The sequence below is a fragment of the Mustela nivalis genome (genome assembly GCF_964662115.1).
Source record: "Mustela nivalis genome assembly, chromosome: 2".
Taxonomy (NCBI): domain Eukaryota; kingdom Metazoa; phylum Chordata; class Mammalia; order Carnivora; family Mustelidae; genus Mustela; species Mustela nivalis.
Genome location: NC_139021.1, coordinates 106,234,172 through 106,306,260, shown reverse-complemented (window position 1 = coordinate 106,306,260; position 72,089 = coordinate 106,234,172). Strand labels below are relative to the sequence as shown.

The following is a 72,089-nucleotide window of genomic DNA, read 5'->3' as shown; positions in this document are numbered from 1 at the left end:
GAATTGGGGGGTGTTATGCTGAGCAAAATAAGTCTATCAGAGAAAGACAGTTGGTTTATGGGTTCACTCCTATGCGAAATAGAAGGAAAACCACAGATGATCAGAGGGGAAGGGAGGGAAAGCTGAATGGGAAGTCATCAGAAAGGGAGAAAAACCATGGGAGATTCTTCAGTACAGAAACAAACTGTTGGGTTTGTTACAGTAACAAACTGAGGGTTCCTGGAGGGGAGGTAGCTAGGGGATGCGGTAACTAGGTGATGGACCTTAAGGAGGGCATGGGATGCAATGAGCACTGGGTGTTACACACACCTGATCTATTATTGAACACTATATATGAAACTAATGATGCACTCTAAGTTGGCTCATTGAATTTAAGTTAAACAAAAAGAACTCAAGCAAACACTCCTAAAAATCTATATGGAACCAGCAAAGATTCTGAACAGCCAACACAATACTGAGAAAGTAAAACAAAGCTGGAGGAGTCACAATTCCAGATTTCAAGTTCTACTACAAAGCTGTAGTCATCCTAACAGAATGGTCCTGGCACAAAAATACACACAGCAACCAAGGGAACAGGACAGAAACTCAGATATAAACTGGCAGTTGTGTGCCAAATTAATCTTCCCCAAAGCAGGCAAGAATATCAAAAAGGAAAAAAGACAGTCTTTACAACAAATGGTTTTGGAAAACTGGACAGCCACGCACAAAAGAATGCAGTTACTCTGCTTCCTTACACCATACAGACAAATAAACTCAAAACAGTTTCAAGACCTCAGTGAAAGACCTGGAACCATTAAAACCCTACAAGAGGGCTCAGACAGTAACTTCTTGACATGGACCAAGCAGCATTTTTCTAGACTGTCTCCTGAGGTAAAGGAAAGAAAAGCAAAAATAAACTACTGAGACTATATATATATATATATATATATATATATATATATATGTAAGTTTCCACACAGGAGAACTAGGAAGACCCTACTGAAAGGGAGAAGATATTTGCAAATATCCTATGCAATAGAGGGATAGTGTCCAAAATATATAGAATGGATACAACTCAACACCTCCAAAACAAGTAATCTGGTTAAAAAATGGTCTGAAGACATGAACAGATATTTTTCTGAAGAAGAAATAGAGATGGCCAATGGTCCCATGAAAAGCTGTTTCACCATCACCCAAGCTCAGGAAAATGCAAACCAGAAGTATAATGAGATATTGCCACATACTGTCAGAATGCCTCCCATCAACAGCACAAGGAACAGCAGGTGCTAGAAGGGTGTGGTAAAAGGGGACCCTCATGCACAGTTGGTGGAACAACAACCTGCTGCATCCGCTCTGGAAAACAGTATGGAGGGTCCTCAAGGCGTTAAACATAGAGTTGCCCTGGATCCAGCAACAACACTACTGGGTATTTACCGAAAGCACATGAAAACAAGAACACAAAAGGATACATGCACCCCTTTGTTTCTTGCAGCATTATTTACAAGATCAAAATACAACCCAAGTGTCTGTTGATAAAGTGATAAATGAAATGAGATGTGTACACACACACACACACACACACACACACACACACACACACACGGGAATATTACTCAGGCAAAAAAGTAATAAAATCTTGCCATTTGCAGCCACATGGCTGGAACTAGAGAAGGTTATCCTAAGTGAAATTAGTCAGTCAGAGAAAGACAATACCATATGATGTGACTCTTGTGTAGAATTGAAGAAACAAACACATACATAAAGGAGAAAAAAGAGACAAACCAAAATACAGATTCCTTTTTAAAAAATTTCTTTTCGGCATAATAGTATTCATTGTTTTTGCACCACACCCAGTGCTCCATGCAACATGTGCCCTCCTTAATACCCACCACCTAGCTCCCCCAACCTTCCTCCCCCTGCCCCTTCAAAACCCTTAGATTTTCTTTCAGAGCCCATAGTCTCTCATGGTTCACCTCCCCTTCCAATTTCCCTCAACTCCCTTCTCCTCTCCATCTCCCCATGTCCTCCATGTTATTTGTTATGCTCCACAAATAAGTGAAACCATATGATAATTGACTCTCTCTGCTTGACTTATTTCCCTCAGCATAATCTCTTCCAGTCCCGTCCGTGTTGCTACAAAAGTTGGGTATCCATCCTTTCTGATGGAGGCATAATACTCCATAGTGAATATGAACCACATCTTCCTTATCCATTCATCTGTTAAAGGGCATCTTGTTTCTATCCACAGTTTGGCAACCGTGGCCTTTGCTGCTATAAACATTGGGGTACAGATGGCCCTTCTTTTCACTACATCTGTATCTCTGGGGTAAATACCCACTAGTGCACTTGCAGGGTCATAGGGAAGCTCTATTTTTAATTTCTTAAAGAATCTCCACACTGTTCTCCAAAGTGGTTTCACCAACTTGCATTCCCACCAACAGTGTAAGAGGGTTCCCCTTTCTCCACATCCTCTCCAACATACATTGTTTCCTGTCTTGCTAATTTTGGCCATTCTAACTGGTGTAAGGTTGTATCTCAATGTGGTTTTAATTGGAATCTCCCTAATGGCTAGTGATGATGAACATTTTATTCATGTGTCTGATAGCCATTTGTATGTCTTCATTGGAGAAGTGTCTATTCATATCTTCTGCCAATTTTTTGATATGATTATCTGTTTTGTGTGTGTTGAGTTTGAGAAGTTCTTTATAGATCCTGGATATCAACCTTTTGTCTGTACTGTCATTTGCAAATATTTTCTCCCATTCCATGGGTTGCCTCTTTGTTTTGTTGACTGTTTCCTTTGCTGCGCAGAAGCTTTTGATCTTGATGAAGTCCCCAAAGTTCATTTTTGCTTGTTTCCTTTGCCTTTGGAGACATATCTTGAAAGAAGTTGCTGTGGTTGATATCAAAGAGGTTACTGTCTATGTTCTCCTCTAGGATTCTGATGGATTCCTGTCTAGCATTGAGGTCTTTTTTTTTTTTTTTTTTAAAGATTTTATTTATTTATTTGACAGAGAGAAATCACAAGTAGTCGGAGAGGCAGGCAGAGAGAGAGAGAGAGGGAAGCAGGCTCCCCGCTGAGCAGAGAGCCCGATGCGGGACTCGATCCCAGGACCCTGAGATCATGACCTGAGCCGAAGGCAGCGGCTTAACCCACTGAGCCACCCAGGCGCCCCTAGCATTGAGGTCTTTTATCCATTTTGAGTTTATCTTTGTGTATGGTGTAAGAGAATGGTTGGGTTTCATTCTTCTACATATAGCTGTCCAATTTTCCCAGCACCATTTATTGAAGAGACTGTGTTTTTTCCACTGTATATTTTTTCCTGCTTTGTCGAAGATTATTTGAGCATGGAGTTGTGGGTCCATATCTGGGATCTCTCTCTGTTCCACTGGTCTATGTGTCTGTTTTGATGCCAGTACCATGCTGTATTGGTGATCACAGCTTTGTAGTAAAGCTTGAAATCAGGTAACGTGATGCCACCAGTTTTATTTTTGTTTTTTTCAACATTTCAACATTTCCTAGCAATTTGGGGTCTCTTCTGATTCCATACAAACTTTAGGATTATTTTCTCCAGCTCTTTGAAAAATGGCGGTGGAATTTTGATCAGAATGGCATTAAAAGTATAGAGTGCTCTAGGCAGTATAGACATTTTAACAATGTTTATTCTTCTGTTCCAAGAGAATGAAATAGTCTTCCATCTTTTTGTGTCTTCTTCAATTTCTTTCAGGAGTATTCTGTAGTTCCTCAAGTACAGATCATTTACCTCTTTGGTTAGGTTTATTCTCAGGTATCTTATGGTTCTTGGTGCTATAGTAAATGGAATCGATTCTCTAGTTTCCCTTTCTGTATTTTCATTGTTAGTGTATAAGAAAGCCACCGATTTCTGTACATTGACTTTGTATCCTGCCACATTACTGAATTGCTGTATGAGTTCTAGTAGTTTCGGGGTGGAGTCTTTTGGGTTTCCCATATAAGGAATCATGTCATCTGCAAAGAGAGAGAGTTTGACTTCTTCATTGCCAATTTGGATACCTTTTATTTCTCTTTGTTGATTGCTGTATCTAGGATTTCTAATACTATGTTGAACAAGAGTGGTGAGAGTGGGCATCCTTGTCATGTTCCTGATCTCAACGGGAAGGCTGTGAGCTTTTTCCCATTGAGGATGATATTTGCTGTGGGTCTTTCATAGATAGATTTGATGAAGTTCAGGAATGTTCCCTCTATCCCTATACTTTGAAGCATTTTAATCAGGAACGGATGCTGGATTTTGTCAAATGCTTTTTCTGCATCAATTGAGAGGACCATGTGGTTCTTCTTTCTTCTCTTATTGATTTGTTCTATCACATTGATTGATTTGCGAATGTTGAACCATCCTTGCAACCCAGGGATGAATTGCACCTGGTCATGGTGGATAATCTTTTTAATGAGCTGTTGGATCTTATTTGCTAGGATCTTGTTGAGAATCTTAGCATCCATATTCACCAGTGATATTAGTCTGAAATTCTCCTTTTTGGTGGGGTCTTTGCCTCATTTGAGGATCAGGGTAATGCTGGCTTCATACAAAGAGTCTGGAAATTTTCCTTCTGCTTCCATTTTTTGAAACAGCTTCAGGAGAATAGGTGTTATTTCTTCTTTGAAAGTCCGGTAGAATTCCCCAGGGAATCCATTAGGCCCTGGGCTCTTGTGTTTTGGGAGATTTTTGATCACTGCTTCAATCTTGTCACTAGATATCGGCCTATTCAGGTTGTCAATTTCTTCCTGGTTCAATTTTGGGAGTTTATAGTTTTCCAGAAATGCATCCATATCATCTAGGTTGCTTAACATATTGGCACATAATTGTTGATAATAACTTCTGATGATTGTTTCTACTTCCTCAATTAGTTGTGATCTCTCCCTTTTCATTCATAATTTTATGAATTTGGGCTTTCTCTCTTTTCTTTTGGATTGCTGTGGCCAATGGTTTATCCATCTTATTGATTCTTTAAAAAAAACCAGCTTCTAGTTTTATTGATACATTCTACTGTATCTGTAGTTTCTACCTCATTGATCTCTGCTCTAATCTTGATCATTTCCCTTCTTATGTGTGGAGTTGGTTTGATTTCTTGTTGATTCTCCAGTTCTTTAAGGTGTAGAGACAGCTGGTGTATTCTGGATTTTTCAATTTTTTTGAGGGAGGCTTGGATGGCTATGTATTTCCCCCTTAGGACCGCCTTTGCTGTATCCCATAGGTTTGGGACCGAAGTGTCTTCATTCTCATTGGTTTCCATGAATTGTTTCAGTTCTTCTTTGATTTCCTGGTTGATCCAAGCATTCTTAAGCAAGGTGGTCTTTAGCTTCCAGGTATTTGAGTTCCTCCCAAACTTTTCTTTGTGATTGAGCTCCAGTTTCAAAGCATTGTGATCTGAGAATATGCAGGGAATAATATCAGTCTTTTGGTATCTGTTGAGTCCTGATTTGTGACCCAGCATGTGGTCTATTCTGGAGAAGGTTTCATGTGCACTTTAGAAGAATGAGTATTCTGTTGTTTTAGGGTGGAATGTTCTCTATATATCTATGAGGTCCATCTGGTCCAATGTGTCATTCAATGCTCTTGTTTCTTTATTGATTTTCTGCTTGGATGATCTGTCTATTACTGAGAGAGGCATGTTAATATCTCTTACTATTAATGTATTCACATCAATATGACTCTTTATCTTGATTAATAGTTTTTTTATGTAATTGGCTGCTTCCATATTGGGACATAGATATTTACAATTGTTAGATCATCTTGGTAGGTAGTCCCTTTAAGAATTATGTAGTGTCCTTCTGTATCTCTGACTACAGTCTTTAGTTTAAAATCTAATTTATCTGATATGAGAATCACTACCCGGCCTTCTTTTGAGGCCCATTGGCATGAAAGATGCTTCTCCATCCCTTTACTTTCAGTCTGGGTGTATCCTTAGGTTCAAAATGGGTCTCTTGTAGACAACATATGGATGGGTCCTGTCATTTTATCCAATCTGCAACCTTGTGTCATTTTATGGGCACATTTAGGCCATTCACATTGAGAGTGATTATTGATAGATATGTTTTTATTGACATTGTGTTACCTTTGAAGTCTTTCTTTCTGTAGATTGTCTTTATATTTCTGTTCAATAATATTCTTAGAATTTTTCCTATTTTATAGAACCCCCCCTTAATATTTCCTGCAGTGTCAGCTTGGTGGTCTCATACTCTTTTAAGCCTTGCCGGTTTTGGAAACTCTTTATCTCCTCATCCATTTTGAGTGTCAGTCTTGCTGGATAAAGTATTCTTGGCTGCATGTTCTTCTTATTTAGTGCCCTGAATATATCTTGCCAGCCCTTTCTGGCTTTCCAGGTTTCTGTGGACAGGTATGATGTTATTCTGATGGGCTTTCCTCTGTACACAAGGAGCTTCTTTGTCCTAGCTGCCTTCAAGAGGGCCTGCCTACAATTATAATTCTTCATTCTTACTATTAGGTGTCTGGAGGACTTTCAAGAATCTATAATCTTCAGGGGGGGGGGGAACCATTCTGCCTCTAGTACATGAATGCTGGTTCCATTTGTGAGATTGGGAAAATTTTCATGGAGAAATTGTTCCACTATTTCTTCTAGACTTCTTTCTTTTTCCTCCCTTTCAGGGATTCCAATAATTCTGATGTTGGAACGTTTCATGGCATCATTTATTTTCCTGATTCTGTTTTTGTGGCTTCTAAGCTGTTTTTTCCAGGCTTCCTCCTGATCCTTTCTCTCTGTTTGTCCTCCAGATCACTAATTCTATCTTCTGTCTCACTTACCCTAGCTTTTAGAGAATTTATATTAGATTGGAACTCATTAATAGCATTGTGAACATCATCCCTGGTGGCTTTCGGTTCTGCCCTAATCAATTCCGTTTGGTCATCCATGGCTTTTTCCAACCTAGCTATTGCCTGGATAATTATTAGCCTGAATTTCCTTTCAGGCATATTGTCTATGCAGATAGCCATTAGTTTTGTTGCAAAAGGCCCATCCTCTGAGTTTTTCTTCTGTTGGGCATTCCTCCTCCTCATCATTTTGGTGAGTGATGGCTGAATGGATGTAGCTGGATATATCAACCATGGTGCAGTCAAGGTGCACCCTGGAATGCTTCTGAGCAATCAGGAGTCCCCACCCAAATGAGAGAAAAAAGAAAAGAAAAAGAAAAGAGAGAGAGAGGAGAAAAAAAGACAAGATAAAAGAGAAGGCTTAGCCCAAATGGGCCCCAAGGGGTAAGATTTATGAAGTATACAAAAGCAGAAAAACAAAAAGACTGATAAAAGTATATGACAAGAGAAAAAATATATATATAAAAGCAAAAAAAAAAAAAAAAGAAACTCATCAAAAAGAACCCCAAGTATAAGATTTGTATACTATCAGGACAAACAAAAATACACAGAAACACTGGGGGAAGAAAAAGATGGGAGAGTGGTTATAAATTCTCAGTGTGGGCAAGGAAGGTTATTTTGATTCTTCTTGGATGTATCTTGATATCTTTGTTAAAGGACTCAGCTTTCCTAAGATAAAGGGGGATTAAAAATTGGTTTACCTATAGGGGTAGCATTGATTGGGGAAAGGGGATTACCTTGAAGTTTAACTCTATATGAATATTTAAAAATAAAAATAAAAAAAATAAACTAAACTAAACTAAAATTAAAAAAGTTAAAAAATAGGAAAGAAAAAGAAAAACATGGACATATGTATCAAAAACTTCAGGTTAAAATGTTATTATGGAATTTGATGTACTAGATATCTCACTGTGATGGTAAATTGATTAAAAAATTATCTATATAAAATTTAAAAAAATGAACCAGAATAGTGGGAATGAATTAAAAATAAAAATTGTATCTATGAAGTAGTGGTGGTTGTTCTCTTGTTGTCTTTTTTTCCCTGGTTGGTTTTCTGGGAAGGGGCCTGCCACATGGGTTTTCAGGCAGTGTTCCCTGAGTTAAGTCCTCCCGCCCCCCCCAAGGTGGTGGGCTCTGAGGAAACCAGTTTTTCAGGCTTTTGTTCTCTGGAGGTTTTTATGTTTTTTCATTTGTTTTCTCTCACCTGACAGCTTTTGATGGCTTTTGGAGGTTTAGAGGAAGGGAGACTGCACCCCGACCTCCCTCTCAGAGAGAAACCTCAGTCTGTTCCCCCGTGGGTGCTACAAAGCACATAAGTTCCCCCTCAGCCACTGGCAGAGCACGTTCCCAGTCGTGGTCCCTGGGGACACAGGAACTCCTGCTTGTATCCAAAACCAGGACAGTGGTGGCTGTCTGGGCAGCTCTGGACCACCTGAGAGTTTCCAAGCAGTGATCACACACTGAGATTTTTCCACTGGCCTGGGCTGGGAGTGCCTGGTCTTTCCTGGTCTGAGAGCGCCAGGCTGGCGCCTTCGCGCACCTCTCTCAGGGGAGGGTGTGGGGTGCATGTGTCTCAGGCTCTGATAGCGTAGCACAGTGCTCATGTGGAGAGTGCAAAAAGGCTGTGCTTCTGCCAGCTGGCAAGGCTCCCAGCCCCTCATGGGAGCTGGACCCCATGCGTTCTCAGGCGCACTGGCGGCTCAGGGACCAAGACCTGGTTTCTCCGCTGCACTCTCTCTGGCTCAGCACCAGGGGTGGCTGTCCAGGGTCCGGGGACTTAAGCCCCTGTTTCTAACCACCCTGATTCCCACAATTTCCCCCCATGATCCTTTGCTTTGTTTGAGTGCTTTCAACCAGAGTCCAAGTTAATGCTGGCCCCAGATGCAGGGTACTCTCGTATTGGGGTATTACTTTCCAATGGGTCGCCTCTGGTGGCTCTCTCCCCCTTTTGTTTATCTTTTGATGTCAGTCCAATGTTCCCACTCCACTTTACCTGCCCACTGGTGTCTTCTCCCCCGTAGAGATCCAGATGTGTGTAATTTTGATCTCAGGCTGATTTCATGGGCGATCAGAGTTCTTTGGTAGGTAATCAGCTCACTTTAGGGTATAGGTTGAAATGGCGCCTCCTCCTACTTCCCCGCAATCTTGTCTCCCCCCAAAATACAGATTCTTAACAACAGAACAAACCGATGATCACAAAAGGGTAGGTGGCTGGAGGGATGAGTGAAACAGATGAAGGGGACTGAGAGCACACTTTTCTGGATGAGCAGAGTGATACAGAGAATTACTGACTCATGCTATTCTACACCTGAAACTCATATAGCACTGTATGTCAACTCAATTGGAATTAAAATAAACAATAAAAAGATTTTTCTTTCGGGGTGCCCAAGTGGCTCAGTGCATTGGGCCTCTGCCTTTGGCTCAGGTCATGATCTCAGGGTCCTAGGATTGAGCCCCGCAGCAGGTTCTTTGCTCAGCAGGGAGCCTGCTTCCTCCCTCTGTCTCTCTGCCTACTTGTGATCTCTGTCTGTCAAATAAAGTATTTAAAATAAAGTATTTAAAGTATTTAAAACAAAATAATAAAGTATTTAAAACAAAAACAAAATAAAACAAACAAACAAACAACAACAAAAAAAAAAAAAACAAAGAGAGAGCCTAAAAGTAACAGACCAGAAAGGAACACAGACAATATACAGTAAGAGTCACCTTACAGGCAATACAATGGCACTAAATTAATATCTTTCAATGGTTACCCTGAATATAAATGGGCTAAATGCCACAATCAAAAGACACAGGGTATCAGAATGAATGAAAAAAAAAAAAAACACAAGACACATCAATACGTTATCCACAGGAAAGTCATTTTAGACCCAAAGACACTTCCAGATTTAAAGTAGTGGGGGCGGGGTAGAAAAAATTTACCATGCTAATGGACATCAAAAGAAAGCTGGGGGTGACAACCCTTCTATCAGATAAATTAGATTTTAACCCAAAGACTACAATAAGAGATGATGAAGAACACCATATCATATTTAACGGTTCTATCCAGCAAGAAGATCTAACAATTGTAAATATCTATGCCCCTAACATGGGAGAAGCCAATTATATGAACCAATTAATAACAAAACCAAGGAAACACATTGACAATAATACAATAATAGTAGGAGATTTTATTATCCCCCTCACTGAAATAGATCATCTAAGCAAAAGGTCAACAAGGAAATAAAGGATTTTTTTAAAAAGATTTTATTTATTTATTTGACAGACAGAAATCACAAGTAGGCAGAGAGGCAGGCAGAGAGACAGAGGGGGAACCAGGCTCCCTGCTGAGCAGAGATCTGGATGTGGGGCTTGATCCCAGGACCCTAAGATCATGATCTGAGCTAAAGGCAAAGGCTTTAACACACTAAACCACCCAGGCGCCCCAAATAAGGGTTTTAAATGACACACTGGACCAGATGGACATCACAGATATACTTTGAACATTCCATTCCAAAAAAACAGAATACACATTCTTCTCTAGTGCACAGGATACACTTTCCAGAATAGATCATATCCTGGGTCACAAATCAGGTCTCAACTGGTACCAAAAGATTAGGATCATTCCCTGCATATTTTCAGACCACAATGCTTTGAAACTAGAACTCAACCACAGAGGAAAGTTGGAAAGTACTCAAATACATGGAGGCTAAAGAGCGTCCTACTAAAGAATGAATGGGTCAACCATGAAATTAAAGAAGAATTTAAAAATTCATGGAAACACCTTACACCAGTTAGAATGGCCAAAATTAGCAAGACAGGAAACAACATGTGTTGGAGAGGATGTGGAGAAAGGGGAACCCTCTTACACTGTTGGTGGGAATGCAAGTTGGTGCAGCCTCTTTGGAGAACAGTGTGGAGATTCCTCAAGAAATTAAAAATAGAACTTCCCTATGACCCTGCCATTGCACTCCTGGGTATTTACCCCAAAGATACAGATGTAGTGAAAAGAAGGGCCATCTGTACCCCAATGTTTATAGCAGCAATGGTCACAGTTGCCAAACTGTGGAAAGAACCAGGATGCCCCCCTTCAACAGATGACTGGATAAGGAAGATGTGTTCCATATACACTATGGAGTATTATGCCTCCATCAAAAAGTATGAATACCCAACTTTTGTAGCAACATGGACAGGACTGGAAGAGATTATGCTGAGTGAAATAAGTCAAGCAGAGAGACTCAATTATCATATGGTTTCACTTATTTGTGGAGCATAACAAAAAGCATGGAGGACATGGGGAGTTAGAGAGAAGGGGGTTGAGGTAAATTGGAAGGGGAGGTGAATCAAGAGAGACTATGGACTCTGAAAAACAATCTGAGGGGTTTGAAGTGGTGGGGCGGTGGGAGGTTGGGGTACTAGGTGGTGGGTATTATAGAGGGCACGGATTGCATGAAGCACTGGGTGTGGTGAAAAAATAATGATACTGTTATGCTGAAAATAAATAGATGAAAAAAATTCATGAAAGCAAATGATAAAGAAAACACATCTGTTCAAAAATCTTTGGGACACAGCAAAGGCAGTCCTAAGAGGAAAGTATATACAAGGCTTTCTCAAGAAACAAGAAAGATCTCAAGTACACAACCTAACCCTACACCTAAAGGAGCTGGAGAAAGAACAGCAAAGAAAGCCTAAACCCAGCAGGAGAATAGAAAGATTGAGAAGAAATCAATGAAATAGAAACCAAATGAACAGTAGAACAGATCAACAAAACTAGGAGCTGGTTCTTTGACAGAATTAATAAGAATTAATAAGATTGATAAAACTCCTGGCCAGACTTATCAAAAATAAAAGAGATGGGAACAAGCCTTAAAGCAAGAGATCGATTCATTCCCCCACAGAGGCCAGCCCCATCCCTGGGCGCCCCAGCCGCCTGAAAAGTCGGAGGCGGACTCCCGGCCAGAACCCCTGCCTCAACTCTGCTCCAGGAACGCTCCCCTGCGCCGGGGTCCCCATTGTGCTGCGTCAATTCAGTGCATTTTCTGGGTGGCGGCCTCCCTCCCTGAGCGAGAAAGAGCCCTTGGCCACAGCGAACTGGGCGGTCCCCAGGGCTGCCCAATGCCAGCCAATTCTCATGAGCGTTCTGCCCAAATCAATCCTGATCCCGAGTCCTGAGTACTTCGCCACAATTTCCTCTACTACCCTGGTTAAATGGTGCCTTTCAGAGCTGTATACAAGCCTTGATACATTTCTGCCCCCACTGAGGCCAGGTCCATCCTTGGGCACCCTAGCCACCTGAAAAGTCAGAGACAGACGCTCAGTCACCACTCCTCCCTCAACTCTGCTCTGGGAAAGCTTCTGTTCTCAATACTGTTGCCAGGATGGTCCAGTGAAATGGGGTCCCATAGGGTCTGGCCCTGCAATGGCTTTCTGCCACCCTACTGTCACCTCCCTGAGGTCATGTCTTAAGCCATATCCTATGGCCACAGGGCCTTGTTGCTGCTCCTGGACATACCTGGTATATTCCTGCCCCAAGGGCTTTGCATTTGCTTTTCCTTCCTTTTAGAAGGTTTTTGATATGAGATCACACACCTTCTTTTTAACCTGACTCAAACATCACCATCCTAGCGAAGTCCCACCTGGACCCTATAGGAATAGCAAGCACCACTGTCACCTCCCCTTCAGCACCCCAGCCCTGTCTCCTGCTTTATATTTCCAGAGCAGTTATCACAGTCACCAGCCCATCTCAGCAAGGGGAAAACGGAGGCCTACTCAGATTGTTTCACCACAGACTCCCTCTGATTTCCTAGTCCAGAGCCCTAGTGGAAAAGTTGACCAGAGCTCTTGCACAGTCAGGATGCCTAGGACAATGGGTCGCCTTACAGCACCCTGAATACCATTATGAAAATGAGCCATAAGAGGAATCCATTTGTACATGAAACCTGAAACCAGACACCTCCCTCCATTCCAGGTGAGCACACACACTTCCTTTCCTTTCCTGATGTACTCATCTGAGAAAGCTGAGCAGAGAGCATCCCAGGGTCTAAATCTTCTTCTGAACAAGGTCTTGGGAAACAGACATCTCTCCTCCCTGCACCAGCCACCTGTGATTGACATCTGGCATCCTTCTGTGTTGGGGCAGAATGGTGCACCTGTCCCTCTTTCCTGGGATGTCATCACAAACCAGGCATTGCTGCACAGTTTTCAGGAAGGAACATGAAGCAGCAGCAGCAGCAGCAGCAGCAGCAGCAATAGACCTCCTTGATTCAGTCTTAGTCTGGCACATGAGTTCCCATGTGGAATGAGAGTGTCAGTGAGACTGGTGTCATGTGGCCTTGAAACCTAATGGCAGGAGCTGAGATTTCAGTTCCAAATGAAAAGTGGTCTCTTCCACATAACACAGGAAAGTGGAGGATTTCTCAGGGGTGTGTCTCTGGAAGAAGTGCTTCTGCTGGCTGAATTCATAGACACCAGGCAGAGGACACCTGTGGTGCCTTATCTGAGGAAGCAAGGGGCACACTGGACAAGAATCCAGAAGGCTGCCTGTGGGCTGCTTCCCACCAAGTCCACAGGCAACAAATCCAACAGGAAACAAATTTCCAATCCAACAGGAAACAAATTTCCTATCCCATCTGCAGCAGGAGGGCTGGCTGGAGAGCAAAGCCCTGTCCCTGGAGCAAGCTGGCTTGTGCATCAAGAATGATGGCCCACTGCTACAGCCTCACAGTCTCCAAGATATGATCTGACTCCACTGCCAGGCTCACACCTGCTGACACAGTGACTCCTAAGACCCAGAGACTGCTTTCCACCCCAGCTCGATGCTTCTCACAGAGAAGCCAACTCCAGTCTCAGAAACATGTTCATCATTAGCTCTGAAATTTCCTGGGTTTGTCTACACTGGCCCCCAGGTGTCCCTTCCAGATAATTCCTCTCATCCCCTAGGGTTTCAAGCCACCTTAAAGCTGACCTTCAAAAGGCGGGAACTGGTCCAATGAGGCAGACCAGCCGGGTGACTCTGTGTGCGGGAAACTCAGACCACATCCTCCCTGAACACCAATGCTTCCAACTCCAGGTTTCAAACACCTCACTCACTGGGCATGGAAAACCATGTCAGCATAAACATTGCTCTTTCAAATCTCTTGTCTTCCATTCCTTCAAATCGGAAACCAAGCTTCAGTCATCACTCCATTTTCCCTTCAAAGAAGTAAAGAAAAGGATAGAATAAAGCACTCCATGTGCACAGCACACATCTATCCAAATAGAATTCCTTGTTCTTTCTCATACGGGCAGTCCTACATTACCCATACTAATGAGAAGCACCACAAGTTCAGTCCTCATATATATATATTTGACCTTGTGTTTTTCATTTTGATATTTGGATCTCAAAGTCAATGTCTATATTACTTTCTTAAAATAACAAGAATAATAATGACATGGTTACATAAAGATCTGGATCTCCTTAACCAGACAACATGGCTCTGATTCAGATAAGGATGAAGACGCAACCTCTTGCCAGGAAGCAAGGCCCACACTCTCAGGGATCCTGACATGCCTCATGGGTGATGGATTCCTTTGCTCCATGGAGTTGTCTGAGTGCAAAGGATGGAGGTGCCCTCTAGAATTCATTCTGTTTTCTTCATAAATTCCCCAATTAAAGTCACAAGGGACTCACAGGGTCAGGTTTCAGAGCCCAGGATGTGCCACCAAGTAAGCAGCCACACACACACACACACACACACACACACACACACACACACACACACACACACTGTCTCCCAGTTCCCATCAGGGAAGGCTAACAGGGGCTTTTGTTCCATTGGGAGCACAATGAGCCACTCTCCATGCTCCTAACAACCTACACTCCTCCTCCATTTCTCCCCCTCATAAAGGGCACTGTACCCCATTACAGCTCTGAGGCTGTGCTTTACTTTAAAAAACAATTCTTTTAAAAAAGATTTTTATTTATTTATTTGACAGAGAAAGACACATCAAGGGAGGGAACACAAGCAGGGGAAGTGAGAGAGGGAGAAGTAGGATTCCTGCTGAGCAGGGAGCCCAATGCATGGCTTGATCCCAGGACCCTGGGACCATGACCTGAGGTGAAGGCAGAGGCTGAATGACTGAGTCACCCAGGTGCCCCTCAAACATAATTTCTAGTATCAGAAAGTGATTCACAGGAGAGAAAAACAAACCCTCCCAAAGGATTCTTTGACTATTGCAGAAGGCTGTTTTCCCATTGTTTAATGAAATCAGGAAAGAAAAACACATAGACTGTCCTTCCACTAACAGGTCTGATTCACTTCAGTGATTGAAAGAAGAACAAGAAAATAAAAAGGAACATATGTTCTGAAGACCCATCATTCCAACCATCGAACTTTTGAAACTTCACACTCACTCAAAGAACGAAGCCCAAACCAATGTCTCAGCCTGGCAACATGGAGAAGCCTGAACTGGAATGACAGGGACAGACTAGGAGATTGTGTGTGTTGGCTGAGGCTGGTGGCACAGAAGGCGCTCTGCCTACTCTCCACTGGGCCTCACCTGTCCTCAGCCAGGAACCTCCTCACAGCCCTGACCTGTCACAACTGTCACATGTGAGACACACAGCCACCACTGGAGCCAACCTGGCCATATCCTCCTGCAGAATGCACTCTGGTCTCCTCGAGGACCCCTGAATTCTACCCAGACCTGGAACTCCTCTGTCTGCCACAAGGCTATAGGATCCCCCCTCCTTCTTCCAAAATTACACTGGCCCAAGTATTTCATAAGAAAGGGAAAATACTCCTTCCTGAATGCTTAACACCTCTTTTCCTCTTCTGCCATATTTATGTCCACTCACCTTTGTACCTGGGCAAACTGGAAGGAAGATATCAATGGAACACAGATATGCTCTGGGATCTGAATCTTTCATTGCAGCTTTCGGCAACCAGAAACTAGTGTATCCTACCGCAGGGTGTTTGAAAATAATCATCTACATAATAAGACAGTGAAAATCACTCCATTTTTACCTCACTCCTCGTGAAGCAGAACGTGGTCTTCTTTTCTTCATTGACTTCAGTTCCAATTTGTTTCCATGCAGTGTTAATTCCTTGCTTCAAGGGTAGGATTTTGTGATTCCCCACCTGCATAGAACACCCAGAGCTCATCACAAGTGTTCTCCCTAATAGCCATCGCCCATTTAACCCTTTCCTCCACATCCCTGCCCTCAACAACCCTTGGTTTGTGCTCTAAGGTTGAGTCTGTTTCCTTATTTGCCTATCGTTCTCCCCTCAATATGTTCATCTGTTTTCTTTTTGAAATTCCATAGGAGTCAAGTCAAGGATATTTGTCTTTTCTTACTGATTTTGCTTAGCTAAATCCACTCTAGATCCATCCACTTCCTTTCAGATGGTAAGGTTTCATTCGTTCTGAAGCTGGGTCCTATTCCATTGTGTTGATAGATCAAAAGATAGATAGATTTATATCTAACTATAATCTCTATCTCTATCTATCTATCTATCTATCTATCTATATGTATTGTAAAGATTTATTTAGCCAGAGCGGTTCCATCTTGGTTAAAAGCCATTTTGTTGTTTGTGCAGTGAAACTTAAACTGACTCTGCCGCCCCCACCCCCAGAGAAACTTACTTAAAGACAAGTCTGGGAAACCAGCAGAATATGGTCAGCTAGTTCCTGATAATAGAGCCCAGAATACAAAGATGAGTCAGGCCAGGTGGAGACATCAAATCAGTAAAACACACATACTTTTTCCCTAACCACCAAAGAATGTAAACCCCGCCATTAGGGCACCAACCTTGAGCACCAATTCTGACCAGAGTAATAGGTTAGTTCAAACAGCTACTATAGGGTAAATTGTAATTCAATTGGCCACCTGCATGTGACCTGACATGACTACAATCTCATTGGCCACCTATGTGTGGCCAGACTTTTGCTCTATAAAAGGTAGTCTGTAAGATGGGGAAGGGTCACCCTCTTCGGAGGCGGCCCTGACCGGTCAGTCAGTCAATTCTTGAGCCTGTAAGCTGGGGGTGGTTGCTCTCTTCAGAGACGGCCCTGCAGCGGGCGTTGGTGGTATAGTGGTGAGCATAGCTGCCTTCCAGAGACGGCCCTGGCTGGTCAGTCTGACTTCTAATGCTTAACATAAAATAGAACTTTGCATAACTTTCACCATGTCTCAGTATTGTTCCCCTGGCCAGTCTAACTTCTAATACTTATCATAAAATAAAGCTTTAAATAACTTTCACTTTGTCTCTGTCTCATTTCATTTAATAATGGACCTAACATGGGGGAATCTGGGTGGCTTAGTGGGTTAAGCCTCTGACTTCGGTTCAGGTCATGATCTCAGGGTTCTTGGATCAAGCCCCACATCGAGCTGTCTGCTCAGTGGGGAGCCTGCTTCCTCTCTCTCTGCTTGCCTGCCTACTTGATATCTCTCTCTCTCTGTCAAATAAATACATAAAATCTTTAAAAAAAATGGACCTAACATGTATGTGTTTGTGTGTGTGTGTATCCCACATCTTCTTTTTCCATTCATCAGTGAATGGACATTGGGACTACTTCTATAGATTCACTATTGTTGATAATGTTTCTATAAACATCATGGTGCTTGTACCCCATTGAATGTGCATTTTTGTGCATTTTGGGGAAATACAAAGGAGTGCAGTGGCTGGATCCTAGGGTTCTTCAGTTTTTAGCTTTTGGAGGAACCACCATACTCTTTTTCAGAGTGGCTGCAACAGCCCGCATGCCCACCGACAGTACAGGAGGGTTCCACTTTAAACAGAACATTCCCTGATACCCATTTCCTAATGAAGAAATGGAAAACCTGTGGGATAACATGACTCACCCAGGATCAGGCAAGCAGCTACAGAATTTCACCCCAGGGTTCCTGACGCCAAGCCCCATGAAGCCACCAGAATGCCTCTACCCAGGAGAATTCCCAAAGACTCTCCTTCTAACTTCACCACCAATGAAACTGCAGAGAAAATATGGCATGTCCAACTATCTAGATGGTCCACTGAGTGAAACTGGAAAGTCAAGTTTCCCTTCTCAATCATCCAAGGTTCCTTGTAATCCTTTTGAAATTTCCCTCTGCCCTCATTGAAACTCTGGATGAAAAGACAAATCCATTTCGATACATCATCTTGGACAAAGGAGAAGCCATCATCCATGTCTCTATCTGACCACAAACAGCCACTTAACTCTAGATGCTGGCCATTCTACCACAGCCTAGGCCCAACAGAATAAACACTATTAGATGAAGGAAAAATTCTATGTTCAAAACACACACTGAGCCCATCTAATCTTCCCCTTTTAATCCAAGGATTGCCTAGGAAAGAGCTTTTCTAAATACCTTCATAAGCCAGAAATTAACAGATTAAATGGGATCCCCTGCTATGAGCACCGTGCAGGGAAACTCAGGAACTCTGGCACCCACTCTACATTACTGACAGCTGCTTCAGTGTGACTTTGTGGCTCCACTGGAAACAAGAGAAAAGCCCAGGATGTTTGGGGTGAAAGAGAAGTTTTACCTCTCATCCTGGCATGGATGTGACCTTGCACCCAATGAGCCTGCTATAGTCTTTGAACACTGATGTCCTAGGACAAGCTGCATAACAGACTCAGATGCTGATTTCCAAACTTTAGGTCTCGTGGAGCCAGCGTGAAGAAGGGTTGTCAGGTGGGGATAGGCAGGCACATCCCACCTGAAGCCTGCACACCTGCTCCAAGTCCTGGGAGAAGGAGAGATACAGGCTTGTTTCTTTAGTGGTCATTCACTTCAAAAGTCGGCCAATGCCCTTGTCCTTTTTGTAGAAGCAAATAGACTCTTCCAAACAAACACTCAATACCTTGGTTCAAAAGACACCATGTGTCACATTTGGTTCCCCCTGGCTCCAGAGCCCCCACTGGGAGACACCTGCTGCACCATCCTGACAGCCTATTACCACCAAACCTGGGGACACAGGGCACAATGATGAGTGGGGGTTGGCTCCAGGGGTTGTTACCTCCACTCTTGAGCCTGGGAAAACAGAGACTATACAGCTTACCATACCATCCTGTAGAAAGAAGCTTCAGTGCCTCACCTTTTAGGGTCTGTCACCCAGCACCTCACCCCTGCCCTCAGTGCTGACAGGCTTCACTGACTCCTCTTCCAGCACTTTTCCCATGGCAGCTTGCCGCCGCCTCCAGTGGTGGCAAGCAGCATTGCTATGTCTTCCAGTGCCTCTAGCACCACAGCTCACCATTCCTTCCAGTGGTGTGATCTTGCACTGCTAGGCCTTCCAGTGTCTGGCAATGCAGCTCACAACACCTCCACTGGTCTCAAGCCACACTGGCACATCTTCCACCATCCCTCAGACTGCAACTCAGCACTGCCTCCAGTGGAGGGAATCCACACTGCTTCAACTTCCCATGCCTTTCACTGTGCCTGCCCACTGCATCCATTGTCAGGAAGTTCCAGCAGCACATCTTCCCGTGTCTCGCCCACTGCAGCTTATCACTCCCTCCCTTGGTGGCAAACTGAAGTGCCCTGTCTTTCAGCATCTGTTGCACTGGAGCTCAGCACTGCCTCCAGTGGTGGGAAGCTGAATAATGAGAGTTGTTTGGTGGCATGGCAGTGAAGAATTCTGTCACCGGAAGCAATGCTTAGCTGTATTGTGAGAGCAGCTGGGAGACGTGCCAGTCAGCTTGCAACCATTTCGGGCAGTTGTGAGCTGCATTGTGAGACCCTGGGAGAAATGGGAAAGTCATTTCCCACCACTGTAGGCAGTGGTTAAGCTAGAGTGTGAGTGATGCCAGAAGGTTTTGCAGTGTTCATTAATGCCATGAGAGGTGGTGATGATCTGCAGTGTGAGACAGTTAATGGTGTGGCTTTGCAAAATGTGGCCACTAGAGGCAGTGTGGAGGTGCAGCGTGAAACCTTGGTAGAAGTGCAGTGACAGTCCCATCACTGGAGGGGGTGGTCAGCTGCAGTGTGAGGGATGCCTGATGGCTTTGCAGTGCTGCTTACAGCCACTAGTGGCAGTGCAAGGCCATGGATGACATGGCTATGCACCTTATCTCCACTGGAGGCAATGCTGAGCTGCAGTTCGAGGCACTAAAAGGAGTGCCAGTGAAGTGTCCCACCACCGAAGCTAGTGGTCAGCTGCTGTTTGGGGCATACCAGAAGGCTTCGCCGTGCTCCTTACTGTCATTAGAGGCAGTGGTGAGAAAGAGTGGGAGACCATAGGTAGCATGGCTTTGCAACTTGTTGCTACTGGAGGCAAAACCCTGCAAGAGTGGCCACTCAGGTTCCTACCACTCGAGGCAGTGGTGAACAGCAGTGAGAGTTCCTGGAAGAAGTTGCCATGTCAGTTCCTGCCACTGGAGACAACAGTGAACTGCAATTCAAGATGCTGCAAGGAGTGGCAATCTAGTTACCTAGCCCTGGAAGCAGTGGTGGGCTGCACAGTGAGATGCTGGAAAAGGAAGTTGTGCTGATTTTTGCTACTGGAGACAGAGGTCAGCTGCCTGTTGCTAGGGATGCCAGGATGCTTTGCTGTGTCATTTATGGCCAAAGATGCAGTGTTGATATGCAGTGCGAGTCCGTGGCTGGCATTGCTGTACACATTGTCTCCACTGGAGGCAGTGGCTAAGCTGCAGGGTGAGATGCTGCAAGGAGTGGCAGTGCAGTTTCCTGCAATTAGAGGCAGTGGTGAGCTCCAGTGGGAGACACTGGAAGAAGTGGTAGTGTTGGTTCCTGCTACTGGAGGCAGAGGTCAGCTGTAGTGGGAGGGACACCTGAAGATTTTGCAGTGCTTCTTATGGCCACTAGAGTCAATGTTGACATGCAGTGTGTCACCCTGAGGCATTGTTGAGCTACAGTGTGAGACCCTAAAAGAGTGGCAATGCAGTTTCCTATCATTGGAAGCAGTAGTGAGCTGCAGTTTAAGGTGCTGCAAGACCTGGTACTGAAGTTTTTTTTTTTCTTCTTTTTTTTTAACCGCTGGTGGCAGTGGTGGGCTGCAGGGCAAGACCCTAGGAGAGGCAGTGTCCATTCCCACCACTGGAGACAGTGGTCAGCTGCAGTGTGAGGGATGCCAGAATGCTTTGCAGTGCTGATTACTGCCACTGGAGGCAGTAGACAGTTGCAGTGCCAGCCACTGGAAGGAGTGGCAGTGTTGGTTCCTGCCACTGGAAGTATGAGATCTTAGTCCAAATCTCATGAGAACTCAGGCAGTTCTCGTGAGATTTTTACCCAAATATCATGAGAACTTCTTCCAAATACCATGAGATGAGGACTTATTCCAAATTTTGAGAGATCTCAGTACAAATCCTGAAAGATTTCAGTACATCTCATGCGATCTCCATTTGAATCAGGAGTCAAATGTATACATAAGGTCTTATATTTAAGAACAAAATGTGTTAACTTAAATAAGATAAACACTTGAAGATAAGGAGTTAAAAAGAACAGAGCTAACCAAAGCATATAAATGGTAGGCCCTGATATAATTTGAATAAGCAATTTTAAAGGATAAAACGAAACAAAAATATAAAAGAGTGTTTGCCAATAAAATTGAGTAAGAGTGTGTTTTATAAGACTAGGAAAAGTAGAAAAAGAACAAACAATATTAATAACACACAGAGATAAAATTTTATGATCAGTACAGATTCAAAACTAGTAACAGGATAATGTAGAAAATTATATGCCAAGAAATTGAAAAGTACATACAAATGGAAAATTTTTTGATGAATATGTTTTAAAATAAAAAATATGATTTTGGATTCTATTCTCCACATTATGACAGAATTTATGTGTTCAGAAACATTCTCCAAATGGAGAACACATTAAAAATTTGGATAAAATAAAATTAACTCCTAAATTTATGTGTAAACTAGCAGTAAATTAATTGAAATTCTGACATTATAAAGAATGAGTATAGGAATATTAATAAGCTTTGAAGTCACTTTCACCACTTAGAGAATTTGCACATGTCTGGTGTACTAGACTTTGAAGTTTATGGGGTGAATATTTGAGGAAGACAGAGACAAAGCCTGGTGGTTCTCCAAAATGGTGAGCTATTCAATGTGAGATTCTTCATAAATTCAATACCTTTCTTAAAGAAAATAGCTTTAGAAGTTAAGAAATGGAAAACTATTTTATCCTACATAGTACAAACATAGATATTCCAGCCCAATTTTTCTCAACAGCATTCCAAACCACAAACCTACAATTACATGTATATATCAGTATAATTCACACAACATGCATGGTTCCAAACAACAAACCCTAAATCTGCTCACCAGATTGGCAAAGATGAATAAAGCTTCTTTGCACAATAATTTAATTTAAAAGCAAAGCTGAAAGAATTTTCATAGATAAAATAATAAGGAATCTGTTTTAACAGTCAATTTCTACAAAACATACCACAAAACAAAACTTTGTGATGAAAATTACAAGATGAAAATAAGAATAGAATCAGAACAGATATTACATTATTGAAACTGTAGATAATAGGAATACCATATAGAAAAAAAATCTTTAATATGTCTAAATAAATATGTTAAAGCCAGACTCATAGTCTGAATAATCTTATTAACATAAAAATAACTCTATTACTGAAAAAATTGTAACATATTAGGGGTGCCTGCATGGCTCATTTGGTTGAGTGACTTTTGGTTTTGGCTTGGGTCATGATTTCAGTCATGGGATTGAGCCCCAAGTCAGGCTCCTAGCACAGTGGGGAGTCTGCTGGAGAGTCTCTCTCCATCTCCCTCTGCCCTCTGTCCCTCTCCCTGCTCATGCTCTCTCTCTCTCTCAAATAAATAAATAAATAAATAAATCTTTATAAAAAATGTGACATTTAAAAGATTATATTCCTCAGGTTGTGGAAGTGCAGAGACCTAAGATGAGAGAAGGTGAGATCTCTGAGATATATGCAAGTAGTAAACATGGACTTCTTCCCAATGGCTCTGTTGAACCAATGCAAGCACAGTAGTTACTGAAGATTCCTTGATACAGGAAATACAAAAATATAAAATATAGGACACAGTAGATGTGGGGAGTCAAAAATGTTACCTCCATATAAAAAAGGAAACAAATGTGAACAATAATTAAATTTACTGCACAGAAGGAGACAGAATGGAACATATATATCTTCAAATTGGTGTTAAATAGGAAGAAAACCAATTTCCGTTAAGAATTCATAACCAGGGGTACCTGAGTGGCTCAGGTGGTTAAGGATCTGACTCTTGGTTTCTGCTTCAGTTGTAATCTGAGGGTCATGAGATTGACCCCCATGTTGGGTTCCACGGTCAGAGTGCAGTCTGCTTAAGGTTCTCTCTCCCTCTGGTCCTCTTCTATCTCCCTCTCCCTCTATCTCTGTCTTAAATAAATAAATAAACAAATAGAAAGAAAAAGAATTCATGCAGGATGGTGACATAGGTAATTTCTGACTTCACTTCCTCTCAAAAGAATGACTCACAACTATTCATGAACGAGATGCCACTGACAGAATTGTAGAACATAGGAGTGAGGCTGAAGCATCCCCTGAACCACAGAGAACAAGACAGACTTTTAGAGGGGTTAGGGAAAGAGATACATACTGATTGTATTGCCCCTCCCCCAGGCTGGCATGGCACCAAGCACAGGGATTTCTTCTGAGCCTACATCTCCAGTGGGAAAAGAGAGCCCAGGGGTGGAATCCGGCCCCTCCAGTGTTGCAGGCACTTTGTGAGGGCCTCTTTTCTGGTCTGGTCTCACAGGAATAGCAGGGGAATCTTCAGGTCAAAACTGGGACTCTGTGACAGAGAAGGGAGAGGGGCTTCCAACAACTTGCACTCAGGTATTGGCAGACTGAGTTCCTGCCTGCAGAGCCTAAATAGTAGTTCCAATCAGTAGCTTTGCTCCCCTGCAGAACCAGTCAGTAGTGCAGTGTGACCAGGGGTGCCGGTCTGCCTGATTCAGGTCCTTGAATGAGCAGTTTGCTGGTCTGGAACCTAGTCTGCCCATGCCCAGGTAGGGGACCTGAGTCATAGAGCCATCTGGTCGGGCATGGCTCCCAGTCCCTGGTAAATATGAGAGCTGAAAGCTGTTGAAATACCTGAAAGCTGTGTAACTCAGCCAGTCTGGAGCCAAGAAGTGGAAGGGCAGAGTTGATCACCCTCAGAGCAAACTCTATGGACCTTTTTGACCAGGGAAAGTGGGGCACAGTTCAGCTTGAGCTAAGACCACAAGCAAAGAACCTTAGCAGCCTTGGAATTGCTTCTCTTGCTGCACATGTGCAGAAAAACTAATCTGTAGACCAACTCATTGCTGAATACAGCCTTCAGCTTGCCTGCCTAGGGAACCTAACCAGAGTATATATGAGAAGCTGTATAGCCCAGCCATCAGCCCTGCTTACAGTGACACTTAACAGAGAGCACAGCCTGTGGCTTTCTCTTTCAGCAGAGCAAAACTCGTGGCCTCATCTGACCAGGGAACTCAGGGAACACTCCTGCCTGATTCAGGTCTCTAAACAACAAGTAGCGTAGGTCCTGTTTTATCCTGCTACCTTGCCAGACCCAGGAAGTTAAGTTATAGCTCCACCTATTGCTAAATACAGTACCCAGTCCTGATCTACAAATGCAGACAACTTTGGAGGCCATCTTATAGCCGTAGGTGGGCAGGCAAGCAAGCCAGCAGTCCAATCCAGCTATTATAAGTCAATGGCACAATCACACCCAAACTGAGCTTGGCCCAAAATAGACCTTAATAGCAGGCCCCACCTGTTCAAGAATATTACCAGCAGACATGTCCAAACACCCAAACTGAGCTGCAAAAGTAAAGGACTATCTCTGCAGAAGCAAACCTGTAAATTCTGGAAGAGGAGCCCACTTTCTCAAATGCCCAGATGCCAACATAAGGAATCAAGGATCACAAAAAAAACAGGGAAACAGGACACCACCAGATGGAACTAATAAGGCTCTATTAACTGACCCCACAGAAATAGAGATCTATGGTCTGTCAGACAAAAAGTTCAGAGTAAGTTTAGTGAACTACAAGAACACAGAGAGACAACTAAATGAAATGAAGGAAATAATACATGAACAAAACAAAAAGTTCAACAAAGAAATAGAAACCTTTAAAAAATCCCAGAAATTCTAAAGTTAAAAAATACAATAACTGAGCTGAAGAATTCAACAGAGAGCTTCAAAAGCAGACTGAAACCATGTCCTGGAAGAGAAGACATTTGAAAGTATCCAGACAGGGAAAAAGAATGAAAAGAATGAAAAAGAGTGAAGAAAGCCTATGGGATTTATAAGACACAATAAAAACAAACAAACAAAACAAAACAAAACCCCAACAATATCTGCATTATGGAAACTCTAGAAAGATAAGAGAAGGATAACAGGATAGAAAATATATTTAAAGCAATTGAACTTCCCAAGTCTGGGGAGAGAAACAGACATCAAAATCCAAATAGGCTGAACCTGAATATGGCTACCCAGAAACACATTAGAACTAGATTTTCAAAAGCCAAATATAAGGAATTTTGAAGGAAAAGGAAAAAGGAGAGAAATTACATTTAAGGACATCCCCATGATATGATAGATGAATATTTCCAACAGAAACTTTTCAAACTAGGAGAGAAAGGGATGACATATTCAAAATGTGGAAACAAAAAACCTGTCAGTCAAGAACTCTACACTCAGTGAAGTAGTCCTTCAGAAATGAAAAGGGATAAAAACTTTCTCAAACAAACCAAAGTGAGGGAATTCAACACTGTGAGACCTGTCTTACAAGAAATGTTAAGGGAGTTCTTTGAGTGGAAGAAAATGATGTTAATTAACTTCATAAAAACATCAGGAGATAGTGTAGAACTCCTTGGTAATGGTAAACATGTAGTCAAAGTTAAAATCTACAACATGAAAATGATGTTGTATAATTCACTTATAACTCCAGTTTAAAACTTAGAAAAAAAATAGCAAAAAAAAAAGCCATAACAACAATAATCTGTTATTAGCTATATAACATAAGAGATACATAAATTGTAGCATCAATAATCTAAAATTTGAGGGGAAAGAGAAGTAGAAGTGTAAAGCTTAGGGATTCTATTAAAATTTAGTCATTATTAGTTTATTATTTTATTTTATTTTATTGAAACTTTATTTAGTTTTTAATGTTAAGCAGCAATTGTCCATTTTATTAATTTTAATATATTTAACAAATGTTTTCAGAGTGTCATAACACACTATTCCAGACACCGTTTATCCACTGAATTAGGAGTAGATGACCCATGTTGCAGTGACATTTCAGTCTGATAAATCCTGAATAATAAATCATTTATTCGTATGTGTAAGCTTAAATATTTCTTCTCATAAAAGAATGGCAATATCATCTGGTTGGATGGGCCTAATGAGCTAATATATGTGAAAGGGTAATGTTGTGCCGTCCTCAAGAGAAGTAAGTTGTAACTGACAGATTGTTGAGTGAGTACTACTTCTCTGGCTTCCCTACTCCAAGAACACATATTCTGATATAATCAATATATCTGATATTCACTCCTTAACTTGCAACATTTTGAAGAGAGCAAAGGACATGAAAATAAATGCTTCCCAGAATGACAAGTTGTTATTAGTTTAAAATAGGGTGCATAATTTCAGGATATCTTATGTAAGACTCAGGGTAAGCACAAAAAGAAAAACCTGTAGTAATTACACACACACACACACACACACACACACACACCCCATGATAAAGATGTCAAGTGCAATGATACCTAAAGACATCAAAACAAAACAAAACAAAACAGAACACAAAAAGATAGTAGGTTAAGAAACAAAGAACAATGGATCTACAAAACAACCAGAAAACAAATTAATAAAATAGCAATAATAAGTCCTTACCTATTAATTATCTTAAATATAAACAAATAATTCTCCATTCAAATACATAGAACAGCTGACGTTTAAAAGAAAGATCTAATGACATGCCGCCTAAAGGAGACTCATTTTAGTTTTAAAGGCACACACAGGGGGTGCCTGTGTGGCTCAGTGGGTTAAAACTCTGCCTTTGGCTCAGGTCATGGTCTCAGGGTCCTGGGATCGAGCGCGACATCCGGCTCTCTGCTCAGCAGGGGAGCCTGCTTTCTGCCTACTTATGCTCTCTCTCTCTCTCTAAAAAAAGAAAAAAATAAATAAAAATACACACGGACTGACAGTGAAGGGATGGAAAAAATGTATTTCTAGCAAATGGCAACAACCAAAAAAAAAAAAAAAAAGAAAAGAAAAAAAGAAAGTATAGGTAGCTATACTTATATAAGACAAAATAGACTTTAAAATAAAATAATAAAGAGGTACAGAAGGCTACTATATAATGATAAAAGGATCAACACATCAAGAAGATGTGACAATTGTAAATATTTATGTACCCCAAATTGGAGCATCTAAATATATAAAGCAAACCATAACAGAACTAAAAAGGAAAAATAAACAGCAATACAATAATAGTTGGGGACTTTAATACTCCACTCAACAATGGATACATCATCTAGACAGAATCAATAAAGAAACAGCAGATTGGAACAACACTGTAGAATAAACGGACCCAAAATACTCTGAGAACAGTACAATACACATTCTTCTCAAGTACGCATGAAACTTTTCCTAGGATAGACCTTAGGTTCGGCCATGAAACAAGTTTTAACAAATCCAAGAAAATTAAGATCTAGCAACTAACCTTTGTGACCATAGTGGCATTACACTAGAAGTCCATTACAAGAGGAAAACTGGAAAATTCACAAATGCATGGAAATGGAAGAGTTTTCTGAATGACCAATGAATCAGAGAACCAAGAGAGTTAGTTCTTTGAAAAGATTACCAAAATTGATAAACCTTTATCTAAAATAACCTAGGGAAAAAAAAGAGGAATCAACTCAATAAAATTGTAAATGAGAACCTGACATGCAATAGATATCACAGAAATACAAAGGGTCTATAAGAGTCTGCTAGGAAGAACTGTACATCAACACAGTGGAAAATCTAGGAATAGAAAAATTCTTAGAAACATACAACCTACCAAGATGAATCAGGAAGCGATAGAAAATCTGACTGAACAATTGCTAGAAAGGAGATTGAATTGGTAATCAATAATCTCTCCAAAAAGAAAAACTCAGGACCAAATGGCCTCACTGGTGAATTTTACCAAATATTTAAACAAGATTTAATATTAATCTTTCTCATATTCTCAAAAAAATAATTAAGGGTAGGGAAAACTCTCACACTCATTTTCTGAGACAAGAATTACTTTGATAACAAAGCCAGAAAAGGATATCACCAGAAAACAAACCATACATCAACATCCCCCATGAATACAGATACAAAAGTCCTGCCTGAAATACTAGCAAACCAAATTCAGCAGCATGTGAAAGGATCATTCGCCATGACCAAGTGGGATTTAAACCTGGAATGCAAGGATGATTCAACACACACAAATCGATCAATATCCTATACCACATGAATAGAAAGAAAGGAAAAAAATCACAAGATATTTCCAACACACAAAAAATGTATTTGACAAAATTAAACAGTCATTCATGATAAAAACTCTCAATAATTTGGGTATAGAGGGCATATACCTTGACATAATGAAGGCCTTATTTGACAAGCCCATAGTTAAGAGTACACCTGACACCAAAATTTTAAGGCTTTTCCTCTAAGATTAGGAACAAGACAACGGTGCCCATGCACACCACTCCTATTAAACATAGTACTAGAAGACATAACCAGAGCAATCAGAAAAGAAAAAGAAAGAAAATATAGCCAATTATGGAAAGGAAGAGTAAAATTCTATTTGCAGATGACATGATTTTATGTACAGAAAATCCTGAAGACTCTACCAAAATATTACTAAATCTAATGAATAAATTCAGTAAAGTTGTAGGATACAGAACATAAAAAATTAGTAACATTTCTATACACTAACAACAAATTGTCTGAAAAAGAAATTTTTAAAAAGATCTCCTTTATAATAGCATCCAAACCAATGAAATACTCAGGAATAAGTTTAGTTAAGGAGGTGAAATATCTCTACCCTTCAAACTATAAGATGTTGGTGAAAAGAAAAAAGAGAGAGAGAAGATACAAATAAAGGGAAAGTTATTCTGTGTTCATAGAGTGGAGGGATTAATATTGTTAAAACGTCAGTACTACCAAAATCCATCTATGGATTCAACATAATCACTATCAAGACTCCAATAGCATTTCTTACAGAAGTAAAAAAACAAAAAAACCAAATCTTAAAATATATATGGAACCATGAACTGACCCTGAATAAACAGCAATCCTGAGAAAAGAGTGGGAGGCATTATACTTTCTGATTTCAAGCTATATTACAAAGCTTTATCAATCAAAAGAATATGATATTGGCATCAAAACAGACAACAAAATGAAAAGAAAACCTATGGAATGGGAAAAATGGGCATATTATATATCTGATAAGGGATTAATATCCAAAATATATAAAGAACTCATACAATGCATGGTAAAAAATACCAAGTAATCAAACTAAAAAATTGGCAAAGGACCTGAATAGACATTTTCCCAAAAAGTATCAATGAATCACCAACAGGTACATGAAAAGTTGAAAAGTTGCTGTGCATCACTAGTTATTAGGGAAATGCAAGTCAGAACTGTAATGAGATTCACTTGACACCCACGGGAGTGCCATCACCCATTGACAAGAACAATAAGACTGCTTATAAGGAGGCTGTTAATGACAGTGTCGTGTTGGCATTACCACATCCCCACTGGACTTCTGATGTCTGCAACATCTGCCAAAATCAGAAGAGCCGAAGTTTAGTACCAGCCTCCTCCTTACCCTGTTAACAAGACTTGCTTTTCCCAAATCATATTTAAGCCAAACTTTTATTTTTTTTAATTTTTTAACCTCTTTTTAAAAAAGTTTTTAATTTTTAAATTTTTTATAAACATATAATATATTTTTATCCCCAGGGGTACAGGTCTGTGAATCGCCCAGTTTACACACTTCACAGCACTCACCAAAGCACATACCCTCCCCAGTGTCCATAACCCCAACCCCCTTCTTTCAACCCCCCCTTCCCCCAGCAACCCTCAGTTTTGTTTTGTGAGATTAAGAGTCACTTATGGTTTGTCTCCCTCCCAATCCCATCTTGTTTTATTTATTCTTCTCCTACTCCCTTAAGACCCCATGTTGCACCACCACTTCCTCATATCAGGGAGATCATATGATAAGCCAAACTTTTAATCTAAGAGTTTGGTGGTGAACAATTTTAATTATGCAAGGAGATGTCCTGTGTTTGCCTATGTTGCTTCAGCTCGTTCCTCCTGATGAACCCAGTCCCTGGGAACCATGTGAAAAAGGGACAGACATTTGGTACAGCCCAAGACAGAGGAGTGTGTTTTATTTCAGTCATCTGCCTGAGCAGCCTGTGGACAGCAGGAGCCAAGGGCAGCCAAAGGTACTACTCTTGACCGGTTCTCTTAGGTTACATGTGAAGCACAGATCCACCAGGGCCTAGCACCCCCTTGGCGGCTGAGTCTGAAAGGGAATCAAGCCCTCCTGTTTGGTGACCAGAGCTCTAGCGGCAATACCCAGGATGCCCCTACCCCCCAAACATCTCTCCAAAGCCCATTACCCTGGCATTTCAGAAAAGATGCCTGCCTTCGTTTGGGCTTACTGAGAAGCCCCTGTGTAGTTGTAGAATAACCGGGTATGTGTGTAAGGGATCCAGACAGTCCCAAGTGCTCTGAATTTGGATCTCACCAGCCTGTTTACATCACCAGACCTCACATCCCTCAGGAGCAGCTGCATTGGATACACTGCCTGAGGGCCCCTTTGCCCTCTCTTGGTGTTACTCAGAGCGGGATGCTTAGCTGCAGAGCCTGGAGCTGATGGTTCTCAGGTCTGGGCCGAAGGGGTGTCCTGTAATTTCAGATGCTCTTGTTGCTAAAGCCCACAAACCCTTCTTTGACTCCTGTGGGAACTCAGCAAACAACTTACCTCGGGTGTTAGAAATAAGATTACCCCAAACTGTCAGAAATTATGTTTTGATTTCATTTTGCCCAGAACACTCCATCATTTAAGTGCTCTGCTTTTAGGGAAACAAACTGGCGATGTGAAACAGGTTGTCCGGAAGAGGGAGCCCAAACCTCAAAAGATGCAAAAAGATCACTGAACAGTGTAACAATGTAGGGGGAGCCTATGCCCAGAGCGAAGCCTCCCACCGGCCCTTCTGTGCGGGTACTAAGTGCTGGAAGACAGGGTCATTGCTTGGAGGAGGCTGAAGGTCCTCCTGGCCTAGGAAAGAGAGCGGCCGGTGCTGGAAAGAGAGATCTGACCTCCAAACAAGCCGGAATGCAGGCGAATCTATTAGAGAGGGCACGGATTGCATGGAGCACTGGGTGCGGTGCAAAAACAATGAATACTGTAACGCTGAAAAGAAATGAAAAATTTAAAAATAAATAAATAAAAGCAATACAAATGCAATTTTATACAACTTACGCTTAAGTGGGTTTTTCTTGTAGGTGGGGTATGTTCACTGACAGATAATAGCTTACTGAGTATCTTCTAATATTCTGATTTTGTGTTGTCGTGTTATTATTTTTGTTCCAGGATCCCAAGCGAGGAGTTTATATCTGGGCCCACATAAACAGGCAGGCACATAAAGCACCATTTAAAAGATAAATTATGATGACTAAATTGTCCAAAAAAGAAGAATTCATTTTTGGAGAAAATAATCTCATAATCTAATTTTTAGTTTTGATATATCCCTTCTTTGTATTACCAAATTACAGCACGTTATCTTTCTTATAAAATAAATTTGTTCATTTTCTACTATTTGTGACTAGAAAATACACTTGTACAAAACTCAAACAGAAATAATGTGAAAGCCTGACGATTCACAGAGCTGTACTGCTAGGGCAAATAACGCATTATATGTTAATAAAAATAATTAATAAAAAAGAAATAATAATAAATGATAGATAATACATAATCAGTAAATGCACGTTCATTTTCAGCACCCCCCCCATGGCGATGAACTGTATGTCACATTTACCTTGCTTTCCAAACACATATGTACACACTGTATCGGACTACTTGCAGCCTACTTTCGGTACTTAACACCACATGCCTGTTTTATGGATTAACATAATTCAGCTATTTTACCGATGCATACAAGATATTCTGTGGTCTGGGTATATCATATTTATTTAATCAATTCCCACTTTACAGAAACGAGGTCAGCTGCTCTAGGAAGCAGGCATGTGTGTAATGAACAGAGCTTTCTCTACATTCTCTGGGGGCTGAATTTTGCCTGCGGTGTGTGCAGGGTTTTGAGAGGATGCAGTGAATGAAGAAGTCAATCAGCAGTGGAGAGATCTAGGGAGATTGAGCAGGGGTTATCCTGGAGACTGTTGTGGGAAGGGAAGAAGGAGGTGGGAGGATTTCGAAAAATCACAGAAAATATGTTGCTCCCCAGCAAAGTTGTGTTCGGCCACCGACAAGGTGGAAATTCTACTTGGGAGGTGTGGTCACTATGAAACTGGGATCTATTAGAGAGGGGGTCACTATGAAACTGGGATCTATTAGAGCTACGTCTGTGTAGCTCCTTTTTGGAAAGTTTCAATAATTCTTCAAAATGGGACATAATTCTTGGGGTTCTCCTTACCTTGTAAAAGCAAACTTGAGAACCTTATTTTTATAGATTTTGCCTTATTTTACAGGTTTTTAAAAAAAATTTTGTTTTAATTAGCCCATTTCAGACCAGAGATAGCTAGCTAGAAGGCGCTGTAATTAAGAGAATATTCTCCACAGTAAGACTTACAAATATTTACTTAGAGTTGTTTTATTCTAGACACTAACTGGTGTTCTCTAATCTCTAGGTAAAGTCCAAGGCCACCTCATCAGCCTACTAACGTCATTTTACCCACACACCCAGTTTGTACGTACGTCCTGACCATAAAGTCCTGCCTGATCCCAGAGCCCCTGCTCTGTGACCATCATGTCCGTGTTTAAAGTTACAGGGAGAGATCATTTAAAATATCTTCCAGTATTTGAAAAGAATCCAAATATACTTGAACATTCTTCTGTTGATTTGTTTTTCAGTTGTTCTGAAATCCCAGAGAGGGAGGATGTCAGCATGCTCCCATTTCACAGTGGACGGCAGCCCATGGCACAGAGCAGATGAGTCAGAGAAACTGACACTGTGCCTGGCCAACAGTAGAGGTGCGAGGCTATGCCATGTGCCCTCACGTGCATTGGCCTCTGAACATCACACAGATGGTTGTGCACACTGTTACTGTCTGAACAAGCCATCCCCAAGTCACTGGAGGAAACTCTTCAACACAACCAAAGTGTGTTTTTTGCCTATATGTCAGACTGTAACCAGTTAGATGACCAAGTGACCTGATCTTCCTGGAGCCTCTTTTCCAAGGGGCCACTCATGGAATCTGTTTCTTTATGTGAAGAAAAAAATTTTATATTTCTAAGTTTTCCTCGCTCCTCGTTGCTATCTCACACTCTCAACTAACTTGTTCTGAGTGAAAATCCAGTGAGCGCAATAGCTGCCTGCTCCTGAGCCCTTCATGTCTGCCCCGAATGTCGACAAAGTGTCCTGCGATGTGTGACATCTACTCCACAGAGACCTCTCTTTTCATAATGTTTATGTTCCAAAGAATGGCTTCCACCTAGAAGGCTGAAAGAAGATGGTACTGGACCTGTCGCTTTTAGGGAATCCAATAGAGTCTAAAGCTCCATGGACGTTTAGGGACTGGTTCCTGGGGGGACCAGCCAACCTGTTTTGTATTTGGAACTGGAAGACACCAGGAGTGGAGACATGGCATGATTCCAGAGGACCTGAAGTTTGGAGTAGCCATCCTCAACATCCTCATGGGAGCCATGCTCTAACAGCAGCACTGAGCAGGAGTTACCTCGTGTCACCAGACGAGACATTGTGTGCTAAAGGTAGTTGGCTGTGTCTATTTTGTGCATCAGGCACAACCTTAGTTTTGGTAAAATATGACAGAGAGTGATCATTACCCATGTTATCTGGTTCTATAAAGTCATCTGCCCTGTCACCGGAGCGAACGAAAATGCACCGATTAGGGGCTGACAAAGACAGTCTTAGGACAGCCTTTTCTTTTGTCTGGTGTGTCTTCTTCAGGCTGTACAACGAGTGTATTTGTTGGGTGCCGATGGCCACTGTTCTTCAATGGGGAGAGTGGTGACAAGAAATATCATCAACACAACACGGGCTCAGACCTGGGGTTCTGTCACAGAAGATCCCATTGTCATTTGACAATAGTTCTGAGAGTTAATTTTTAATTTTTTCTTATTATTTTTATTACGTTAGTATTTAAAAATATTTCTGAAATCACAGGAGGACAGCTGTTATCGGACATACTGTCACTGGTTGATCTGCTTGTCCGATGCTTGCCTGCCCCTCCAGATTTAATCACTGCGTGATTTCAGATTTGACTGTGCTTGGGGGTGTGTGGCGGCGTGTGTGCTGCCTGATAGCAATGAGTGGTGCTCACTGTGGCTACTGTACCCTTGAGCCCGGCTGATTTAGGGCAGAGCCGGGGCAGCTGGGGGCAGTCAGGAGGAAGGGATCCAACGTGGCACATGCGTGGTTTTCTGGTCAATAGTTGCAGAGAATCACAGGAATTATTTTTCTCTGGTGTCTGTGTCTGAAAGCGAATTTTGCAATTTTGCTTTTGTTATTATATGTTTTCATTTTTATGTCTATTATTTAAATTGAAGTATAATTAACATGTAGTTTATATCCATTTCAGGTGTACAATATGATTCAATAGTTCTATACATTTCTTAGTGCCCATCAGGATAAGTGTGCCTTTTTTATTTTTAAAGATTATTTATTTATTTATTTATTTGGCAGACAGAGATCACAAGTAGGCAGAGAGAGGGGGGAAGCAGGCTCTCTGCTCAGCAGAGAGCCCGATGCAGACCCACTGAACCACCCAGGCGCCCAAGGATAAGTGTGCTCTTAATTCCCTTTATATTACTCATTCCCCATGAACTTCCTCTCTGACAACCACCAGTTTGTTTTCTGTATTTGAGTCTTTTTGTTTGTTTGTTTCATTTTTTCTTTATTCATTTATTTTGTTTCTTAAATTCTACACATGAATGAAATCATATGTATTTTTGTCTTTCTCTAACTGACTTATTTCCCTTAGCATTATACCTCTATATCTATCCATGTTGCAAATGGCAAGATTCCATTCTTCTTTATGGCTGAGTAATATTGATTTTATATATATCTATACATCTAGATACATATCTCACATCTTTTTCACTTGGGTTGCTTCCTCATCTAAGCAAAGATACTGAGCCCTAACTCTTCTTTGGGTCTTCATTTCCTTATGAAACCTTCTGTGCCATGCAAAACTTTTTATTAAATAAATTTGCATGCTCTTCTCTTAATCTGTCCTTGATAGTTTAATTTTTAGACCTACCTGGAGACCCTAAGAGGGTTGGCAGAAACTTTCTTCCTATATATCAGCTACTGTTCTATTATTATTAATTATATTATCAGCTGAGAATGTACTTTATGTGATTTAAATTTTATTACTTCAGACTTGTTATGATTTGTAGTCCAGAATATGGTCTTCCATGTGCATTTGAGATAACTTGTGTTCTATTCTTAGAGGGAATGTTCTGTGAGCATCCATTGCTCAAGCTGGTTCTAAGTGCTGTTCAGTTCACCTATAACATATTTGATTTTCTGACTTTTTTTTCTATCAATTCCTGAGTGAGGAATACTTAAATCTCTACCTAAAACTATGTTTTTACACCTTTTCTTTGAGATTTATGAGTTTTGCTTATGTGTTTTTAATGGATAAAAATTAAATCATAAAATGTAAAGTGATTTTAAAGCAAAAAATTCAGAGGAATATAGTTCATTCACAGTGTTGTACAACTAATATCTCTGTCTAGTTCAAAAACATTTCTATCACTCAAAAAAGCAATCTCATACCTATTAAGCATTCTCCTATCTCCCTGCTCCTCAGGGCTTAAAGACCATCATTATGTTTTCTGTGTCTGTCTTTACTTATTCTGGATATTTCGCATAAACGGAAGTACACAAAATGTAACTTTTGTGATTCATTTCTTTCACTTAGCTTGATTTCAGTGTTCATTGACATTGCAGAATGGATCAGCACTTGATTACTGATCAATCTCTGCTTGTTATATATTTATTCTGATTTTCTATTTCTTCTTTAGTCAGTCTTGGTAGTGTGTGTTTCTAGCAATTTTTCTATTTCATCTAAGTTATCCAGTGTGTTGGTGTACAGTTGTTCACATTATTCTCTTATAATCACATTTTATTTTTGTAAGTTCAGATATAATGACCCCATTTTTATTTCCTATTTCAGTTACTTGAAGTTTATCTCTTTTTATTAGTCTAGCTAAAAGGTTTGTCAATTTTGTTGATCCTTTCAAAAGTCAAGTTCTTGTTTCATTAGTCCTTTCTGTTTTCCATCCTGTATTTCATTAATTCCTGCTTATGGTGACTATTTGCATGAAGTATATTTTCCATACTTTCACTTTCAATATACTTGTATCTTTTAATATCAAGTGAATCTATTGTAAGAAGTGCATATTTAATAATTAAAAAATACACTGAGCCAATCCTTAAATTTGATTAGTGAATTTAATCTATTTATATTTATATTAATAAAGGACTTAACTCCTGTCATTTTGTTATTTACTTTCTCTATGTCTTTTTCCTTTTCTATACCTCATTTTCTATGATGGCTGTTTTTTTGGGATTTAATTGATTTTTCTTTTTGTAGTGTATCATATTGATTTCCTTCTCATTTCAACTTCTATACATTTTTAGGTAATTTTTAGTGGTTACCACTGGAATTACAATTAACACTATAGACATGAAATGCTCTAATTTGAATTGATGCCAGTTTAGTTTCAACAGATTAAAAAATCTCTGATCCTGTGCTGTCTTCTCCTTTATGTTGTTGTTGTCTAAAATGACATTTTTATACATTGTACACTGATTTAGATATATTTATAATCATTGTTTTATGCATTTGTCTTTTAAATATGTAGGAATTAAAATGAAGAATTATAAACTAAAATTGTAAACTAAAAATACAATACTGCTAACTTTTATATTGGCCTACATATTTACCATTACTAGAGCTATTTGTATGGCCTTGAGTTACCATTCAGTGTCTTCTCACTTCAGCTTGAAATTGATGGTTGTTGTTCTTACTCACACCAAGAAAAATGCCTTGAATGACCTTGTTTTTGTCTCTGTGCTTGACTGTGGGTCCTTCCTGTGTTATACTTCCTGGAGAGGTGGTCTTTTTGCATCTCTTGCTGCTTTACTCCTCAGTCCTTGGCAGTATTCCCAGTCTTCACAAATATTCTTTGTTCTTCCACATGGGTAGAGTATCTTTTACTTTCCCCACTTTGTTCCTTCGTTTCCAGTGTGTACCTACTAACATCTGAGACTTACGATTTTGAGGCCTTTCCTCTGGATTATATGGAGCTCTGCATTATATGTCTCAGAGAAGACTAAGTGAGTCCCGTTTCTACTTCAGGCATTTGTCTTTTCCAATTTTTGAGTTGTTTGCTTGCCGTGAAAATACCATTTCTGATGTGGTCAAGAAAAGTCACTGATATGGAGTTTGTTCAGGTTTCATCTTTTAAGAATGGAACAATAGCTTTCTAACTCTATGTCTCTGAGGTGAATGTTCTTTTCTTTCTTTCTTTCTTTCTTTTGGTCTTTTTTTCTCTTTTATTTATTTTCAGCATAACAGTATTCATTATTTTTCCACTACACCCAATGCTCCATGCAATCCATGCCCTCTCTAATACCCACCACCTGGTGCCCCCAACCTCCCACCCCCTGCCCCTTCAAAACCCTCAGATTGTTTTTCAGAGTCCATAGTCTCTCATGGTTCACCTCCCCTTCCAATTTCCCTCAACTCCCTTCTCCTCTCTAACTCCCCATGTCCTTCATGCTATTTGTTATGCTCCACAAATAAGTGAAACCATATGATACTTGACTCTTTCTGCTTGACTTATTTCACTCAGCATAATCTCTCCCAGTCCCGTCCATGTTGCTACAAAAGTTGGTTATTCATCCTTTCTGATGGAGGCATAATACTCCATAGTGTATATGGACCATATCTTCCTTATCCATTCGTCCATTGAAGGGCATCTTGGTTCTTTCCACAGTTTGGCGACCATGGCCATGGCTGCTATGAACATTGGGGTACAGATGGTGAATGTTATTTTCATTCTCTTGTTTGATTTTCACCATGTGTGGTAGCTATTCCTCTTGTTTTGTGCTTCAGTTGAGATGGTTCTATTTTTTGAAGATAGATATGTATTTCTGCTTCTTATTCCCTTTCTAAAAATTGTAGTATAGTTGAGACACAACAGTACATTAGTGTCAAATGCACAACATAGAGATTCAACATATAATGTTATGTTATGCTTACACTGTATTATGCTTATTGCAAGTGTAGCTACCACTTGTCACCATATGATGCTATTACAATATCATTGATAATATTACTGATGCTTTACTTTTCATTCTCATGATGTATTCATTCCATAACTGGAAACCTTCACCCATTTTGCTCATCCTCCTACCCCCTTCCATGTGACAACCATCGGTTTGTTCTCTGTATTTATAGGATTGATTCTGCTTTCATTCATTTGTTAATTTTTTTGGGATCCCACATATAGTGAACTCATATTTGTCTTCCTATTTGTCTGCTATTTGTTTTTATCTATCTGACTTATTTCATCTAGTATATATCTTCTATGTCCTATTCTCTCTTATACGGAATGCATTTGTGGGAGAAGAGGCAGAATAATCTTACTCTATCACGTTATGTATTTATTTATTTAAAATTTCCTCCTTTTTATTCATCAGAGAAACAAGTTACCACAATTGAAACTAAGCCTGTCTCAATAACATTAGCATGTACAAACATATACCCAACAATGCTGCTTATTATGGCAAATTCAGTAATCAAAAGATCCAGGAAAAAGAGAAAACTCAAACATTTTCTTTGTTATAATGCTCAATGATAGCTCAAGAACCTATGATTTCTCTCGTAAAACTCTAAGAGCACATCATGTAGGTCCAGGAAATATTTTAGCCCAAGGAAGCTTTTAATGTAGAATATTATTACTTTAGATATTAGAAGATATTCAGATATATTATTAATCTGAAAATTCATTATTTGCAACAAGCCTCTATGCCTTACAGAATTATTTTTTATAAACAACTATTACTTAGATTAAAATTTTTACATTTGAAAATGCAGACTTTTTATTCTTTCTTTTTTTCTTTCTTTAAATTCCTTTTAAGTGTTCCAGAATTCATTGTTTATGCACCATGCCCAGTGCTCCATGCAATATGTGCACTTTGTAATACCCACCACCCCTCCAAAGTCCTCAGATTGTTTTTCAGAGTCCACAGTCTCTCGTGGTTCATCTCCCCCTCCAATTTTCCCCAAACTCCCTTCTCTCTCCATCTCCCCATGTCCTCTGTGTTATTCCTTATGCTCCACATATTTGTGGAGTGAAACCATATGATAATTGACTCTCTCTGCTTGACTTATTTCACTCAGCATAATCTCCTCCAGTCCCATCCATGTTGATACAAAAGTTGGGTATTCATCATTTCTGATGGAGGCATAATACTCCATTGTATATATGGACCACATCTTCCTTATCCATTTGTCTGTTGAAGGGCATCTTTGTTCTTTCTACTGTTTGGTGACTGTGACCATTGCTGCTATGAACACTGGGGTACAGATGGCCCTTCTGTTCACTACATCTGCATCTTTGGGGTAAATACCCAATAGTGCAATTGCAGGGTTATAGGGTAGCTCTAGTTTTAATTTTTTGAGGAACATCCACACTGTTTTCCAAAGTGGCTGCACCAACTTGCATTCCCACCAAAAGTGTAAGAGGGTTCCCCTTTCTCCTCATCCTCTTCAACACACGTTGTTAACTGTCTTTTAATTTTGGCCATTCTAACTGTGTAAGGTGATCTCTTGATGTGGTTTTGACTTGAATGTCTCTGATGGCCAGTGATGATGAACATTTATTCATTTATCTGATAGCCATTTGTATGTCTTCATTGGAGAAGTGTCTCTTCATGTCTTCTGCCCATTTTTTGACACGATTATCTATTTTGTGTGTGTTGAGTTTGAGGAGTTCATTATGGATCCTTGATATCAGCCCTTTGTCTGTAGTCATTTGCAAATATCTTCTTCCATTCTATGAGGTGCCTCTTTGTTTTGTTGACTCTTTCCTTTGCTGTGGAGAATCTTTTGATCTTGATGAAGTCCCAAAAATTCATTTTCACTTTAATTTCCTTTGCCTTTGGAGACATATCTTGAAAGAGTTTCTGTGGCCAATGTTGAGGAGGTTACTCCCTATGTTCTCCTCTAGGAATCTGATGGATTCCTGCCTCATGTTGAGGTCTTTTGTCCATTTCGAGTTTATCCTTGTGTGTGGTGTAAGAGAATGGTCGAGTTTCATTCTTCTACACATAGCTGTCTAATTTTCTCAGCACCATTTATTGAAGAGACTGTCTTTTTTCCACTGTATCTTTATTCCTGCTTTGTCAAAGATATTTGACTATAGAGTTGAGGGTCCATATCTGGGCTCTCTACTCTGTTCCACTGGTCCATGTGTCTGTTTTAAAAAATAAAAATTAAAAAAAAATATAGACTATTGAGAATTTTTTTCTATTACTCCACCACTTTAAAACCAGATTTTAGCATTATTTTAATGCAAATTTACCTAATCCACTGTGTAGGAACATTAATATATTCTTATTATTAGAAAAGAGAGAGCCTGGTAACAAGACTTAACAATTTGCTGCCAGAATAAGTTACTACAAATCCTTTGTTTTATGTTATTAAATAAATTATTTAAGAAATAAGTCTTACCTCTGACAAAAGCTTTTACTTTTTACATTTACTCAGAAAATTTGGAAGAAAGTTAGTCGAAGATAATATGGTGGCTTAAAAGGAAAGAAGAAAGGACGAACAATTTACTATTAAACATTAAAGTTGGAGGGAAGAGTCAAGATGGCGGAGAAGTAGCAAGCTGAGACTGCTTCAGCTAGCCGGAGATCAGCTAGATTGCTTATCTAAAGATTGCAAACACCTGAAAATCCATCGGCAGATCGAAGAGAAGAAGAACAGCAATTCTGGAAACAGAAAAACAACCACTTTCTGAAAGGTAGGACCAGCGGAGAAGTGAATCCAAAGCGACGGAAAGATAGACCCTGGGGGGAGGGGCCGGCTCCCGGCAAGCGGCGGAGCAACCGCGCACAAAATCAGGACTTTTAAAAGTTTGTTCCGCTGAGGGACATCGCTCCAGAGGCTAAACTGGGGTGAAGCCCACGCGGAGTCAGCGTGGCCTCAGGTCCCGCAGGGTCACAGAAGGATCGGGGGTGTCTGAGTGTCGCAGAGCTTGCGGGTATTGGAACGGGAAAGCTGGCTACAGAGACAGAGCCGACAGTAAGCTCACAGCTCGGTGTTACCTTGAACTGGTCACAGGATCAGTGAGCTCGGAGCGCAGCCGGAGGTCAGGCAGACGGGAGTAACTGGGCGCTGTTCTCTGAGGGCGCACTGAGGAGTGGGGCCCTGGGCTCTCGGCTCCTCCGGGCCGGAGACCAGGAGGCCGCCATTTGTATTCCCGTCCTCTGGAACTCTACGGAAAGCGCTCAGGGAACAAAAGCTCCTGAAAGCAAACCCGAGCGGATTACTCACCCCGGCCCTGGGTAAGGGCGGTGTAATTCCGCCTGGGGCAAAGACACTTGAGAATCACTACAACAGGCCCCTCCCCCAGAAGATCAACAAGAAATCCAGCCGAGACCAAGTTCACCTACCAAGGAGTGTGGTTTCAATACCAAGGAGAGCAGCAGAATTCCAGAGGAGGAGAAAGCCAAGCACGGAACTCATGGCTTTTCTCCTGTGATTTTTTTTAGTCTTGCAGTTAATTTAATTTTTTCTTTTTCATTTTTTTTTTTCTTCTCGCCTTCGGGTAAATTTTTTTTTTTTAACTGTTACCTTTTTCTTTTTTAACGATTTTTTACTAGTTTATCTAATATATATATATTTTCTTTTTTACATTTTTCTTAGGTGTTTTCTTTTTTAAAAAATTCTTTTCTTTTCTTTTTTTTTTCTTTTCTTTTTTCTTTCTTTTTCGTTCTTCCTTTTTGAACCTCTTTTTATCCCCTTTCTCCCCACTCACGATTTTGGATCTCTTCTAATTTGGTTAAAGCATATTTTCCTGAGGTTGTTGCCACCCTTTTAGTATTTTACTTGCCCCTTCATTTACTCTTATCTGGACAAAATGACAAGACGTAAAAATTCAACACAAAAAAAAGAACAAGAGGCAGTACCGAAGGCTATGGACTTAATCAATACAGACATTGGTAATATGTCAGATCTAGAGTTCAGAATGACAATCCTAAAGGTTCTAGCCGGGCTTGAAAAAGGCATGGAAGATATTAGAGAAACCCTCTCGAGAGATATAAAAGCCCTTTCTGGAGAAATAAAAGAACTAAAATCTAACCAAGTTGAAATCAAAAAAGCTATTAATGAGGTGCAATCAAAAATGGAGGCTCTAACTGCTAGGATAAATGAGGCAGAAGAAAGAATTAGTGATATAGAAGACCAAATGACAGAGAATAAAGAAGCTGAGCAAAAGAGGGACAAACAGTACTGGACCACGAGGGGAGAATTCGAGAGATAAGTGACACCATAAGACGAAACAACATTAGAATAATTGGGATTCCAGAAGAAGAAGAAAGAGAGAGGGGAGCAGAAGGTATACTGGAGAGAATTATTGGGGAGAATTTCCCCAATATGGCAAAGGGAACAAGCATCAAAATTCAGGAGGTTCAGAGAATGCCCCTCAAAATTAATAAGAATAGGCCCACACCCCGTCACCTAATAGTAAAATTTACAAGTCTCAGTGACAAAGAGAAAATCCTGAAAGCAGCCCGGGAAAAGAAGTCTGTAACATACAATGGTAAAAATATTAGATTGGCAGCTGACTTATCCACAGAGACCTGGCAGGCCAGAAAGAGCTGGCATGATATTTTCAGAGCACTAAACGAGAAAAACATGCAGCCAAGAATACTATATCCAGCTAGGCTATCATTGAAAATAGAAGGAGAGATTAAAAGCTTCCAGGACAAACAAAAACTGAAAGAATTTGCAATTACCAAACCAGCTCTACAGGAAATATTGAAAGGGTCCTCTAAGCAAAGAGAGAGCCTACAAGTGGTAGATCAGAAAGGAACAGAGACCATATACAGTAACAGTCACCTTACAGGCAATACAATGGCACTAAATTCATATCTCTCAATAGTTACCCTGAATGTGAATGGGCTAAATGCCCCTGTCAAAAGACACAGGGTATCAGAATGGATAAAAAAACAAAACCCATCTATATGTTGCCTCCAAGAAACTCATTTTAAGCCCGAAGACACCTCCAGATTTAAAGTGAGGGGGTGGAAAAGAATTTACCATGCTAATGGACATCAGAAGAAAGCAGGAGTAGCAATCCTTATATCAGATCAATTAGATTTTAAGCCAAAGACTATAATAAGAGATGAGGAAGGACACTATATCATACTCAAAGGGTCTGTCCAACAAGAAGATTTAACAATTTTAAATATCTATGCCACCAACGTGGGAGCAGCCAACTATATAAACCAATTAATAACAAAATCAAAGAAACACATCAACAATAATACAATAATAGTAGGGGACTTTAACACTCCCCTCACTGAAATGGACAGGTCATCCAAGCAAAAGATCAGCAAGGAAATAAAGGCCTTAAACAACACACTGGACCAGATGGACATCACAGATATATTCAGAATATTTCATCCCAAAGCAACAGAATACACATGAAATGGAATCAATCAACACATTCTTCTCTAGTGCACATGGAACATTCTCCAGAATAGATCACATCCTCGGTCCTAAATCAGGACTCAACCGGTATCAAAAGATTGGGATCATTCCCTGCATATTTTCAGACCACAATGCTCTGAAGCTAGAACTCAACCACAAAAGGAAGCTTGGAAAGAACCCAAATACATGGAGACTAAACAACATCCTTCTAAAGAATGAATGGGTCAACCGGGAAATTAAAGAAGAATTGAAAAAAATCATGGAAATAAATGATAATGAAAATACAACGGTTCAAAATCTGTGGGACACAACAAAGGCAGTCCTGAGAGGAAAATATATAGCGGTACAAGCCTTTCTCAAGAAACAAGAAAGGTCTCAGGTACACAACCTAACCCTACACCTAAAGGAGCTGGAGAAAGAACAAGAAAGAAACCCTAAGCCCAGCAGGAGAAGAGAAATCATAAAGATCAGAGCAGAAATCAATGAAATAGAAACCAAAAAAACAATAGAACAAATCAACGAAACTAGGAGCTGGTTCTTTGAAACAATTAATTAAATTTATAAACCCCTGGCCAGAATTATCAAAAAGAAAAGAGAAAGGACCCAAATAAATAAAATCATGAATGAAAGAGGAGAGATCACAACTAACACCAAAGAAATACAAACTATTATAAGAACATACTATGAGCAACTCTATGGCAATAAATTTGACAATCTGGAAGAAATGGATGCATTCCTAGAAACATATAAACTACCACAACTGAACCAGGAAGAAATAGAAAGCCTGAACAGACCCATAACCAGTAAGGAGATCGAAATAGTCATTAAAAATCTCCAAACAAACAAAAGCCCAGGGCCAGACGGCTTCCCGGGAGAATTCTACCAAACATTTAAAGAAGAACTAATTCCTATTCTCCTGAAACTGTTCCAAAAAATAGAAATGGAAGGAAAACTTCCAAACTCATTTTATGAGGCCAGCATCACCTTGATCCCAAAACCAGACAAGGATCCCATCAAAAAAGAGAGCTATAGACCAATATCCTTGATGAACACAGATGCAAATATTCTCACCAAAATACTAGCCAATAGGATTCAACAGTACATTAAAAGGATTATTCACCACGACCAAGTGGGATTTATTCCAGGCCTGCAAGGTTGGTTCAACATCCGCAAATCAGTCAATGTGATACAACACATCAATAAAAGAAAGAACAAGAACCATATGATACTCTCCATAGATGCTGAAAAAGCATTTGACAAAGTAGAGCATCCCTTCCTGATCAAAACTCTTCAAAGTGTAGGGATAGAGGGCACATACCTCAATATCATCAAAGCCATCTATGAAAAACCCACCGCAAATATCATTCTCAATGGAGAAAAACTGAAAGCTTTTCCGCTAAGGTCAGGAACATGGCAGGGATGTCCATTATCACCACTGCTATTCAACATAGTACTAGAGGTCCTAGCCTCAGCAATCAGACAACAAAAGGAAATTAAAGGCATCCAAATCGGCAAAGAAGAAGTCAAATTATCACTCTTCACAGATGATATGATACTATATGTGGAAAACCCAAAAGACTCCACTCCAAAACTGCTAGAACTTATACAGGAATTCAGTAAAGTGTCAGGATATAAAATCAATGCACAGAAATCAGTTGCATTTCTCTACACCAACAGCAAGACAGAAGAAAGAGAAATTAAGGAGTCCATCCCATTTACAATTGCACCCCAAACCATAAGATACCTAGGAATAAACCTAACCAAAGAGACACAGAATCTATACTCAGAAAACTATAAAGTACTCATGAAAGGAATTGAGGAAGACACAAAGAAATGGAAAAATGGTCCATGCTGCTGGATTGGAAGAATAAATATTGTGAAAATGTCTATGCTACCTAAAGCAATCTACACATTTAATGCAATTCCTATCAAAGTACCATCCATCTTTTTCAAAGAAATGGAACAAATAATGCTAAAATTTATATGGAACCAGAAAAGACCTCGAATAGCCAAAGGGATATTGAAAAAGAAAGCCAACGTTGGTGGCATCACAATTCCGGACTTCAAGCTCTATTACAAAGCTGTCATCATCAAGACAGCATGGTACTGGCACAAAAACAGACACATAGATCAATGGAACAGAATAGAGAGCCCAGAAATAGACCCTCAAATCTATGGTCAACTAATCTTCGACAAAGCAGGAAAGAATGTCCAATGGAAAAAAGACACCCTCTTCAATAAATGGTGCTGGGAAAATTGGACAGCCACATGCAGAAAAATGAAATTGGACCATTTCCTTCCACCACACACAAAAATAGACTCAAAATGGATGAAGGACCTCAATGTGCGAAAGGAATCCATCAAAATCCTTGAGGAGAACACAAGCAGCAACCTCTTCGACCTCTGCCGCAGCAACATCTTCCTAGGAACAACGCAAAAGGCAAGGGAAGCAAGGGAAAAAATGAACTATTGGGATTTCATCAAGATCAAAAGCTTTTGCACAGCAAAGGAAACAGTTAACAAAATCAAAAGACAACTGACAGAATGGGAGAAGATATTTGCAAACGACATATCAGATAAAGGACTAGTGTCCAGAATCTATAAAGAACTTAGCAAACTCAACACCCAAAGAACAAATAATCCAATCAAGAAATGGGCAGAGGACATGAACAGACATTTCTGCAAAGAAGACATCCAGATGGCCAACAGACACATGAAAAAGTGCTCCATATCACTCGGCATCAGGGAAATACAAATCAAAACCACAATGAGATATCACCTCACACCAGTCAGAATGGCTAAAATCAACAAGTCAGGAAATGACAGATGCTGGCGAGGATGCGGAGAAAGGGGAACCCTCCTACACTGTTGGTGGGAATGCAAGCTGGTGCAGCCACTCTGGAAAACAGCATGGAGGTTCCTCAAAATGTTGAAAATAGAACTGCCCTATGACCCAGCAATTGCACTATTGGGTATTTACCCTAAAGATACAAATGTAGTGATCCAAAGGGGCACATGCACCCGAAATTTTATAGCAGCAATGTCCACAATAGCCAAAGTATGGAAAGAACCTAGATGTCCATCAACAGATGAATGGATCAAGAAGATGTGGTATATATACACAATGGAATACTATGCAGCCATCAAAAGAAATGAAATCTTGCCATTTGCGACAACATGGATGGAACTAGAGCGTATCATGCTTAGCAAAATAAGTCAAGCAGAGAAAGACAACTATCATATGATCTCCCTGATATGAGGAAGTGGTGATGCAACATGGAGGCTTAAGTGGGTAGGAGAAGAATAAATGAAACAAGATGGGATTGGGAGGGAGACAAACCATAAGTGACTCTTAATCTCACAAAACAAACTGAGGGTTGCTGGGGGGAGGGGGTTTGGGAGAAGGGGGTGGGATTATGGACATTGGGGAGGGTATGTGCTTTGGTGAGTGCTGTGAAGTGTGTAAACCTGGTGATTCACAGACCTGTACCCCGGGGGATAAAAATATATGTTTATAAAAAATAAAAAATTAAAAAAAAACAAAAACAAAAAAAAACATTAAAGTTTTGGGTAAATTGGGGAGTTGCTAATATTTTTTTTAAAAAAGGTTTTTATTTATTTGTGAAAAAGAAAATGAATGAGAGAGAGAGAGAAAGATAGAGAAAGCACAAGCAGGGAGCCCAATGTGGGGCTCTATCCCAGGACATTGAAATCATAACCTGAGCTGAAGGCAGATGCTTAACTGACTGAGTGACACAGGTGTCCCTCACTAGTAAATTTAAAAAATAATTTATGGTGGATTGTCTTCCAGGAATTGTCCAAGAACTTATCTGATTGTATTATGACCTGTTTGATAACATAGCCTTCAGATTTGTCATATTTACGCTTATGCATTCATGACAAATATCTTAGGGAACACTTTTTTTTTGTTGTTGCTTAAGATTATATTTATTTATTTGACAGAGAGAGAGGGAACACAAGGAGGGAGGAGAGAGGGGGGAAGCAGGCTTCCTGCTAAGCAGGAGCTCCACGCAGGGCTCCATCCATGGACTCTGCGATCATGACCTGAAGGCAGATGCATAATGACTGAGCCACCCAGGGGTTCCAACACTTTTGTTTTTTATGACTTATATTTTTCTTTTTCTTTTTTTTTTAAGATTTTATTTATTTATTTGACAGAGATCACAAACAGGCAGAGAGGCAGGCAGAGAGAGAGAGCAGAGAGAGAGGAGGAAGCAGGCTCCCTGCTGAGCAGAGAGCCCGATGCGGGGCTTGATCCCAGGACCCTGAGATCATGACCTGAGCCGAAGACAGCAGCTTAACCCACTGAGCCACCCAGGCGCCCCATGACTTATATTTTTCTTAACACATAGGTCTAATATTATTAAAATATTTCCAAATTACTTGGATGCAGTTTTGTGTTAAAATATTGGGATAGATTAGAGAAAAAGCAAAATAGAATGGAACTATGGTAAACATCTGGTATATACCTCTGTGTTGGAAGGTAAATATAAACTAAAAATTCCATATTTAAAAACTTAAGAATTTAAATCCATAGGATCCATATTCATTGCCAGCTTCTAAGTACTAGCACATCTGTTGGATGATTCATGCAGTAAACATAGTTTATCAAGAGAATTCTGAAATTACACAGAAGGTAGCTTCATGACCCCAAAAGAGTAAATTTTCAGGAAGGAGAATCTTTTTTTTTTTTTATAATTTTTTATTTTTTATAAACATATATTTTTATCCCCAGGGGTACAGGTCTGTGAATCACCAGGTTTACACACTTCACAGCACTCACCAAAGCACATACCCTCCCCAATGTCCATAATCCCACCCCCTTCTCCCAAACCCCCTCCCCCCAGCAACCCTGTTTGTTTTGTGAGATTAAGAGTCACTTATGGTTTGACTCCCTCCCAATCCCATCTTCTTTCATTTATTCTTCTCATACCCACTTAAACCCCCATGTTGCATCACCACTTCCTCATATCAGGGAGATCATATGATAGTTGTCTTTCTCCGCTTGACTTATTTCGCTAAGCATGATATGCTCTAGTTCCATCCATGTTGTCGCAAATGGCAAGATTTCATTTCTTTTGATGGCTGCATAGTATTCCATTGTGTATATATACCACATCTTCTTGATCCATTCATCTGTTGAAGGACATCTAGGTTCTTTCCATACTTTGGCTATTGTGGACATTGCTGCTATAAACATTCGAGTACACGTGCCCCTTTGGATCACTACGTTTGTATCTTTAGGGTAAATACCCAATAGTGCAATTGCTGGGTCATAGGGCAGTTCTATTTTCAACATTTTGAGGAATCTCCATGCTGTTTTCCAGAGAGGTTGCACCAGCTTGCATTCCCACCAACAGTGTAGGAGGGTTCCCCTTTCTCCACATCCTCACCAGCATCTGTCATTTCCTGACTTGTTGATTTTAGCCATTCTGACTGGTGTGAGGTGATATCTCATTGTGGTTTTGATTTGTATTTCCCTGATGCCGAGTGATATGGAGCACTTTTTCATGTGTCTGTTGGCCATCTGGATGTCTTCTTTGCAGAAATGTCTGTTCATGTCCTCTGCCCATTTCTTGATTGGATTATTTGTTCTTTGGGTGTTGAGTTTGCTAAGTTCTTTATAGATTCTGGACACTAGTCCTTTATCTGATATGTCATTTGCAAATATCTTCTCCCATCAGGAAGGAGAATCTTTATGGACTTAAGCACCACAAAAGAAAATCAGGTCATAAAACTTATCTCTCCCAATGCAAAGAGAGTTCATAATGCTCTGAATCCCATTCAGTAATGTGAAATTCACTGTTTTTCTTGTCTATGATGCAAACATTTAGTGTTCTTGTGAAGTGTACGTATGATATTAAATTTTACACATATAGGTTGCTTGCTATGTGTCTAAATGTCATTTACAAAATAGGTCTCCTCGTAGTTATGTTTATTACAGAAAAGTCTGAAAAATAAAGGTCAGGCAATGAATGAATGAATAAGATCCCTTATATTTTTGCATTATATAGCATTGGTTATATATCACTATATTATATATTATCTTTCTATTTTATTAAATAACTTGGGCAAGGTCATTCATATTGTTAAGAATGTCAATAAACATACACTTTAGTACTCTTTGAGAGAAAGTTCAGTATCAATTAAACCTTCCAGTTGCATAGTTCCTTTCTTTGTTAGGAACATACCTAAGGAAACTACCATAGAGAGATCCAAATTTTAAGCATTATTTATAAGAGTGAAATATGGTAAGTGGCCCCAAGTGTCCAACAGTTGTAGGCTGATTTATGGCATGTTTGGCAGGCAGTCAAGGTCTGATCCCTCAGGGGCAGAGCAGGGCACAGGGCAGGGGGAATGTGGAGATGATAGTTAAGAAACACCACAAAACCTTTCAGCATTTGATCTCAGAAAGCCAGCACAGATTAAAGGAGAAAGGAAAGTGTAGGTGAATACCATGGACTTCAAAGAAGATGATTTTGAGAGGTAGGGATGGAGCCAGAGCTATGAGAGGGAAGAGGGTTCTCTCTGGAGAGAGGTGTGTGGGTGAGGTTAAAAAAACACACACACTATTGATACTGAAGAATGTGTTTGGCTCCTCATGGAAGATGATAGGAGCAGCATGCCAGGATATAATAAGCTATTTTTCTCTATAAAGGGTATTACATGGGGCCCAGTTAATGGGTACTGGTTCTGCTTGTTGAGGAAATTGACTTTTCATGGCTTCCGCAGTCCCCAGAGTGATGGTCCAGGTTGCGGATGTTGTCACCATAATCAATCAGCAGAGGTGGGGAGGCTCTGCACTGTGGTGCCAGCTGGGTAAGAGAGATCACTTCACTGAGTACAAGCAGGGCTGGATCCAGAGCCATGGGAACTCTGAGCTCTTGTAGCTGCAGTAACCACTGGGTGCTCTTACTGGAAAATTGTGGGTGAGTCAACACCAATGGGAGAGTGAGAAGAAAGAGATAAATCCTTATTTTCCCGCCTGCAGCCCCGTACTGTCCTAAGAACTGGTGGTATGACTGGCATCTCTGAAATGACCCTCCATGATTGAGCACTGGCTGCACTTGCTGCCGTGGGTTGGTGTGATGATCAGTGCTAACTTCCCTACATGATCTCTCTCCTTCCCTGCTTTCCCTCTCTTCTGCTTCCTTGAGATTTCAATCCCTAATACCATGTCAGTATGTCAGCTGATCCTCAGGGAACCAGAGATATTATGGTTTGTAAAGACAAGTCTTCAGAACAGAGAACAGAATAAAAATAAAAAGCAAAGCACATAAATCACATGATGGGCTTATGAGGCACTTGAATATTTAACCGAACAGAAATAAAGGAGGATGAGATAGTGGGGAATGTACTAGATTGTTGAGAAGGAAAGTACTCAAAGTAATTAGAGGGAAAAGAATTGAAGTAGTAACAATTCTAGGTTAGATGTCAAGATTAATTTTCTGTTACTAAGGTTGCTCTTAAAGAATCAGTGAGCCAGTCAACAAGCACTTACTGAACTCCTGCAGGCTTAGGAAGCATGTTGGGCAGGATGGACTCTCCTTCGGATATTTCTAAATTGGGGGGGAAAAACCCTTAAAGAAACACGAGAAAAGGTAATCCTTAGAAAAAGAAAACAAGCACAGAGTTTCACAGACCTCTTTCTAGATTCTCATTCTATGACTGTGCAGTTTAGAAACACACACACACACACACACACACACACCCCAAAAACAACAACCAAGAGCCTCTTCCAGGCTTCGGACAGAACAAAAGAGAAGATGCCTAAAGTCTCTTGAGAATAACAGATCTCATGATCAAGGCAGGAGACACACTTATTAGGGAAATGAGACTTGGAAATGAGAAAAGGAAGAATCACAGGTGGCAGATGTACAAAGAGAAAAATAGAATGGCCTACATTCAGGACAAATGATCAGAGAAAAGAGAGAAATAAGACATCTACAAAGACCAAAAATCAAATTCATAATGAGCAAATTAAGAGAGGAAATGTCATAAAACACAATGACAATCATTTACTCCCTGCAATGTACCAGTTCTGAACTATATGGGGAAGATATTAAAGTATTCATGTGACTATAGATCATGGAGTTGTGCTTCTGAAGATTTGGTCTTAGTTACCACCAAGGAACTAAGACTACACGTACAGCCTTCTGTTGCTCTCAAGGTAGAAAATTTTTTATTACCTGAGTGCTCTCAGGTCCTTAAAGTGTCTGTGGAAAAAGCTTTATGCTTAGTATTGGAACACCCAGCAAAGAAAATTGGATTCCTTCCATAAAACTACAAAGATAGTCAAACTGTTTTCTAAGACTCTTTAACTTTTTTATTTTTATTTTTAAAAGATTATTTATTTATTTATTTATTTGACAGAGAGAGAGAAATCACAAGTAGGCAGAAGTAGGCAGAGAGGCAGGCAAAGAGAGAGAGAGGGAAGCAGGTTCCCTGCTGAGCAGAGACTCTGACATGGGGCTCGAGCCCAGGACCCTGGGATCATGACCTGAGACGAAGGCAGAGGCTTATATCACTGAGCCACTGGGGCACCCCTCTAAGACTCTTTTAAATAAGAAATTCAACCATTCTCGCTTTCTAAATAACTTGATGTGTTTATAAATAAAAGGGTTCATTATAGAGTTCATTATAGAGCTACAATTCTTGGTCTTTCCAGGTTATGAATCTTTTTGAGATCAGATGAAAGTCACAGAATGTAGCACATAAAAGTGAACTTCACTTATCCGCACACACTCACCTACAATTGCACACAAAATTCACCAGGTTTTCCAATCTCTTGAATCTGATCTACAAGCTTGTGTTGGAATCCCTAAAAAGGACCACATGTCTTGGGAGGCAGAATTCAGAGCAAAAAAAATTACTGATGTTTGTGTGTCTGCCTGATTTTCTCTTATGCTCTTAAGATTATACTCTGTTTCCAATGGAAACATTGGAACATATGCAACAATACTTGAGATTTATGTCAACACTTAGAAGAGACTGCAAGAATAATACCTGAAACTATTTCATGAGGCAACCATCTGTGTAATAAAGGCAGTAACAACAACACCCAGTGAGACCTGCAGAGCCTAAACACAAGGACTCATGGAGGTGCCAATTGGGGCACCTCAAACCGAAAGCTTCCATGGAAAAACGGAGTGCAGCTGCAGCACTGAAGCATGGGATGAGCCTTAAAGAGACTGTGGACAGAAATCACAGATGGCTGGGCTGCCTGGGTGACACCTTCAGTTGAGAGTCTGACTCTGGTTTTAGCTCAGGCCATGTTGGCATACTTAATGGTGTCCCAAGTTTCTATGAGGTGCTGTTCATTTTTCTGCATTCAATTTCTGCTCTATTTCTCAGATTATAGAATCTCTATTATCTGTCCATCTATCTATCATCTATCTATCTATCTATCTATCTATCTATCTATATTCAAGATTTCTGATTATTTCTTCTACCAGTTCAAATCTACTGCTGAGCCCAACCAATGAATTTATAATTTTATTTATGGTACTGTCAACACCAGAATTTTCATTTATTTTCTAAATAATTTTTGCCTCTGGATTGGCATTCTCTATTGGTGAGTTGAGGTCTTCATCCTGTGATTTCCTTCTTTAAGTATGATTTACATCCGTTTTTGAATGTATTTTTTCATGACTATTTTGAAAATTTTGTGTATTAAATCTGGCGTTACCTTACTCAAAGGCAATTTCTGTTGCCTGTTTTTTTTTTTTCCCCCAAATATGTGTTCCTATCCCTATTTCTTCGCACTTCTTATATTTGTTGTTACTGTCAAAAACTGGACATTTTGGATAATATATTGTAGCAACTGTGGGTACTGATTCCCCTCCATGTTTCCAGGCTTGTTATTAACTTGTCTTATTTGTTGTGTGACTTGGTTGGCTGTTCTGAAGTCTTTTTCTTCCACAGCAGGTTTCCTCAGATGGTGCAGCTGGACATGTAGACAGTTGCCCTGGGATGGTGTAGTTTTGTCTCTCCATCATCACTGTTAAGCTGTCTGCTGCATTTTCGTGTTACTCCTCTGCCCAATCATACCCATACCCACCATACCCATGGTCCCGTTAGTTACCTTGTGATTTCTCTACTTTTTTCCCCAGTGTGCTGGGCATCACCTCTTCAACTGTCTGATCCAATTACATCTGGGCAGAGGGAGATTTTTAGGCTAGTCTTTAGCATCTGTTTGAACCCTAGGAGGGCTCTCAATGGCCTCTTTCCCTGGGTCTTTGGTGAACGAGCTGGTCAATGGCTCAGCTTGTCAATATGAACTAAGAGAGACTACTGTCTTGAGCTCCTTTCACTTGAATTGCCCACACCCTTTGTGGAGAATTCTGGAGCTCGCTTTTCTTATGGACTTCTGCTCACCCTAGACAAACTCTCTGAACCACACTGGGCACCAGGTGAGACAGTAGACTCTGGTCATTTCAGCTTGCCTCTCAGAAGCATGAAAGCTGGTCCCCAGGTGAGCTGTAGTGAGGGTGGCTAGGGCCCCAGGATTCTCAGTCTGCCATGCTTTCACTGGAGCCTCCATTTTGTGGGGAGAGGCTGTGTCAGAGAAGGGAGGTCATGGCCTCTTGGCTACACTTAGCAGGAATATAACCCTTTTAACTGGGGGTTGAAGGAAATGAGGAATGTGGGTTGCCTATCCCTCTTGATGAGATACACTAAGCCTTGATTGAGAGCAGAGGGAAAAGGGACCCTATCTTCTTGGCTATGCCCATCTGCAGAAGACCTTCTGCTAAGCCCATCTGGCGATTCTGGTAATGAGGGAAAGAATAGTTTGTGGCTCAAATGCCATAATATTCATACACCATTTTAGAAAGTTTTCTTGAATCAAAGTTTCTTCATTTGCTACCACCCTGAGGACAATTTCTAGATATCTTTACTTTTAAAATCCTTTTTCCACCAGCTTTGCTGGCTTCACTGGGGAGTGGGTCCTTGGAGCTTCTCAGTCATCCTGGAAGTGGAACTCTATATGGTGTATTTATTACTAATCTCTTTCTTATGTTTATCCTGAGTAATTAAAAAAATAAAATTGGAAACATCTAATAGAGTTCAGTATTCTGCTTTTTTCTTTTAATATTGTATACATGTTCTTTTCCCAAGTCACATTACATTTTTTTGAAGATTATGATTTTTAATGACTGCCTTGACATTTCCACTCTATGGAGGTATCAAAACTTCCCTGGGGGCCCCCGAACTGTTAATGTTGCTACAGTTTTCTGTGCTCCACCATGCTATGCTTTGTTTGGGGGGTTGTCCTTCTAAAGCACATATCTGATCACATTATTTTTTCCTCCGAGACCCTTTGCTTGGGTGCTGTCTATACGGGCAAGCTATCAGATGTGCTGATGCACTACTCAAGCTGCCAGCCTCCAAGGTGTTTGTCCGTGATGCCAGAGGGAGCTGCTGTCCTGAGCATGGCATTTGAGACCCCTCACATCCTACCCAACCAACTGCTCAGCCTCTATCACCAGCGAATCCCCCATTTCCTGCTGATGCAGGCACTTGCCCACCCCTGTACTACCCGGCACATTCTTACCTCAGTGTTGGGTGTTGGGCTCACCTTTAATTCTATCTCCCTTCTGTCTGAGAATTACTGCTACAGACCTTTCCTTGTGGCTTCAAGCCAGAACTCCTTTTCTGCCCCCATGCAAGCTCTTTGTGATAGGCATTTTCTTGGGAGATTTGTCCTGTCATAATGATCACTTTAGATTACTTTATTCCTTTTGACAGTGCTTTAGGCATCCGGTCATTCTATCTTATTCCCTCCTCCTTCTCTTGGTTACAGACCTCCGCAGGGCTCAGCACCTCACTAAGGAAGTGCTGTCATGCCTTTCACTGTTAAAATGAATGATGGGGAGAAACAGTCATGTGGCTATATTTTCTTTCCTGCACACTGGGGAAAGCCTTGATCACCTCCCTCTAAAAATCCACCTCCTGTCACCTGGAGATAGGTGGCAGACAGCAATCTGAGTCTCTCTCTCTCTTACTTTTTTCTCTTTTTTTTGAGATATAATTCACATGTCATACAATTAATCCATTTCAGGTGTACAATTCAGTGGCAGAATCCCTTTGCAAGTTTTGTGGGAAGGCTACTCTTAAATGAAACAGAACTGTGATGAAAGAGAATATGTGGTAATCTTTCACACATAATGGGAGTTGATTAGTGGTTGTGACCCCACTAGCTCAAACACAGGAACTCTTACTCCGTGAGCTATATGTCCAGGTTATTTGGCAGGAAACACTTCATAGATAATTCTGAATGAGTGTTGGCCATTGTTCCTCACTGGCTTGAATACAGGTCTTGCCCTTTTCCATCCTTCTATTGTTTGGGTGGTTTCTTGTCTTCATCTCATTTCCAAGTGGGGTTATTTGCAATGGAACAAAGAGGGGGATAATTTTACTCGAGCATTTGGTAGAAGAAAGGTGAGAGAGGTTATAAAAGAAAGGGAGGAGTGTGGGGAAAGAAGAGTGGAGGCTTGGTTGGGTCAGCACTAAGTCGCTAACAGCAGAGCTTCTGTGCTTACTTTGGAGTCTTTGTGACAGAATCTAATTGCCCTGTCCATCTTGTTGAGGATTTTGTGTGGGGATGGGGGCTAGGTTTCTCCCTGCACTCAGTGTGTTCTTGCTACCTGTTGCCAGGATCCACAGACAGACAGCTGTGTTGATGGCATATGATAGATTGGGTGTGAGCTCATGGCAGGAGCTGCAAATTATTCAAGACTTTCACCCAAGAGTTTGGACTTAGACTATCCAGGTAATGCTGCAATCACTCACAGAATAGAAAAACTGCCTCAGTCTGCCAAGGGCAATCAGGGAGGGCTGTCTCAGAACCCTGTCCATTGACCTTGTGTTGGGCAGAATGGCAAAGGGGTCTGTCTGTTCATGGCCATTATGGGGTGATAGGATACTATTCAGGCTGGGTCTCCTAATGGATGGTTTGAGTGTGTCATCTGAACTTTCCCTCTTTTCCAGCAGAAGCAAGTGTGATAAAATGGGCTAAGAAGAGCATTTGAAGGTCGTTTGTCGGTTTGTTTTAGTATAACCATCTTTTGTTCAATAGTAAGGGTATGTCATTATGCTTGAAATACTATAGCCAGTTTAAGTTATAAAGAAAAGCAAAACATATTTTCTTCAATTAGAAAATTAAAAAAAAAATTTAAGAGTTAAAAAAATTTTATTATTATTTTTTAATTTTTTTAATTTTTTAAATAAACATATAATGTATATTTATCCCCAGGGGTACAGGTCCATGAATCGCTAGGTTTACACACTTCACAGCACTCACCATAGCACATACCTTCCCCAGTGTCCATAATCCACCACCCTTTCCCTACCCCTTACCCCCTGCCCCCCTCAGTTTGTTTTGTGACATTAAGAGTCTCTTATGGTTTGTCTCCCTCCCGATCCCATCTTGTTTCATTTATTCTTTTCCTACCCCTCAAACCCCCCACATTGCATCTCCACTTCCTCATATCAGGGAGATCATTTGATAGTTGTCTTTCTCCATTCAATCAGGAGATTTAAAAAAAAAAAAACAACACTTCATTCCAATGACTTTCCCCCCATCTCCCCTGTTGAGGGAACCCAAATGCACATTCTGTTGCGCAAATCAAAATGACTGATTTTCCCATTGGTCACATACCTTCAAGTATCTGATGAGGGTCTCCACATAGTCTCTCTCATGTGTTTCAGGGAGTTAATAAAACTTGATTGCATATGACTCATAATTTTAGCTGATGCCTTTGAAATTGTTATCAAATATAAGAAGTGTTACATTCTGGGGCACCTGGCTGGCTCAGTGGGTTAAGCTGCTGCCTTCGGCTCAGGTCATGATCTCAGGGTCCTGGGATCGAGTCCCGCATCGGGCTCTCTGCTCAGCAGAGAGCCTGCTTCCCTCCTTCTCTCTGCCTGCCTCTCTGTCTACTTGTGATCTCTCTCTGTCAAATAAATAAATAAAATCTTAAAAAAAAAGTGTTACATTCCTCAGAAGTCCTCAAAAGCTGGTCCTTGGAGCAGGTAGTAATTTGGGAATGAGGAATACGCTTCTCATTATCGTTGTCATTATGTATTTTAACAATCCACATGTGAAGAGTTTTGTACTGAGCCTGTGAGGTGAAAAAGGTTAAGTTATTAATAATATTAATGAGTTCTGTGGAGTTACAATGCTATTATGAACACATTTATTGATAAAACTAGCATGTTCAGAGTTGGGAGATCTCTGTAGGAAGTCAGGAATATTTAGATCGTGTCAAGTAGAGGAAAGCTATATAAAAAATAAATGATTTTACTTTTGTGGGTGCCAAGAAAGTGCTGTGTGAATCATCACTCTCAATGAGTTCCTAGCTCAGACCACTGCCTGGGAGACGGTAAAGAGACTATAAGTACCTCACGCCTTCGTCATCATTTCAGAGATAGGGAAATGGAAGACGCCCTTAAAACCCTCAACTCCTGCATATATTTGAAAGGGATCCCCATGTAATAAGTGGGCTTCTTCTTATGAAGGCAAGTGTTTCCTGCTCTGTGCTAAATAGACATGTTGCCCTTAGGACTCATCAGTGTCCTTTCTGTCTTTATCAGAACAGGGTACTTCAGGAAGCTGAACCCCACCCCCCCGCTGTGACAGTGGCATGGAACAGAAGAACTGCAGGGGAGATGTGGGGACACGTTGCCTGAGTTCAGCTCTGAGAGCGAGCAGAGGCACAGCCAAGCAGCAGGGGAGAGTCAGCAGGGCTCTTGGGTTCTAGACACTGTCTTATTGTGCTCAACAAAATCCCATCAGGCCTTCTTGGATTCACTATTACGTTTTTTAAAGTGACAAAACAGACCTCTGATTTGAAGAAGGGAGGACGGTGAGTGACATGTAAGGTAGAAACTGCCCACATGCCCTTTAGGTGTCATACACTTTATGTGGTTTAACCATTGGGGTTGAGGTAAAGGTGTCAATGGTGGAGATTTAGGAAGGATCGAGAAGCAGATCCTCTCTCTAGTAGTTTGCATGTACTGGGGACCCCCTAAGAAGCTAATGTATGCACATGATGCATCAGCATCAGGCCAGTGGAGGACGAGGTTGGAGAAGATACCTGGGAAAATGGAAAATCATCCCTTTTATGAGATCAGTATAACCGGAAGCCTAAAATATGTTGTCAGACTCTCTTAGGTTGTGAGATTTAGATCTTTGAAATAGGAAAATTACAAATTCATCTGATGTCCTAATTTCACTATGTGCTGAGGGGATAAGCATCATATACACAGATTTTTGTTGTGTATGCAGGAGAGTACAGTTTGCTGACCCCAGAATACTGGGAGTAAACCAGAATTCCAAATCTCACAGGTGTTTGCTTTTGACTGATATTAAGAACAGTACTTCCAACCTCTTTTGGGGGAGTTGTTCCTGCCTTTTGATTATTGTAAATAGCGTTGCCATTATCTCCATATGAAAGCTTTTATTTACACGCCTGTGTTCAGCCATTTAGGGTATGTGCCTTAGGAATAGAACTGCAGTAATTCTACATGCAAATTTTTGATGAACCACCAAACTGTTTTCCACACCGACTGAACATTTTCACATTCCCACTAGCAGTGGGTGATGGTGTTGATTTCTTGGCATCTTTGCCAACAGTTGTGACTTTCCATTGTTTTGATTATAGCCATCCTAGTAGGTGTTTAGTGGTATCTCATTGTGGTTTTGATTTGTATTTCCCTAATGAATAATAATGATGTGGAACCTCTTTCTGTGTGCTTTTTGCCATATGTAAGTCTTCTTTGGAACAGTATCTGTGCAAGTTTTTGGCTCCTCCTATGATTGTCCTTTTTTTCTTGAGCAGTATATAGCTTGCTTTTCCATTCTTGTCCGTTAAAAGTGGCATTGTGAAGCATGTCCTTGTTTGTCGTGGACTTTTTTCACACAATGTTATGTCTGCGGATTCTTCATGCATGCTAACTGCTGCCTTGTTGCTCACTTTGCATTCACAGTTTATTTTCCTTTATGCTTCTGATGGGCATTTCATAGTTTCCAGTTTTTGCCTATTCCAAAACAGGCTGCAGTGAAAATTCTAATGTGTCTCATGGTGAGCATTTCTATTTGTGTCTGTTGGTGCTGGTGGCTATTGAAGGATTCACTGATAACAGTTTATACCATGAACAATTGGTCTGAGTGATATGGAGCCTTGGACACAGCTTGGATCCATGTGTTATCATTTCTAACATAGAATCTCCTTAAATGAGAAGTTCTTGACCCTCCTTAGCAAGCAACCACCTCTTGTTACATTGGAAAGTACATTGACAAGCGGCCTCTCCAGGGGAGAGGGGTTTCTAAGGACAAAAAATATGTCTTGCTTTCATTGTTTTTTCTGTCCCAGATGGGATTTTGCCTCCTCTGGAGTTAATAGATGCAGTGGAGACTTAATGGACCAGGTGGTTATGGAATACCAATAAAATGAAAGATCTCCCTTGGTAAATATCATAAGATTTGCTAAGACATGGTGTTTTCTTTCCTTTTTGCTTGTCTCTAGAACTGTTTGCTCTGCACTTTCTTAGATTACTGCATGGAGTGCTCTTACTGGTAACAGATCAGGATCTTCAACTCCAGCTGCACCCAGAGGTCCAGAGCGAAACTGCTCTGTACTGGCCCTTTAGTGAGGGTCTTTCTGCCAGTGCCAGACATGTATTTCTAGAGTTCTTTAAAGATGCGTTAGATTATTTTATGAGTTATTTCATCAAGTCTAAAGTAGATAAAGCTCTAGAGCTAATTAATGGACTTGCCTTCACTTCCTTCGGTGTAATTAAGAATGTCAATATTACTCACTTTGCTTATTACAGTAGAAAATAAAAACACTTCTGGATTTAAAGTTTGAAGGGACAGGATGTATGATGTCTTTATGATGATCTTTTATCTTGTTTGCCACTAATTAAAAGACCGAATGAGATTTCTTCAGAAGAAAAAAAAAAAAAACTTCAAATAACAATGTACATTGGCTAGGAAAACTTTCCTTAAAATTCTACCTGGCTTTATGAGTTTTTTATTTTTGGAAGTTCTATTCCTGTGACTTTAAAAACCCTTTTTGTACCAATTATGACCGTACAATATAGATGAGCTATTTATTTATTTATTTATTTATTTATTTTTAATTTTTTATTTTTTATAAACATATATTTATATTCCCAGGGGTACAGGTCTGTGTATCACCAGGTTTACACACTTCACAGCACTCACCAAAGCACATACCCCCCCCAATGTCCATAATCCCACCCCCTTCTCCAAAACCCCCTCCCCCCAGCAACCCTCAGTTTGTTTTGTGAGATTAAGAGTCACTTATGGTTTGTCTCCCTCCCAATCCCATCTTGTTTCATTGAATCTTCTTCTACCCACTTAAGCCCCCATGTTGCATCACCACTTCCTCATATCAGGGAGATCATATGATAGTTGTCTTTCTTTGCTTGACTTATTTCGCTAAGCATGATACGCTCTAGTTCCATCCATGTTGTCCCAAATGGCAAGATTTCATTTCTTCTGATGGCTGCATAGTATTCCATTGTGTATATATACCACATCTTCTTTATCCATTCATCTCTTGATGGACATCTTGGTTCTTTCCATAGTTTGGCTATTGTGGACATTGCTGCTATAAACATTCGGGTGCACGTGCCCCTTTGGATCACTACGATTGTATCTTTAGGGTAAATACCCAATAGTGCAATTGCAGGGTCATAGGGCAGTTCTATTTTCAACATTTTGAGGAACCTCCATGCTGTTTTCCAGAGTGGCTGCACATCACTCGGCATCAGGGAAATACAAATCAAAACCACAATGAGATATCACCTCACACCAGTCAGAATGGCTAGATGAGATATTTATTTAGTCCATTTATAAACCCTTTTCTTTCCTGGCTTAGTTGTGTTTTTTCTAGATCATTTAGTAGATTAATGCCTGTGCTGCCTGTGTAGTGAAAGACTGAGGGTTTTCAGAACTGGACAGACCTGGTTCTCTTCTTTATCACTGGAGTATCCACAGACAACTCCCTTAATCTCCCCAAGTCTTAGCCTCTGCATATTTAAAATAGAAATAATAGTATTTGCCTTGGAAGGTTAGTATGAGTTAAACCCCATTGACAGAAGAAGTACAAAGATTTACTACATGGTAATCAAGAAAGAATTGTCTTTCCTTGCAAAAGTGGGCCACACACACAGCGATAAAACGAGGTGCCTGATAAGAGGAAATACTAGGGACGCCTGGCTGGTTCAATCAGAAAATCATGCAACTCTTGACCTCGGGTTGTGGATTTGAACCTCCCATGTTAGGTGTAGAGATTACTGAAACAATAAAAGGAACTTAAATAATAATAATAAAAAAAAACTTTGAAAAACATTTTTCAGGTTTGAAGGGAATCCTGGCTTTCATCAGGATTCATGTGAACATGGCTGGGTGATCAGTTTCTTCATGCACGAAGGCTTAGTCTGGGCCCGACCTGCAGCACTGTGGGCACAGGGGGGTTGGCTCCCCTCACTTCTGTTTCTGGAACATGTGCACCTGGGGGCAGACACCCTGAGCAGGGAAGAGAATGTGAGGAGAGAGCAGAAGGGAACTTAGAAGGGTAAATGTCTTTCAAATATTTCTATAAAAATAGAAGGCACTTTACTTCTCTTTTTTAAAAGATTTTATTTATTTACTTGTCAGAGAGAGAGAGAAAGAGAGAGAGAGTGCAGGCAGACAGAGTGGCAGGTAGAGGCAGAGGGGGAAGCAGGCTCCCTGTTGAGCAAGGAGCCTCCATGTGGGATTTGATCCCAGGACACTGGGATCATGACATGAGTTGAAGGCAGTCACTTAATGGACTGAGCCACTGTGGAGAATTATGCCTCCATCAGAAAGAATGAATACCCAACTTTTGTAGCAACATGGACAGGACTGGAAGAGATTATGCTGAGTGAAATAAGCCAAGCAGAGAGAGTCAGTTATCATAGGGTTTCACTTCTTTGTGGAGCATAACAAATAACATGGAGGACATGGGGAGATGGAGAGGAGAAGGGAGTTGAGGGAAATTGGAAGGGGAGGTGAACCATGAAAGACTATGGACTCTGAAAAACAACCCGAGGGTTTTGAAAGGGCGGGAGGTGGGAGGCTGGGGGAACCAGGTGGTGGGTATTAAGGAGGGCATGTATTGCATGGAGCACCTGGTGTGGTGCAAAAACAATGAATACTATTATGCTGAAAAGAAATTTAAAAAATTTGAATCACACAAAAAAGAAAAGAAATAAAAAAGAAATAATAATAATAATAATAAAATGGACTGAGCCAGCCAGGCATCCCAGAAAGCACTTTACTTTGCAAGGTGCCCCAGTGACTGGGTTCTCTCATCTTCGAGGGATAAAGGCAGGCACCAGGAATAGTAGTTTTTCAGAAGACAGAGGCTTCTGTTTTTGTTTTTGTTTTTCCCTTTTATCTCCCTTGTGCAAAGAGTCTGTGTCCCTCAGAGGTATATAGAGTAAAAAGACCTCCTAAAAATCAACCAGGCCAGAGCTGCTCCAAGTTTTGGAGTAAGAGAAGTGCTTGGCAATGTGGCACCTGTAGGCAGAACTTCTCCTGGGAGCCAGGAGACCTACCATCATCCTGTAACACTCAGTGCAGCTCCCCAGGCTTTGTTCTGGGAACAAGGGTCAGGGTGAATCTGCTCTCCAGTGAGCTACAGGCAGAGTCTTCATGCCTCACCAGGTTGCCTTTATTTGTACTAAAAGGGAGATCCTGGGAATCATTTCCAAAGCCCCAAACAAGGGAAAGCAGGCCCCTTTTGTTAGGGTCAGGGATGACTATTCAGGAGCGGATTTTAACATTATAATGAGGCTGAGGGAACTATTGGTCACTTCTGGCACTTTCTGATTCATCTGGGTGAGGAGTCTTCCTCAAATGCATTTCTGTTCTAACAGGCAACATTGATATCTAGGCAGAACTTTCTACTAGAAATTTCCTAGTTCAGGGGTTCAGGCCAGTGACAGAACTGGGGTTCTTGGTCTATTGATTTGGTCTACTCATCATATCTTTTCATTGATCCTTATTCCAATGTTTTAGAAATAGAATGCCCGCAAAACAACATGTATAGAAGAATATGCACCATTAAAAGCTGATTCCAAGCTGTCATCCTGCTGCATTTCAGGAAGGCATTTTAGACTTTTCAAGGTGCTGGTACCTGCTGCCTTGTTCTTTGGTGAGGGGTTGGGGCCATGATTTCTGTTGATTCCTGAGTCCACTGCACATTCTGAACCACTACTCTCTGTATGAGCTAGAGAACTGACAGAAGTTTCAAGAAGCGGTAAGATGCTGGACAAAACTCATTCAAGGGGCGCCATGTTTCTACCTATAAACTCTTAGACCCAGCGAGACCCACCTCATGGCTTCATTCTTTTTTGTTTGTTTGTTTCTCCTGAGGATGTCTCTGTGCTCTCTTCTTTCCATCTTTATAAGTAATTCTACCCTGAAATTGGGAAGACATTTCAGTTATGGTTTTGGCCACACATTGGGTGATTTGGACATTGCTTCAAGCCCTGTGTCCTGACCGCTTTACTAGAAATGGGCTTGGGGATCATTCCCTGAGGAGTGGCTCCCGGTTATTTGACAACTGGAAAAGATGATGTGAACAGTACTTAACTTCCTCGGGATAGATTTTCATGTGGGCTATGTGATCCCAGGGTCTTGGTTCCCTGGAAGTCATTCCCTCCAAATTCTCCAGTGGTGGAAGCACAATTTACTTCACTCTCTTCCGGGTAAAAAATTTTTCTGAATAATGGAGAGTTAAATACTATTGCTGATCAACTAGCCTAGTATAATAAATCATACAAAGGTGGTCATATTATTATGGTTGCTGTTTGTTCTATACATTCAACTATTATTGATTTAGTGCCTACCATACATCAGGCACAATTCTTGACACCAGTCATATGGTAGTGAACAAAATGGCCCAAGTTACCTGCCCTCATAGAGCTTTATAATAGGCAGTATCATATTATTCTGTGGAAGAATAAACACAACTCAGAGAGTTTCTGTGGCTTATGTTGCTACCATTAGGTGGTCATCAGTGTTTGGATTTAAACCCAAGACTTTTCTTAAAGCTAAGATTCCATTTATTTGTTTTGAAATGTGTAAATGATCCAGATTATGGGCAGAAATAATCACCTTCCATGGGAGAATATTTGTATAAATATCATTTGAATTAAAAAAAGAAAGGAAGTCCCGGAACACGCTAGTGGAGCCGAAGATGGCGGGGGCAGCGGTGGCTGCAGCCGGGACCCCACCTGGGCTGAGGTGGAGGAGCCGCCGGCTCTGACCTCGCTCAGGCTCCGGTGCGCGCGGTGGAGCGTGTGCGAGGCCCCGCGCGTCGGGCAAGGGCGGCGGCGGCGACTCTACGCTGCCGGAGGAGCGCCCCGGCGGCGGCGCTGCTGCGGCTGAGGAGCAAGCGGGCTCCCGGCCTCCACGTCCAGCTGCTCCCCCGGGGCCCCCCGCCTCCTGGGGGGGGGGCGGGCAGCGGGGGCGATGTTCTAGGTCCTCTCGTATGGGCGGCTGGTGGCCCGCGCCGTGCTCGGCGGCCTCGCGCAGACCGACCCCAGGGCCGCTGGCGGCGGTGGCGGTGACTAGGAGCTGGTGACGGCCGGCTTCAGCTTCAGCAAAGACTTCCGCAAGGGCCTTCTCAAGAAGGGCGCGTGCTACGGGGACGACCCGTGTTTCGTGGCCCGGCACCGCTCGGCAGACGTGCTCGGGGTTGCAGATGGTGTAGGAGGGTGGAGACACTATGGAGTTGATCCATCCCAGTTCTCAGGGACTTAATACGGACGGTTCGTCCGAAGTAATCCCATCGGAATCCTCACCACAGCTACTGTGAGTTGCTGCAAAATAAAGTACCTTTGCTTGGTAGCAGTACTGACTGCATCGTGGTGCTGGACAGAACTAGTCACCGCTTACACACAGCAAACCTGGGTGCCTCAGGCTTTCTGGTTGTCAGGGGTGGTGAGGTTGTGCACCGATCAGATGAGCAGCAGCATTACTTCAACACTCCATTCCAGCTCTCAATTGCACCACCTGAAGCCGAAGGAGTCGTCCTGAGTGACAGCCCGGATGCTGCTGATAGCACATCTTTTGATGTCCAGTTAGGAGACATTATTCTGATGGCAACAGATGGACTTTTTGACAACATGCCTGATTATATGATTCTTCAGGAGCTAAAAAAAAAAAAAATAATAAAGAATTCAAATTATGAAAGTATACAGTAGACGGCAAGAAGCTTTGCTGAGCAAGCCCATGAGCTGGCCTATGACCCAAATTATATGTCACCTTTTGCACAGTTTGCATGTGACAACGGATTGAATGTGAGAGGTGGAAAGCCTGATGACATCACCGTCCTTCTTTCAGTAGTGGCTGAGTATACAGACTGACTTGCCTAGGTGTCAACTCTGGCCTTTCCTTTCATCTTCCCAAATTCTCCCCTGCCATGTGTGCTGATCCTGCTGGCAGGACTGTTTCTTTGCTACTGATCTTGAAGGCCAGTGATGTAAGCCTTTGCCTGTCTTTTTGAGACCTGGTTGAGATCTTTGTGGAGAACCACTACTGTCGTTCACTAGCTTGTATCTGCCAGCAACTTTGAAGAGAATCAAGATTTGAAGATTGACCTTCACTTCTTACTGTCCTTTCTATGATGGAATGAAGGTTTTCAATGCCAGAATGGCTATTATGTTTTAAAAATGGTTTAAGTATTGAAAATGAGTGAATTCAAAATTACAGTGTGTAAAAAAGATTTTAAAAGTCTAACACAAATTGTATGTTATGGTACATCTACTAGAAACATACATTATCATCAAAAGAAATGTTACACATGTACTATACAGTCTTTGTTTAGATGATTGGTGTGGCTTTAAGTTTTCATTATAAACTCCTATTTTTCAGGGGCTTATAATTCTGCTCTAAAACATTGCTCTGGATTATGAAATCATCATCCCAGGAGCTTTTTCGTTCAAAATTGGAAGAAAAATTTAGTTTAGTTCTATGGATGCAAATATTTTTCTGGTTTTTAAAAGATGCTTAATTGTGCTCCTATGAGGAAAGTTCTGGCAGTTTATTGATAAGTCCAAATTATAGGCTTGTGGCCCCAAGGCTGCCTCTTATGCAGGAGGCCTTGGGGAGTCTCCCTACCAGATTTTTTCAATGGAAATATTACCCAAGATTATAAAACTCCTAAAATCCTAGGAATTTTAATGTTATGGCTGAAATTCCTCCCAGCTTTCTGATAGGAGATCCCTATGTGGGAGCTCTAGGCCCACAGGCCTAATAGGTTGAGAGTGGACAGCTGTAACTTTGAATCTGGTTGGGTTTTGATGTTCATGCTACTCATAGTCTCCCTCTCAGACCTTTCATTACTAGCCTTGCTTTCCGTAGAGCAGGCACCAAATTCAGGGAGTCCGTGTGAAAAGAGTACTGTGGGCAGTGGCAGTAGCACAAGAGCCCACGAGGAAAACTCCTGGTGATGATCTGACATTTGCATTTGCCCTACACAGAAAATTAGGGGTCCGAATCAAGCTTAATGTTTACAGTTTCCGAATAGCCATCTTGCAGTGTATAGTTTCCTTATAAAACTACCCTGCATTCAGTTTTCCCTTTATCTGCAAACTCAAACTTATTTTTAAGGTTTATGTACAAGTCAACTGCTGTAAAGATATATATTTATGGGTCAGTTTTTTTCCTTCATTAACTTGGTGGTAGAAAAGTATATATACTTAGAAATCCTTAAATTAAAGCCATGTTTTATATATAAGTCAGGTAACATTGGTGTATAGATGAGAATGCAATTAAACCTGATGAGGATCTACTGGAGGAGAATACGGAAAGTGTCTTTCTCTAAAGGAGATACTTATTCACTGGTTTATTGCATTAAAACTTACGTTTGAGGTTACCTCAACTTGTTTTAAAAGATTTTTGTTTTGTGAATTTGTACTGTATATTTGAGTAACTGTCAAGCTTTTGTTTTATTTAAAATTGTTTAACATGTACCATGTACATGTCATTACTATATTTCAATGCATCATGCTTGTAACAGGCATTTCATTTATAATAAGAATGAGTTATTCATTTGTAAGCCGTTCAGTAATTTATATACTATTCCTAAATTGGCATAATGTTAGATATCTATTTTGAATCACCTTTAATTACATGTCAGAATGCCTTAACTACCCTAACTTGACAAAACAGAATTCTTTGGTAGAAGAGATAGGGGACTGGGCAGGGAGGGCTGGGTGGAGTTACATTCTGTTTAAATAAAGAGTACCCATCGTGCTCCGATAAAACATGGAAGCGTGATTGGCAAGTGGCGGGGCATTTATTTTGCACAAACTGTTTGCAGTCTCTGTGTATTTAAAAAGTAAAGAAAGTTGCATCCAGAAGGGTTTTGTTAGAAGGAATACATTTATATTTGGGCTGACAATTTCAGTTCTTTTGTTTGGGTTTTTAATTATTTCTGGTCAGAGGTATGTAGCCTTATGATCTGGATATATTTTGCATTAATTTTCCAATGCCTACATTTAATTCCTTGTAAGAGCAGTGCTGGTCAAGTCACTGGCTTTCTCTGCTCTCATTTAACCCATCAAACACAATCTTTATAAAGCTAGATTGGTGATGTTTTACATGACTCATTTAATCAACTTCGTCTTTTTTGAGAAATGACCATTAGAAATCGACAATGTTGGTGTCAGTGATATGAAAATAGTTGGAAAAGAATTTGAGTTTCACAATGGAGCTGACTTTGGACCTGGCCTATAGATTAGTGACACAGAATATTTTCTCGCTTTTCTTTTTGCCCTGTCCTTTGTGTGTGACACAATTAATTTTATGACTGCCAGGGAGTGATGGGGGGGGTGGTCAGTTGGAGTGCTGCTTAACAAGTAACACTCCTTCCACTCCCAGTAGTTAGAGGCTCTGCTGGACCCATACTGGAATTTTCCAGGTCACAGAACCTAAGTCTCTGTGGGGTGTGACTGCGATATACCACTTGTTGGGTCTGATTCTGAACTTGATGTGTGTTAATTGCATTTTAAATCAAGCAGAATAAAACACACACATTTGCCTCATGTAATGGACTTTTATAACAAAAAGAATTTGGATTTCTAATTTACAAATGGCAAATTATCCCTCTCTGGATGCATCAAAGACCAGTGAAGTTTATAGCTTTTCCATCTATATTTATAAAGCAATAATGTATTATAAAAATCAATATTTTTATCACATGCTTGAAATTTTTATTTTATTTTTTTCTGTTTTAAAATGTGCACTCTAAACACATGTGAACTTGAAATTTTTATTTTATTTTATTCTGTTTTAAAATGTGCACTCTAAACACATGTGAACTTAAGCTGCCTGCACACAAAAAAAAATTCACTGATTGGATAATGCAGTAGAGTCCATTGGGCTCTTAAAAACTGAAAGAAGAAATGGGGGTAGGGGAGACAAGTTATTTGTCCTGAATTACTGTACTGGCTTGACATGGTTGATAGGTACTAAATCACAAAAGAATCCACTCCAGGTATGCATGTCTGGGGGGTGGGCTGTGTCTAGAGTAGAAACTATATTTCAAGCTTTGCATGATAGGAGAGTGTCCTCTTCTAGCAACTGCATTTGTTCCAGATAGAACAGTCGCCTTCAGGACCACCTTTAGTACCACCAACCTACCACATCGAGTAACAAGGCAGAATTGTGGGAATTCACGGAGTCAGTTTTGATCATTTTGGAGATTGTAAACAAGATTGGCTAGAACTGTAAATGTTTGTACTTTTGAATAAGTTCATGGTTCCTTGTCACCTTATACCAGCTATCTTTGTTAGAAGCTATAGCATCCAATTTCCCTAGAAACTATCACATTTTTGCAGTTAACAAATTTCACAAGGTCAAAAAAATCCCCCAAATCTGCTTATAAAATTGAAACTATGAAGCAGAAAAGCATTTAGATTCTATTCATTTAAAAAAATTCTTTGCAAAATTGAATTTCTCAACTAAAAAACGGCAGTGTCCATGTCAAAATTTTAACTGTTAGCAGGTAGTTTGTTGCAAAGATGGCTAAATACTGAAACAAATTTTAATTTGTGTATACTAATGAGCTGCTTTTTTCTGTTGAGACTATCATTATTTGTCTTACCCAAGAGGCAATGACCTGAATTGGATGTCTGAAATATAACTTATGCAGGAATAGTTCTGTAAATACATTTAAATAAACTGTAAAGATATTTAATAAATATAGTATTTATACTAAAAAAAAAAAAAAGAAAGGAAGAACAAAATATTATTCAAATGTTAGATTTGTTCCCGATTTTGGTCTTAACTAAAACAAATGAAAACTTTGGCACGGATTATCCTTTCTTTAACTATGGTGTGAATATTTGAAAAACAAAAGGAAAACTATTTTAGAGGATCTGCCAAATAATGGAAATGATGGGGACCAGTAAGCTCATGTCAGCCTGGGGGTGTCGTCCACTTTACAAAGAATCTTGCTCACCAGTCAGTAATGAGCTGCTGAACCTCACAGGAAGCAGGTGTCATAGAAAGACCTTGCAGAGGAATTCAAAATACCATCATATTTGCCTAATATGATAGAATTTTCTGAGGGCCATAAAAATAAAATTAATATGAGAAAAATTGTCTCTCCACCCCAGGCATTTGCTAGAAACCAGAAAATATTTCTTTGGACTCAACAGTTGAAATAGGTCATTAGTTACTTAATAGGGACACGATGTTGTAAATATCCATGCTCTCTGACCTTCACAGCCTCCTGCTTTTCTAGAACAAAGATGGACTGGGATTAATTGATAATTAGGCCAGGGTTTTTCCTATCTTGGTAATGAATGTCCTGTCTCCTTGCGGGGCTGTTTGATACAATATCCTGTTCCCATATCTGAGGACGTGGAGTAACACAGGAAATCTTTCTGACAAGCCAAAAAAAGAAAAAAAAAAAAAAGGTTATAATAGCCTTAAGCTTATAATATTAAAAAGGATGAGTTTTTTTTTTGTTTTTTTGTTTTTTTAATGATTTCTGCTTTGGTCAGCACAATGCTTTAGTCTTCAAGAGGAGGGGGTTCCAGTTTTCAAGGTGAAAACAGAAAAACAAAGGGATAAGGAGAAGATCATATACTTTCCTTTGGCAGCTGGAAAATATCAATTCTATTTCAACAATGCTTTGAAAATGTTCCTGTTTTGAAAATAAGGTCTAAAGCCATTTTAATGTTTCATAGTGGCAATCTGAAAAATCTACTAAAGAAGACAAAAGTGTAATTTTTAAAAATATTTCATTTTCCATCATGAAATCCTATTTCTGCTTGATAGTAAATCATCTCATCAATTCCAGATTTCTCAGTTTATTGAGGAAATTTTGCAAGTTCTTTGTGCAACTGTTGTGTGAGGGGCTTATGGACATGCAGAGCTGTTGAGGGGTGGAAAGGAGTCACTAGTCCGTGCCTTTGGCACCATAATACCATGTTTTGACATTGTGATACCATTTTTCCACATTGACCCATGGCACAAACGTGTCCAGATCACCTTAGGCTGGTCAGTGTGGGTGTTCTCTCAGGTCCGTCTAATTCTTCTGGAATTGGCATCTACTTCAGAATATTGTTTGCCTTATAAGTCACTGTTCTGTAATGCCAAGAGCATTGTCATTTTGGCCTGTCTGCCTTCTGCCTTCCCCAAATGGCAGTTTGGTGTCCCTCACTCCCTCTCTGCCTTCCTTCCTGGTTTTGTTTATTTATTGATTTGAGAGAGAGAGAAAGAGAGAGTACAAGCATGAGTGGGAGGAGGAGCAGAGGCAGAAGGAGAGTGAGAATCTTAAGCAGACACCAGGCTGAGCAAGGAGCCTGATGTGGGGCTCGATCCCATGAGCCTGAGATTATGACCCTAGATGAAACCAAGAGTCAAATGTTGAACCAACTGAAAAATCCAGGAACCCCTCTTATATTTCATTTGAGGGGTAGGCATGAATGGAGAAGGGAATAGGCATTCACTTGGAGCTCATTAGTCTTCCAATATCCTCAAGGCAGAATGCTTTGGGTCATTTTGTTGACCCATGGGAACCTCCATAAAATGCTCCCAGAAGCTGCCTCACAGGGGAGAGGTTAACTGAGGTGATCCTGGAGAAAACATGTGGGCTTCTGAGGTGCTCAGTGCATGACTGCTACCCCTTTCCTTCTCATACAGTTATCTGTCAGGGGATCAGGAGCTAAAGCTCAGGTGGAATCTTGGGGTTAGAATGATCCTGACGTCTTCTCCAT

General features: G+C 40.7%; 1 pseudogene across 1 annotated transcript; it reads left to right on the top strand.

The window, feature by feature from the left end:
• Positions 1–19,851: 19,851 nt before the first annotated feature.
• On the top strand, positions 19,852–66,883 carry LOC309859325 (protein phosphatase PTC7 homolog pseudogene; annotated as a pseudogene). The gene is made up of 4 exons: positions 19,852–20,022; positions 65,133–65,270; positions 65,338–66,472; positions 66,823–66,883. The product of its transcript is annotated as a protein phosphatase PTC7 homolog pseudogene (transcript).
• Positions 66,884–72,089: the final 5,206 nt, after the last annotated feature.